This window comes from Chiloscyllium plagiosum, unplaced genomic scaffold, assembly GCF_037043375.1.
Source record: "Chiloscyllium plagiosum isolate Xiang-an unplaced genomic scaffold, Cpla_swu_hap1 HiC_scaffold_40, whole genome shotgun sequence".
NCBI lineage: Eukaryota > Metazoa > Chordata > Chondrichthyes > Orectolobiformes > Hemiscylliidae > Chiloscyllium > Chiloscyllium plagiosum.
Genome location: NW_028270178.1, coordinates 63,375,066 through 63,447,154, shown reverse-complemented (window position 1 = coordinate 63,447,154; position 72,089 = coordinate 63,375,066). Strand labels below are relative to the sequence as shown.

At 45.6% G+C, this 72,089-nt stretch overlaps 2 long non-coding RNA genes across 6 annotated transcripts in view; one reads left to right on the top strand and one right to left on the bottom strand.

Moving 5' to 3' along the window:
- Positions 1–18,630: 18,630 nt before the first annotated feature.
- LOC148138581 (uncharacterized) lies at positions 18,631–48,442 on the top strand. Its single transcript, XR_015753876.1, has 4 exons — positions 18,631–18,749; positions 22,539–22,732; positions 42,888–43,139; positions 48,209–48,442. It is a non-coding gene; the product is annotated as an uncharacterized LOC148138581 (long non-coding RNA).
- A 17,128-nt stretch (positions 48,443–65,570) lies between these two features.
- Positions 65,571–72,089, bottom strand: part of LOC148138580 (uncharacterized) — a 22,791-nt gene continuing 16,272 nt past the window's right edge. For 2 of the 5 annotated variants that reach the window (XR_015753972.1, XR_015753969.1), the window contains 3 exons: positions 69,228–69,326; positions 67,900–67,977; positions 65,571–65,680 (listed from right to left, as the gene is read on the bottom strand). This is a non-coding gene — a long non-coding RNA (uncharacterized LOC148138580). Of the gene's footprint in view, positions 65,681–66,965; positions 67,072–67,899; positions 67,978–69,227; positions 69,327–72,089 lie in introns of all 5 variants that reach the window. The other 3 variants (XR_015753971.1, XR_015753970.1, XR_015753968.1) reach the window with 3 other exon arrangements.

Genomic DNA, 72,089 nt, shown 5'->3' with positions numbered 1-72,089 from the left:
AGATATTGATCAGATGGGGTTTAATTTAGATAAATGTGAGGTGCTGCATTTTGGAAAAGCAAATCAGGGCAGCACGTATACACTGAATGGCAAGGCCCTGGAGATGCTTGCCGATCAAAGAGACCTTGGACTGCAGGTTCATAGTCCTTGCAAGTCAAGTTGCAGGTACATAGGATGATGAAGAAGGTGTTTGGCAAGTTTTCCTTCATTGGTTAGAGCATTGAGCATGGGATGTGGGAGGTCATGTCGCTGTACAGGACATTCGTTAGGCCACTTTTGGAATATTGTGTGCAATTGTGGCCTGCCTCCTATCGGAAGGGTGCTGTGAAGTTTGAAAGGTTCAAAAAAGACTTAGAAGGATGTTGTTAGGGCTGGAGGATTTGAGCTGTAGGGTGAGGCATAAAAGGCTGAGACTGTTTTCCCTGGAGTACCACTGGCTGAGCAGTGATGTTATGGAGGTTTATGCAATCATGAGGGGCATGAGTAGAGTAAATGAACAAGGTGTTTTCCCTGATGTAGGAGTGTCCAGAAGTAGAGGGCATTGCTTTAGGGTGTTCGGCGAAAAATTTCAAAGTGGCCAAAAGGGCAACTCTTTCATCCAGTGGGTGGAATGAGCTGCCAGAGGAAGTGGTGGAGGCTAGTACAATTAAAATTTGTTAAAGGCATCTAAATAGACACATGATATGATTAGGAATCTTTTACAGGGACTTGGGCCAAGTGCTGGCAAATGGGAATAGATTAGGTTTGGATACCTGGTTGGCTTGGATGAGTTAGACTGTAGGGTCTGTGTCGGTGCTATACATCTCTATTACTGTGGGATCATAACAGCTTATACTGCTCTGCTTCATCTCTGGGCGCCCTCATGACCACTTTGTCAATATCTAGCTTCCTCAATCTTGAACAATGGGTGTATATTTAGACTGTTTAGTATTTTACGATTACTTTTACAGACATTTTTGTAAGTTATTTTTTTCTCTGCCGTTCAGCCCCTGACCATGTGCTGCTTTTTAATTTTTTTCTGGAAAATCTTTGACAGCCAAGAATTATTTTTTTCCAATAAGCAAGTGTATTTTCCTTCCATTTTAGACTTTCAAATTCTGCACCATTTTCATTTCCTGTAATTCGTTTTGCACTCCCTGAAACATCAACTGTGTTTCTCCTTCCACAGATACCAGTGATTAATGTCAAATCCCTGTTGCCTGGGGAGAGGGTGATGTTGGACTTTCTTGTACAGCTGCAGTTTGTGTGGCGAAGGTGCTCCCACAATGTGGTTGGGTAAGAGACATTACAGGGTATTCACTCAGCGACAGTGATGATTTGAAGATAATGTCCAAATCAAGAACAGTTTGTAATTTTATTATCCTGCTTGTAATTTCAGAAAAGTATTAGTGGGAACTTCAAACATGAGGCCAGAGAAGGATGATATTAGGTCAGGTGACCAAAAGCATTGCCAAATAAGCAGATTTTGAGGAATGTCTTAAAGAAGGAAATCAGACCTGAGAGGTTTTGCCTGAGATTTTCAGACCTTGTTGCTTTGGCAACTGTAAAAGCAGCCACACAGGTGAAGTAATTAATTAACAGGTCATTGGGAGTCTCGAACAGAATGGGTTATCGAGATCTGAAATGGTGTGTGTTGCAGCGAGCGCGGGATGATCACAACCAGGAATTTGAATCCAGGGTGAGAATTTTAAATTGAGGGATGTGGGACTGATGCTGGCAGGTGAGACTAGATTGGGTTGGGATATCTGGTCGGCATGGACGGGTTGGATTGAAGGGTCTGTTTCCATGCTGTACATCTCTGTGGCTCTATGTTGTTGATTATGAGTAGGAGCCTTTTGATGGATCAACAGGTTTTGGTACGAGGGAGTACTTCGGTAGCAGAGATTTAGATTTTCTTGAGATTACAGGGAGGTTGAATGTGGGAAGCTGGCCAGCAGTGTGTTTAGATAATGAAGTCTGGAGAAAACACAAGGTTGATTAGAGTATATGAGCTGAGACAAGGGTGGACACAGCTAGAAATATAGGTTTTGGAGTGGGACTGGGCTATCACCCTCAACTTACTTCTGGGATTCAGCTGGTTGTCAGGTTGTGAATCAGGGCAGTAACACAATCGGAAGCTGAGTGATCCTGGTGGAGCCTAAAATGAGTGTCGCTGAGCTGGCTGTTGCTGAGCAGCTGCTGCTTGATAGCTCTGTTGATGATATCTTTTATCACTTTACTACTGATCAGTGTGGACTGATAGATGGAAATTGGCTGGGTTGGATTGCCCTGTGTTTTTGTGTTGAACATGCCTGGGCAATGTTCCACATTATCGGTAGATGCCAGTGCTGGAGCGGTACTTGGTTTGTTGGGTGGCAAGTTCTGGAGCACAAGCCATCAGTATTATTGCCAGAATGTTGGCAGGGCCCGTAGCCTTTGCACTAATTAACAATTTCTTGATGTTATTCAAACTGAATCAAACTGGCTTAAAACTCACATCTGTGATGTTGGAAACCACTGGAGAAGGCTGAGATGGATCATCCCACTTTGCACTTCCGGCTGCAGATTGCTGCAAATGCTGTTGTCTTATCTGGTGCATGGGTATGTGAGGCCCCTTCATCAGTAAGGATGGGGCTATCTGTGATGCTTCCTCCAATGAGTTGTTTAATTGTCCATCACCGTTCACAACTGGGTGTGGCAGAACTGCAGAGGACACAGCTGCAGAATGGAGGCACGGTGGCACAATGGTTAGCACTGCTGCCTCACAGTTCCAGAATCCCGGGTTCTATTCCCGCATCAGGCAACTGGCTGTGAGGAGTTTGCACATTCTCCCCATGTCTGCGTGCGTTTCCTCCGGGTGCTCCGGTTTCCTCCCACAGTTCAAAAATGTGCGGGTTAGGTGAATTGGCCATACTAAATTGTCGTTGTGTTAGATGTAGGGGAATGGGTCTGGGTGGGTTGCTCTTTAGCCGGTTTGTCTAAGTAATCTAATCTAAAAAATATCCTCTTAAATATCATTCCTAACCGCCTCTGTAATCCTCAAAGATGTATCTTAAAGTTGTTCTCTTTAGCCAACGTTTCCAGCATTCATAAAGGCACTTTAGGAGAATTGTCAGTGTGAAAGGCTCCATACAATACAGGAAGTTGTTGTTAATGTCTGACATTAGAAGAAACAGGAATTAACCCTCTCTCTTATACCTGATAAACAGCAGCAAAAGCAGGAAACACTGAGCATGCTCCAGCCCACAAAGGGCCTCTGGTGATTGATCTCAGTGCAGGACCAATAAGATGATGGGGATGGGTCTGGAAGACCAGGCAGTACCAGTTGGCTCTCCAACCAATCTGAGTGAATGAGGGGTGTGACTATACTCAACCACGTGATAAGCTTCACTGGCAGCACAGTGCTGATGTGACCAAGGCATTGGAAATGTGTGAAGGTGCAGGGCACGGTTAATGAAAGATCTATTGACCAGGAAGGGAAGCAAATTTTAATGTAATGGGCTGAGACATACAACAGAACTTAGTGTATATCGGAAAAGACAAATTTGAAAATCCCAGGCCCGTGTTTGTGGCAAACTGGTAAATGCTTCAAATGGTGAATTACGTGAGTTAGTGCCGCCATGTTCATTGGGGGCAGGATCCGCGGGACATGTGTGTGGCCACCAACTTTGTGAGGGGCAAGCTGCTTGTGGGCGCATGCGCAGCCTTCCCTGACAGGGAGTGATAAGGCAGGATTTACACAGAGTGTCAGAGTCAGGATGTTTCCAATGTCAAAGAGTGTGATGCTGGAAAAGCACACCCGGTCAGTCAGCACCCGATCGGTGGGAAGAAAGATGGACATGTAGGACAGGTCAAGAGGGCAGTGCCAAGTTGAAAGGCTGGATCTGGGATAAGGTGGAGAGAGTGGAAATGAGGAAACTGGTGAAATCCACATTGATCCCATGTGGTTGGAGGATCCGAACACAGAAGATGAGGCGTTCTTCCTCCAGGCATCAGATGCCAGGGATTTGGCGGTGGAGGCGGCCCAGGACCTGTATGTCCTTGGTGTAGCGGGAAGGGGAGTTAAAGTCTTGGGATACAGGGTGGTTGGGTTGTTCAGTGTTTTACTGTTTCTTTCACAGACCTTTTGTAAGTTAATTTTCCTCTGCTGCCCAACCCCTGACAATGTGCTGCTCTCTAAAAGGACTGAATTTTCCACAATCACTTTGCCAGTGAATAATTCCTTTTTACAACAAAAAAGTGCATTTTCCTTCCATTTCTGACCATCAAATTCTGCAACATTTTCATTCCCTGTAATGCATTTTGCACTCCCTGAAATATCAACTGTGTTTCTCCCTCCACAGGTACCAGCGATCAATGCCAAAGCCCTGTTGCCTGTGGAGAGGGTGATATTTGACTTCCTTGTACAGCTGCAGTTTGTATGGTGAAGGTGCTCCCACAGTGTGGTTGGGTAAGAGATGTTACAGATTATTCACTCAGCGACAGTGAAACGTTGACAATGTGTGTGCAAATCAACAACCGTTTGTATTTTTATCATTTTATAATTTCACAGAAATACGTTGAATAATTTTTGTCATTAGGCAACAGATTGGGATATTAGGTCAGGTAATCAAACGATTTGCCAAATAAGCAGGCTTTTGGGAATACCTTAAAGGAGGAAAACAGATATGAAAGTGTTAGGATAGGAATTCCAGACGTTGTTGCCCTGGCAACAGTAGAAACAGCCAGTCCGGTGAAGCACTGAGTAAATGCATCGCTGGGATGTCTGAAAGCAAATGAGTTGTCCAGATCTCACAGGTTGTGTGGTGCAGGGAGACACGGATGTTCATGCCAGGAATTACATCAAGAGTGAGAATTTTAAGTTGCTTGTAAATGGGAGCCTTTTGATGGATCAACAAGTTTTCGAACAAGTGAGCAATTGGGCAGTAGAGTTTTAGATATTCTTGAGATTACATGTAATTTGAATATGGGAGGCTGGCCAGGATTGTGTTTGGATAATGAAGTCTGGAGATAACACAGGGATAGACAAGTATTTCAGTAAAGTAGCTGAGAATAGGGTGGGGTTGGGTGATCTCACTAATGTAGAAATAGCAATTTTGGAGTCAGGCTCCTCCTCCTCCTCCTCCTCCTCATCATCATCATCATCATCATCATCACTGCCCCTCACCAATTCAGAGGTATTTTTCCTTGTTCTCTCTGTCTTTTCTGGTTATGTTCAGCTCAGCCATTCTGCTACTAACTAATATTTGACTTCAAGATTGTTGGGAAATCCTGCTCCATCTCCAGTCTCCCTTTCCTTTCTGAATTCCTTGTATTTGGTGTCCCTCAAGGATCAATCCTTGGCCCCTCCTGTATCTCACCTTGTTGTCCACTTCTCCAACGAATCCCTCTGTGTAAACTGTTTATATTCCTTTTGGAACTCTACTGTTCTGCCTTTTCGAGGAGATCTCCCCCATCATTCTTCTAAACCTTCCCTGGGAACACTGGGGAGTGGGAAGCATGCAGAGTTGCTGTCTTTTACGGGATACTCTATGGGATGACTGGGATGAGCTTGCTGCCCATTGGTCAGAATGGAGACAACTTGCCCATCAAGCTGCATGAGCCTTTCACACCCCATGTCTTATTGATGAGGCACAGCGGCAGCACGGAAGGAAAGAAGAAGAAGCAAATCCTGCTCTCCACATCTCACTAACACTGTCCCATGTGTCAAAATTCTGTCCCATGTGTCAAAGATCTGCCCTGTTTAGTCACATGAAGTCCCAAGGTGGAAACTCATAGAAACCCAGATAGATTTCCCCCTGAATTGACTGCTGGTCTCCACAAGGGGTAATGTGTACAGTCATCCTGGGACAAGAGGAGGGGATGGTGTGAGTTTCTAACCTGATCTGACAGTGGCGGACATTATAAACCTATATTACAGGTGGACATTCAGATGGTAACCTCAGTATTTGTAACACCAAACTCTGACAGAATTACTCAATTCATCGGGACCTGGATATTTGCATTTAGTTGTGAGTATTTTGTTCCAGCTCATTCCTATTTGATGCATAAAAGTTCTCCTTTGAATCAAACCAACCTGTCAATAGATCTCCCCCAAGTCTGCCATATATGTCTTGTCAACAGTTTGTGATGAGCTAATGAGTGAAAGGTTGATTATTATAATGTATAACTTCTGTAAACCCCTCTGTCACAGTGCAGCCACAATTTCCTCTGTTACAAGGTGAACAATCTGTTTCTCCAAACCCCTGATTCTGATTGCTCTCTATAAGGTACACATCAGGATTGTTTTGGAACGGTGTCCACTTGCCTGCATCGGTGCAGCCCCCAACAATATTAAAGAAAGTCAACATCCTCCAGGACAAAGCACTGTGCCTGAGTGGTGTTCCATCCACCACCTTCAGCATTCCCTCTCTCCACCCCCGAGGCACAGTGGCATCACAGTGTAAAAGTTAAAGTCAGCGTTGTCCTACCAGACCGTAGGGCTGCTCTCTCATTAGGGAGAAATGACTGGTGGTGGGTTTTACCTGAAGGTTACCCAGCCCACGCAAGTGGAGAGGTTGGAAAGGAGAGTCCATCTATTGTAGATGGATATTCTTGATATGTGCCATTATCACCCATGTCCCTGCAACTAAAATCCCCCATTCCTTGTACCATCCTAGTAAATCTCTTGTGCCTCCTCTCAGAGAACCTGACATCCGTCCCATTGTATGTGCGACCTCTGGTTTGCACAGACCCAGCAGCTCTGTGTTCCTGTGGGTGATGTCGTCATAGAGCAACAGTTGCAATAAACCTCACTGTCTGTAATGGTGGGAGACACATAAATCCCGGTGGCATTTAAGATGTATTTAGTGTGCACTTGCGATGTCGTGATAGATGGCACGTTTCCACAAGTACTGGAAAATAGATCAGGATAGTTCGGTGGTAGTTTTCTTTCTCACAGATGGATCACCAGAGTCTTTTTCTGTTCTGTAGACCGCTGAGATGTTTATTATAGGAATATGACAGGCTCTATTGGACATCAGGTCAGAAAAGGTGATACTAGAATAGATGACACTTGGTTGGTCGATGTTTTTGGGAGGAAAATGAGACGGAGAGTTTTAAGAGGAAATTCAGAAGCTCAGCTCAGGAATCAGAAAGGGCCATCATCAAGTGAGAAATAAATTTTGGGTGTCCTGAAGGCAGGAAATAAAGAAAGGCACATATAGCAAAGTTTTGAGAGAGGGGAGGGGAATAGAGATAGAGAGGATAATGAAGCTGGAGGACATGAAAGATGGAAAGGATTGTGAGGATGGAGGATATTACAGAGATAGATATTTGTAATAGAGGTTTTTGAGTTTTGAGGCTGGAGAGGAGTTATTGAGATATGGAAGAGTTGTAAGGCTGGATGAGGTGGCATTGACAGGGATAGTTCCGAGCATAGAGGAATTTTCAGAGGTCGCGAGCGTGAGAGTCAAAAGTTATACAGCATTGACACAGACCCTGTGGTCCAAACAGTCCATGTTGAACATAATTTTGAACTGAACTAATCAGTTTGAACTGACCAAGTGGAGGCCTCCAGAAGAGGCCTCCACTTGGTCCAAATCCATCCTAGCATTCCCTATTGATATATGGGTCCAAATGTTTTTTCCTCATGAGAATCCCATGCCCCTACCCTTTTACTCTACATTTACCCCTGACTATTTCACTAAACCTAATCATCCCTGAACACTATGGGCAATTTAGCACGGCCAGTTCACCTACCCTGTATATCTGTGGTTTGTGGGAAGAAGCGGGAGCACCTGGAGGAACACACGTTGACATGGGGAGGAATATCCAAACTCCACACGGACAGCCATCCAATGCAGGAATTGAACCTGTGTCCATGGTGCTGTGAGGCAGCCCTGCTAGCCATTGAGCCACTGTGCCATCCTGAAATTGTAATTGCCTTCACAGCTAGAACTTCCTCTGCAAGTTTATTCCACACGTGAACCACTCTCTATGAAAAACAAAAAATAAAATCCCAAACTTCGTTTTAAAGCCTTCCGTCTCTCAGTTTAAAATATGTACCCACTCATGAATAGCGACCGCTCCTGGAAAGGGCACCGCTGTTCACATTACTGATAGTCTTCAGGACTTTGTAAATCTCTAATAAGGTCACCCCTCAGCCTCTTACGCTCCAGTGAAAGAAGAGCCAGCCTATCCAGACTGCTTAAAATTCAAACCATCCATTCCCATCAACCTCCTGGTAAAACTCTTCTGAACCCGCTCCTGTTTAATAATATCCTTCCCTTGATAGCACAACCAGAACTGGGCACAGTATTCCAGAAGAGGCCTCCCCAACATTCTGTACAACCTCAACATAACGCCCCAACTCCTATTCTCTGAGGTCTGAGCAATGAAGATAAATGTGCTAAACACCTTTTTAACCACCCTGTCTCCATGTGACACATACTTCAAAAATCTGAATACCGAGGTCTCTTTGTTCTATATCACTTCTCATGGCCTGACTTTTAATGAGTGTAAATCCTGCCTTTTTTATCAAAATGTAATATTTTGCATTTATTCCAATCCAAAACATCCTTCGAGTATAAAAGCAGTAGGAGAATACTGAAGAGGGAAATCAGGAGGGCAAAAAGGGGACAGGACACAGCTTTGGCCAATAGGGTTAAGGATAATCCAAAGGGTTTTTATAAATACATTAAGAACAAAAGGGTTACTAGAAAGAGAACAGGGCTCCTCAAAGATCAGCAAGGCGGCCTTTGTGTGGAGTTGCAGGCGATGCGGTTGGGAGTGTTGGAGGGCGAGAGACTAAACGAGTATTTGGCATCAGTGTTAACTGTGGAGAAGGACATGGGAGTTATAGAATGTCGGGAAATAGATGGTGACATCTTGAAAAATGTCCATATTACACAGAAGGTGGAACTGGATGTCTTGAAACGCATAAAGGTGGATGAATCCCCAGGATCTGTTAGGTGTACCCTAAAATTCTGTAAGAAGCTAGGGAAGTGATTGCTGGGCCCCTTTCTGAGATTTTTGTTTTATTGATAGTCAAAGCTGAGGTGCCAGAAGACTGGGGGTTGGTTAATATGGTGCTACTGTTTAAGGAAGGCGGTTTGGACAAGCCCGGGAACTACAGATGCCTGACCCTGACGTCGGTGCTAGACAAGTTGTTGGAATGAACCCTGAGGGATAGGATTTACATGAATTTTTAAAGCAAGGAAAGATCAAGATTTATGAAGTTGATGTGCTGGAAATTTTGGAAAACATTAAGATTGATAAGTTCCAATGGCCAGACCAGATTTATCCTAGGCTGCTCCAGGAAGAGACAAAAGAGGTTGCTCAGCCGCTGGCAAGGATATTTGCCTCTTCACTCTCTACAGGAGTCATACCGGAGAATTAGAAGGAGGCAAATGTTCCTCTTTTCAAGAAGGGAAATAGGTGGCAATTACAGACCAGTCAGTCTGACATCTGTTGTCTGCAAAGTTGTGGAAATAATTCTGAGGGAAAGGATTAATGATAATTTGTCAAAGCATAGTGTGATTACTGAGTTCTTTGAGGAGGTGTCAAGATAGGTCGACGACCGTAGAGCAGTGGGTGTGGTATAAATGAATTTCATCAAGGCATTTGTTAGGGTTCCTGAAGAAGGACTTATGCCCGAAACGTCGATTCTCCTGTTCACTGGATGCTGCCTGACCTGCTTTGCTTCTCCAGCAACACATTTTCAGCTCTGATCTCCAGCATCTGCAGACCTCACTTTCTCCTCAAAGATTTGTTAGGGTTCCCCATGGTAGGCTCATCCATAAAGTCAGGAAGTATGGGATACAGGGAGATTTGTCTATCTGGATTCAGAATTGGCTGGCTGACAGAAGTGGTTGTAGATGAAAGCCTGAAGGACAGTTTGGAGTGTGGTCCCGCAGAGCTCTGTTCTTGGGCCTCTGTAGTTTTTATAAATGACTTGGATGAGGAGGGTTATGGCTGGGTTAGTAAATTTGCCGATGACACAAAGATTGGAAGTGTTGTCGATAATATAAAGGGCTACTCCAGGCTGCAGAGCTGGGCTGAGAAATGGCAGAGGGGGTAAACCTGAATAAATGCGAACTTGAATGCTGAATATAGGATTAAAGACAGGATTCTTGGCAGTGTGGAGGAACAGAGGGATCTGGGTGTGCAAGTACATAAATCCCTCAAAGTTGCCAACCAAGTGGATAGGGTTGTTAACAAAGCAAATGGTTTTTTGGCTTTCATTAACATGGGAATAGAGTTTAAGGGCGCTCCAAGTCCCAGTGAGACCACACTTGGAATTTTGTGTCCAGTCCTCGTCTCAATACAAAAGGAAATGTACAGAGGTTTATGAGAGGGTGCAAACAAGGTTTACTAGCATACTTCCTGGACTGGAGGACTTCCTGTATGAAGAAAGGTTTAATAAGCTCGGACATTTCTCTCTGGAGAGAAAGAGGAACAGACGAGACCTGATTGAGATGTACAAAATAATGACAGGAATAGATATAGTCAATAGCCAGAGACTTTTCCCCAGGGCAGGATTGACTTGCATGAGAAGTCATACGGTGAAGATATTAGGAGGAAGGTATAAAGGACGTGTCCGAGGTAGGTTTTTTTTTACACAGAGTTGTGAATGCATGGAATCACAACTCTGTGTAAAACTCTGTGTAAAAAAAACCTACCTCGGACACGTCCTTTATACCTTCGGTGGTGGTGGAAACGAAGTCATTGGGGACATTTATGCAACTGCAGGACATGCACATGGATAGCAGTGAGTTGAGTTGTGCGTAGGTTAAGTTTTACATTTGGATTAAATTTCGGTACAACATCGTGGACGTAAGGGCCTGATCTGTGCTGTACTTGTCTATGTTGTATGATTAGGGATAGTCGACATGGCTTTGTGCGTGGGAAAGCATGTGTCACGTACTTGATTGAGCTGTTTTTGAATAAGTAACAAAGAGGATTGATGAGGGCAGAGCGGTAAATGTGATCTGTGTGGACTTCAGTAAGGTGTTCGACAAGGTTCCCCATGGGAGACTGATTAGCAAGGTTATGTCTCTCAAAATACAGGGAGAACTAGCCATTTGGATACAGAACTGGCTCAAAGTTAGAAGACAGAGGGTGGTGGTGGAAGCTTATTTTTTTAGACTGGAGGCCTGTGATCAGCGGAGTGCCACAAGAATCGGTGCTGTGACCTCTGTTTTTTGTCATTTCTATAAATGATTTGGATGTGAGCATAGGAGGTATAGTTAGTAAGTTGGCAGATGAAACCAAAATTGAAGGTGTAGCGGACAATGGAGAATGTTACCTCGGATTACAATGGGATCTTGATCAGATGGGCAAATGGGCTGAGGTGTGGCAGATGGAGTTTAATTTAGATAAATGTAAGGTGCTGCATTTTCGAAAAGCAAAGCTTAGCAGGACTGATACACATATTGGTCAGGTCCTGGGGAGTGTTGCTGAACAAAGAGACCTTGCAGTGCAGATTCACAATTCCTCGAAAGTAGAGGCGCTGGTAGATAGTGCACTTGAAGAAGTGTTTAGATGGTCACACCAAGCACTACTGATGCTGCCTGACCTGAACACAATGACCATTATGGATAAGATGAGGCATTGCTGGAAGTCAGAGTCTATACAATGTGGACCTGGGGAGGTGCAGGGGGTCAGGCAGTATCAGAGGAGCAGGACCCTTTGTCAGTCCTGATGAATAGTCCTGACCCAGAAAGTCAGCTTTCCAGCCCCATCGTATTCATGCTGGTCATCAAGCACCTATTTATTCACGTCCCACGTTCTGGCACTCAGCGTGTAAACGATATTGTAGTGCTTGGGGTGGTCATCTTAACACTTCTTCGAGGCTGCAATGTTTCCTGCATCTGTCACCATTTCAGGTGCTGCCAGACCTGCTGAGGATCTCCAGCGCTTTTTGTTTTTATTGTGGATTTCCACCATTTTGCTGAGGCACTTAGAGTCAGAGAGTCATCAAGCACGGAAATAGACCCTTCAGTCCAACTCGTCCATGTCGACCAGATATCCTAAACTGATCCAGCTCCATTTGGGAGAGTTGGCCTATATCACTCTGAACACTTTCTATTCATGTACCCATCCAGACGCCTTTTAAATTTAATTTGACCTGCATTCATCATTCCTATAGCATCTCATTCCATACGCTCACCAACCTCTGAGTGAACCGTTTGGCCCTCAGGTCCATTTGAAACGTTTCCCCTCTCACTTAAAACCCAATGCCCTGTAGTTTTGAACTCTCCGACACTGGGTGGAAACAAAGACCTTGGCTATTCACCCTGTCTGTGCTTCTGCGTAAGGTAACCCCTCAGTCTCTGACGCTCTAGGGAAAAACCACAGCTTATTCAGCCTTTCCCTCTAACTCCACAGTCCTAACAATAGCCTTGCAGATATTTTCTAAAACCCTCCTCAGGTTTTGTAAAACAGAGTCATAGAGATGTACAGAATGGAAACAGACCCTCTGTCCTAATCGTCCATGCCAACCAGCTCATTTATACATGTACCAAACAAGTTGTTCCTAGGATCCCCTTGAAGTCTTTCCCTTCTCACGTTAAACCTATGCCCTCTGCTTTTGGACTCCCCTATCCTGGGAATAAAGAAACTGACTAGTCACCTTATTGTTGCTCCTCACAACTTTATAAAGTTGTATAATTCCATCCCACAGCATCTCCTGCTCCAGGGAAAATAGCCTCAGCCCCTCCCTATTGTTCAAATGTTCCAATACTGGCAACACCCTTGTAAATTTTTGCTGAACTTGTTCAGGTTTTCCAACATCTTTCCTGTAGCAGGAAGATTAGAATTGAAAGCAGTCTGGGGATTCTAAAAGTGGCCAAGCTAATATTCTGTACAACCGAACCATGATCTCCCAATTCCTATACTCAATGCACTGCCCAATAACAGCTAGCATACCAAACACAACCTTCACCGACATGTCTACCTTCAACCCCACTTTCAAGGAACTATCAACCCACACTGCACAGTGTATTTGTTCGTGCACACTGCCCAGGAACTTGTCATTATGAGGTTGAGTCCTATTATGGTAACATTTTTCCGAAATCAGGGAGAATATAATTGAATGTAGTATTCTAAAACTGGCCTCACCAATGCCCAGTACAGCCACAACTGTAGCTAACTCCTATACTCAGTGACCAAATCCCCACAATCATGGCCCATGAGACTATGTCAACCATCTGAACTTGTATATTTCCGCTATGCATGCCCCTCATGATTTTATAAACCTCTACAAGGTCACCCATCAGCCTCTGACGCTCCAGGGAACACAGCCTATTCAACTTCTCCCGGTAGCTCAAATCTTCCTGTCCTGGCAATATCCTTGAAATTGTTTTCTGACCTCTTTCAATTTTCACAATATTGTTTTGATGGGAAGGAAACCAGAATTGTACAGATTATTCCAACAGTGGCCTAAGCAATGTCCCGTGCAGCCGCAATAGGATCTCCTAACGCTTGTACTCAATGCTGTGACCAATAAGGGAAATCATACCAAATGCTGCCTTCGCTATTCTATCTATCTGCGACTCCACTTTCAAGAAGCTATGAATCTGCACTCCGAGGTGTCTTGGTTCAGCAATGCTCCCGAGGACCTTATCATTAAGTGTATAAGTCCCAACTGCAGCACCTCACATTTTTCTAAATTAAACTCCATCTGCCACTCCTCAGCCCATTCACCCATCTGATCAAGTTCCCATTGTACGCTGAGGTAATCTTTTTCACTGTCCACTACACCTCCAATGTTAGTGTGATCTGCAAACTTACTAACCATTTCTCCTATGTTTGCATCCCAGTTATTTATATAAATGATGAAAAGTAGTGGATCAAGCAGCGATCGTTGTGACACTCCACTGGTCACAGGCCTCAAGTCTGCAGAGCAGCCCTCCACCACTCTGTCTTCTACCTTTGAATCAGTTCTGTATCCAAATGGCTGGTTTCCTCTGTATTCCATGAGATCTAACCTTGCTAACCAGTCGCCCATGAGGAGCCTTGCGGAACACCTTACTGAAGTCCACGTAGATCATGAACACCGCTCTGCCCTCATCAATCCTTTGTTACTTCTTCAAAAGACATTCTTCCCTTTGGAAAACCTAACAGTTACAGCACCAGAATAATCGGCCATGTCTGTGCGGATCATGATGCCATTCCAAATTAATTCCATCTGCCTGTACATGATCCATATTCCTGCCAACCTATACCTGCTTATGTGTCTGCCCAAATGCCTCAAAAACGTTGTGATTGTTTCTGCTTTTACCATCTCCCAGGAGAGTACATTCTAGTCACTTACCACCTTCTGCTTAAGAAACCTGCCTGACATATCTCCCTTTAAACTTGCACAGATATTGTTGGAAATGCCCAGCAGGTCATGCAGCATCTGTGAAGAAAAATCAGTTAATGTTTCAGTCCCGGTCACCCTTCCTCAGAAACATTAACTCTAATTTCTCTTCACAGATGCTGCTGGACCTGCTGAGGTGTTTCAGAAATTTCTGTTTCTCTTTCTGGTTTACAGCATCTGCGGTTGTTTTGGTTTTCATTTCCTTTAAACTGCCCCCTCACTTCTTAAATGTGTGGCTCTAGAATTTGTCACTTCCACCTTGGAAAAAAGATTGACATTATTCACTCTGTGCCTCTCAGGTTACCCCACAGCTACTGACAAAAAGCCAAGTTTTTCCAACCTCTCCCAATCCAGACAACATCCTGATAAACCTGTTTTCACCCTCTCCAAAGCCTCCAAATCTCCTTGATGTCTTTCATGTTAAACCTATGCTCTCTACTCTTAGACTCCCCTACCCTGGGGAAGAAAAGAAACCATGACTCGTCTCCTATCGTTGCTCCTCATAATTTAAAAAAGTTCTACAATGCCACCTCAAGTATCCGGTGCTCCAGAAAAAATAGCCTCAGCCTATTAAGTCTCTCCCTATGGTTCAAATGTTCCAATACTGGCAACTCCCTTGTAAATCTTTTTCTGAACTCTTTCAAGTTTCCCAACATCCATCCTATAGCAGGGAGACTGGAATTGAAAGCAGTATGGAAATTCCAAAAGTGGCCGAGCCAATAAACTGTACAACCGAAACATGATCTCTCAACTTCTATCCTCAATGCACTGCCCAATAACAGCTAGCATACCGCACACCACCTTCACTGACCTGTCTACCTTCAACCCCACTTTCAAGGAACTATCAACCCACACTGCATGGTCTGTTTGTTCGTGCACACTTCCCAGGAACTTGTCATTGAGGTTGAGTCCTATTGTGGTAACATCTTTCTGAAATCAGGTAGACTAGAATCGAATGTAGTATTCTAAAATTGTCCTCACCAATGCTCTATACAGCCACAACGTGACCTCCTAACTCCTATACTCAGTGATAGAATCCCTACAGTGTGAAAACAGGCCATTCGGCCCATGAGACCATACCAATTAACGGAATAGCATCCCACCCTACCCATGTAACCTCTCATTTCCCACAGCAAATCCACCTTACCTGCAAATCTTTGGATTAAGGGAGGAAACCAGAGCGCCCAGAGGAAGCCCACGCAGGCACACACTGGGAGAATGTGCAAACACCACACAGACAGTGGTATTGAACCGAGTCCATTTATTAATCAGTGCCCTGACCAATAATGGTCACTATCCCAAATGATCTCCCTGAAACTCTACTTTGCAGCAACTATGCAGTTGTTCTGAGCCCTTCAGAGGGATTGAAGGGGATGGAGAGAAAACAGCAACAGGGTTGAATTTTGATATGTAAAAATTCTCTCCAACTTCCCCCTCTGTCTGTCTCCCTGTCTGTTTGCTCTCCCCTGTCTCCCCCTCTCTGTCTATCCCCATGTGTCTGTCTGCACCCCCACGCCTTTCGCCATCGCTTCCTCTATCCCCACTGTCTGTTCCCCATCTCTCTCTTCCCCCTTCTCTGTCCCCACCCGTCTCTGTGCCACCCCTCTCTATCCCGCCAGCCTCTCTGTCTCCCCACCCTCTGCCACCCCATCCCTGTCTACCCTCGTCTCCCTATTCCCTAGGTCTGTACTCACCCACCACTGGGTAAATACCTTGTCTGTTTAACCTATTCATGCCCGGCCTGATTTTATAAATTTCTATACGGTCACCCCTCAGTCTCCGACACTCCAGGTAAAACAGCCTATCCAACCACGGCAACATCCTTGTAATTCTTTTCTGACCTCTTTCAAATTTGAGAACATCCTTCTGATCGGAAGGACACGAGAATTGCATGGAATATTCCAAAAGTTGCCAAATCAATGTCCTGTACAGCCACAATATGACCTCCCAACCCCTATACTAAACTTTCTGTCCAATAAAGACAAGCAGACCAATTGCTGCCTTCACTATCCTATCTACCTGCAACTTTACTTTCAAGGAACTATGAACCTGCCCTCCAAGGTCTCTTTGTTTAGCAGCACTCCCCAGGAATTTACTATTAACTGAATACGTCCTGCTAAGGTTTGCTTTTCCAAAAGCAGCACCTCACATTTTTCGAAACTGAATTCCTCGGTCCATTTGCCCATGTGATCCAGATGCCTTGGACTTTTTCACTGTCCACTCCAACTCCAATTTTGGTGTCATCTGCAAACTTACAAACAATACCTCTTATGTTCACATCCAAGTCAATGATATAAATGAAAAGTAGTCGATCCAGCACCGATCCTTGTGACACTCCACTGGTCACAAGCCTCCAGCCTGAAAAGCACCCCTCAACCACCACCCTCTGTCTTCGACCTTTGAGCCAGTTCTGTATCCAAATGGCTAGTTCTCCCTGTATTCCATGTGATCTAACCTTGCTAACAAGTCTCCCATGGGGAACCTTGTCAAACGCCTGACTGAAGGCCATGCAGATCATGACTACTGCTCTGCCCTCATCAATCCTTTTTGTTACTTCTTCAAAAAAACCGACTCATGTTCATGAGATGTGATGTCTCACGCACAAAGCTGTTAATAATATCCAGGACTTAACTCTGTAACTCTGTAACTCTTTAACTCGCCCAGTTAAGATGTTAATATTCTGTACAATGTTCACGTACACCAGCTTTGTGTTAGTGACTGTGTATTGAGTCTTGTTAATATCACCAACACAAGTGAGTTCCTTTTGAAAGGCAGTCCCTATATCCCTAACCCCCTCCCATCTGCTCTGTCTCCTCCATCCCCACCGTAGACAATAAGTGGGAGGAGCTCATGGGGTTTCCATACGAGTGAGATTGAGAACATCATCCCTTCTTTCTACTAGCCCACCAAGAAATGGTGGTAGTGTCCTTACCTCTGGACCAGGAGGATCGGGTTCACAGTTGAGTAACACCATCTTTGAAGAGGCTGTTTAGAAAACGTGCCCAAGCCTCCAGGCCATACTGTCATTCAGCTGTCCCTGCCTGAGCCTACAAACAGAACCTTCCTGTAGTTTCTCTCCTGTCAGACTCTCCCATTGCTCACGTTGTCCATGATCCCCTCCTGCTGCCCACTGCTCCTGTCCCTCACTGACCAGTCCATCCCCCAGTGTCCTCCACATTCATCCATTGTTTACAATTCCATTGTCCCAGTCCTCCAGCCCACCCCCTCCACTCTATTGGGCAGCAGTTGCTGTCAATCAGCCAGGCTCCTGTGTGATCTGGAGCATGTGCTGTAGGAGGGGAGACCAGTGCACGGGCGCAGTGCTGGCCAATTGTTGGCGGATGTGCAGTATGGGCCAGTTCCAGGGAGGCTGTGGGAGTGTGGGATTAATCTGTCATTGGCAGCTTCCTCCCTCTGAAAGCAGGACCCAGGGGAATAGACCCTCCCCTGGTATCCTGACGAGCGGTCAAAGTATCAATGGGGAAGCATTTTGGAGAAAGTTATCAGAACTCTTGCGAAGATTCAGGAATGTTATGGAGAGCGACAGGGGTGGGCCTGTAATTAGAGTTCTAATCTGTTTAATTTTAGTTCAACCAGATATGATTTCGCCAATGTGTGCAGGATGGTTCTCATCAGAGGTCGGAGTCAGGGAAATAAATAAGAGGTTCCAGATTGGGGAAAAAAAACAATGTGGGTCTGACCGGGAAGGAAACCCTGGGAGGTGGGAAGAGGATTCATCAACACCCCGGAGGCTCTGAGTCAGACTCATTGATTTGATTAGATTTCCTACAGTGTGGAAACACGCCCTTCGGCCCAACCAGTCCATACCGATCCTCCGAAGAGCAACCCACCCAGACTCATTTCCCTCTGACTAAAGCACCTAACACTATGGGAATTTAGCATGGCCAATTCACCTGACCAGCACTGTCAGTCTTTGGAAACTGGAGCACCTGGAGGAAACCCACGCAGACACGTAGAGAATGAACCCGAGGCTAGAATCGAATCTGGGACCCTAGTGCTGTGAGGCAGCAGTGCTAACTACTGTGCCGTCGTGCCGCCCCTTTGTTTGGTTCTTAGTCTGCAGGCAGGAGCGAGGAAACTGAATTCAAAGGGAGGAGAGAGTGTTAGAACTGGGTGTGGAAGGAAGGAGTGAGGAGATTGGTTTGGATTTCAGTTCACAGAAGAGAGAAATTGTGAGACTGAGATTTAAAGCTTTGGGGAAAACAAAGTAACTACAGTGTAATACTATAATTGTCTTATGAATTTCCATCCTGTGCTAACGGTGGTGACATGTTTTCTTTATTGTAGGGTTCTGAAAGGGCGGATTTGTGGATGAGAAATTGAAATTGAACTTCCTGTTCAGTTTTGATGGTTACTTGATCCGTGCCGATCTGAATATCATTGGTCTTTTCATGTGGAAGGAAAGGTGTGTATTCTGTCCATGGGCGAATATTTCAAATGTCAGTGTAACTGAAAACATTACTGAGACGCAGCCAAGTCCATGTTAGTGTGGTGATTGTGGAGAGAGAGTTCATTTGTTTTTAAAAGTCTGAAAAAACATGGCACATTTCCCAGGAACAATTAAGCTACAGAATTGTTTTGTATGAGGACAAGTTTTTAATTAATCATGCAACCAGAAAGACACCATGATACCTGCACCATATTAAAAAAAACTATGAAAGCGGGACTGTTGTAAAGGGCTTAATTATCGATCATGACTTTTAATCCATTGGCGTTGTCACGTCGGCTCCAGTGCCTTTGGGAAACACTGGAAATCTGATGAATGTAATGTAGGTTTCAATTATTAAACTGTAAAAAGTGCAGAAGAAATTTACAGGGATTTTTGCCAGGGCTCAGGGGTCTGAGTTATCGGGAGAGGTTGTGCAAGTGACGGTGTTTTTTTGTTTAGAGCAGAGGAAACAGGGGGGATATTTTCTGGAAGCGTATAAGAGGCTTGGACAAGGAGAATGCATTCAGTCTTTTTCCCAGGGAATCAAGGAGTGGAGGCATCAGTTTAAGGTTATAGGAGAAATTATGAAAGGGAAGCTGAGGGGCACCTGTTTTACACAGAGGGTGGTATGTATACGGACTGAGCTGCCAGTGGAAGTGGTTGAGGCGGGTCTGTTACCAACATGTAAAAGACATTTGGACAAATACATGGATAGAAACTTTCAGAAGCAGATGAGCCAAGTGCATGGAAATGGGGTTACCATGGATGGACATTCTGATCGGCATGGGCCAGTTTGGACCAAAGGGCCTGTCTCTGGTGTAGGACTCTATATCCAAGTATATTTACTATTTCTCCCGCTATCTCTGGTAGCACCCTGGGATGTATTCCATCAGGGCAAGAGACTTGTCTACCTTTAGCTCCATTTGCTTGTCCAACTCTAATGCTTTCGTGATAATGATTGTTTCTTGGTCCTCACCTTCCTCAGTCTCCTTATCAATTACTGGCATTTTCTTCGTATCCTCCACTGTGAAGACTGACTGCTGTGTACCCATATTCCTGAACCCTGCTGGATAGGAATAACTAGACACAGAACTCTGAGAGGTCTTCTTTGAGTCTTTATTGATGAGACATGGCAGTTCCCTGGATAGTGTACATGCAGAACACCTCCAGGCAGCATCAGGTAACTCCCCGCCTGTCCGATGTGCCGCTCCCATTCTTATAACTTTGTGGTTTCTGGTTTTGAATGGACGCTGTCTCTCAATATTATCTCCATGGCAACCGCAGTTAGAAAGTCGAGTTCAGCTCAACACTTTGTGGTTAAACCACATACCCGTCCCCCACGGCCCTGTGGCTCAGTCAGGTATCTGACAGGCGCTTCAGTTTCAGTGGGGCTGTCTGTCAGGATTATGAAGTGGAAGAGCCAGTGTTGGAGTGGGGTGGGCAAAGTTAAAACCACACATCACCAGGTTATAGTCCAACAGGTTTATTTGGAAGTAGAGGCTTTAGGAGTGTGCTGTGATTTGTAACGTGATCAGGATTATCTCTATGGTAACAGTTAAGTACTTCAACAATTACAGAGGCCATATGTTCCCAACACAATAGGTTCCCCTCCAGCAGTGTAAACTGCTATTCTGTCCCTGGGGATAGCTACTCATCACTTTTCTCCCCCAATCCCATCTAGCTTTCTGTTGATCTTTAAAGTTTTTCTCATCTCCTAGTTTCACCTTGGTCTCACCAATTTGTATGCTTTCTATTTCAATTTGATAGACTCCTTTATTTCCTTAGCCATCAATGGCAGATTACTCCTTTTCCTACAGTCCTTCCTTTTCACTGATATATACTTTTGCTGAGCAGTTTGAAAAATTCTTTGATATTCCTCCACTGTCCGTCAACTGTCCCACCGTAAAGTCTTTGCTTCCAGTCTACATTAGCCAACTCCTGTCTCATCTTATTGTAGTCTCCTTTGTTTAAGCACAGGATCTGGATTGGATTTAATCTTCCCGCTTTCCAACTGTATTCTAAATTTGACCATACTTATCACAAGTCTTTTTCAGATTACGAGGTGAGATGATGTTACCTGGGTGTTTTTGGTTTTCATTGTTAAAGCCCTTGGCTTTGTAATAAAGTACTGGATAGATATTCACAACAGAGTATTCTGGACGGTGTGAATTTACTACATAATCTAAAACCATAAATCACTGTCTCCCCTCAGTTTAAAATTGCAAAATCTATATCTCCTACACGCTTCCTCATCTTCTAAGTTTGAAATGCTAATCCCCCTGACTATCCTACTTTTCCCGCAAATCTTTTTTGGCGATGGTGGTGATTTTTGGATTCAGCTTTCCAGTTATTAACGTAAGAAGATAAGCATTGAGCACAGGAGAGGGAATGCAGCCCTTCGAACCAGCTCCACCATTTAATACCATGATGACTGAGCTCACCTCGGTCTCAGCTGGATTTTCCCGCCTGCTCTCTCTCACCCTTCAACTCATTGCAAATTAAAAATCTGTATCTGGCATCCACCGCATTTTGAATAGGGAATTCCACAGATTCACAACACATTGAGATAAGTACATTCTCCTTCATGAGAATACAATAGAGTACCTATAGTGCAGAGTCCACACCAACCCTATGATGAGCCTTCAATTCAGACCAACCCATTCAGACCAACCCATTCCCTGTAACCCTGCATTTCCCGTGGCTAATTGCCTCAACAGAACATGCATGGAAACTGGGCAATTTAGCACGGGCAATTCAGCTAATCTGCACATATTTGGGCTATGGGAGGAAACTGGAGCACGGCTGGAAACTCGTACAGACATGGGGGGGAATGTGTAAACTCCACACAGTCGCCTAAGGCTGGAATCAAACCCAGATCACTGACGCTGTGAGGCAGCAGTGCTAACCACTCAGCTACCTCTGCTTAAAATCTGCTCCTCCTTATTAACCTCTCTATCACCCAATTTGCTGAATCTATATTCCTCACGTCAGAAATCAGGTCGTGGAAACGAATGTCTCAGTGAAACCCAATGACAGCCCATATGTCCTGTGTGTCTGAATGAGGATTTGATAGACAACACCCTCCAGCCCACACTTTTCATTCACTTTCCAGAGACAGGGCTCAAATAGCTTCCTGGGGACTACAACTCCAACAATCGCTGAGGCAGGGACCACACGTGAGTGGGGAAACCCGGCACTGTCCATGTGCAGAATGTGGGTGGGCTTTGGAGCATGTGCTTTGGGGTACCTAGTGGGAAGTACTTCACACTGTGATTGGCTGGAGGAGTAACATATCAGCTTTTAGTATTGATCTGCCGGGGAATTAAGGTGTCACCACACCCACGTGGGACCAAGTTCCATCCCCAATGCGTCATAATGCTGGGGATCGACCAATGGGAAACCAAGGAGGATCTAACCCATTCTCCCAGACTGAAGGTTCCTCTTCTGTCCAGGATCTGCCACCTCCCTTTCTGTTTCCTTTTGTTTCATTCTGCTGTTACATTATTGACTTGCAGCAACTGAAGGGAAAGGAAGTGAACCCAGAAAGGGTGCAGAGTCTAACCAGGGACGGGAAGTGGTGGCATGGATCTGTTTATCAGCAACTCCATGAGAATGGGGAGGGTGTACATTTGGAAGTAGCAGAGTCAGAATGGCGGGAAACAGTAAGTGGGTTACAGCTTTCGAGAAAGACAGGGAAAAAGATATTCCAGAGAAACTAAAATGATCTGTTCTGAATTTCTAACCTGTATATATTCCTTTATATAGGGTGCTAGATAGTGAAGATTCACAGACTGAAATCTCAAGATTATGTGATTAAGTTAACCAGCATTTGACGAACCAAAGACTGAGAGTCAATCGGCCAAATTCCTGCAACACTCTCCCTCACAGCATTGTCAGTCTATCAGCACCAAATGGACTGCGATTGGTTCGAGACAGCAGTTCACTACCATCTTCTCAAGGTAACTAGAGATGGGGAATAAATGCTGGCTGAGTCAGTGATGCCCATATACTGGGAATGGTTTCTAACTCTATTTACTGAAACCTGATTGTTACTGCAGGATGATGAGGGATGTTGAGTGCATGCTTCAGGAGGTAGAACCATCACATTACCCCTGCCCATACCCACACTGTAACTCAGCAACGGCACTGGAACAAAAGGCAATGAAGCTAAAGGAGGACTTAGATATAGTTCTTAAAGTTAAAGGCATTAAAGGGGATTGGAACACAGCAAGAACAGGAGACTGAGCTGGATGGTCAGCTGTTTCCCATTGAATGGTGGCGCAGGATTGAACAGCCGAAAGCCCCCCTCCTGCCCCTATCTCCCAGGTCTGTACGTAACCATGGTACCCGTGAAGGAATAAGTAGGCAGGACAGGGACTCTCCAGGAGATTGAACTTCCACATCAGTTTTCAGTGAGGGATGGTTTGATGGACTTTGTTTAACATTTGTCTTTAATGCAAAGTTTGTAAATTTGGTTTTAAAACATGTAAGGGTTTATTCGACGATAAATGAAACGAAAAGAAAATAAACAAAACGATCTGAATATAACAGTTTTAAAATTTCAACGCCGTATAAAACAAAATCCCGACGACTCCCGGACACCATCACTTTCCAGTTACTCAAATTCCAGGGAGATATTCCCTCCCTGTTGGAACCTTTGGTTTGATTTAACTGCTTTTCAGTTCTCGTTCTGTGAGCTGTGGAGTTTTCTTTTTTCCCCATTTCTCCGACCCAGAAGTGTTATCACAGCAACCTTCCCACCATCAAAATCATCATTTCGCCATAAAAGCAGTAAACCACCTGAATAACAAATTGAATATTTATAAACAAGGCCCATTATGGGCAAAGCAAACCATTACAAGTGGCAGAGTGGGAAAGGACGAAATCAAAGCAGAGTTGGGGGGTGAGGGGACAGCGCTGGAGATAAAGGGGTGTCCACCTCTATCTAAAGGCATCAAGAGCATTGATACATAGCACATGCACCTTCTCCAAGGACACCCTGCTGTGTAGCCTTTATCCTCAATCATAGAGTAGAATCCCTACAGTGTGGAAGGAGAGCATTGGCCCATCAAATCCCACCAACCATCCGAAGAGCATCCCACCCAGAGCAATCCAGAGTAACACTGCATTTCCCATGGCTGATCCACTAGTCTACACAATCCACGACACTGTGGGCAATTTAGCATGACCGATCCACCTAACCTGCACATCTTTAGTCTGTGGAAGGAAACCAGAGCACCTGGAGGGGACCTACACTATCATGGGGAGAATATGGGAACTCCACACAGGCTGTTGGCCAAGGCTGTACTCCAACCTTGTACCTGATGTTGTGAAGCAGCAGTGCTACAATCACAATTTAAATCAAAATAGATGGCCCCTGCTCATTGTCACATTGCTGTTTGTGGAGACTCACTGCCCAGATAGACATCTCAAAGTTCAGAAAGTGGCAATATAAATTCAGTCAACTCCAGCCCAGTTAATGTGATTAACAACCACAACATCAATACTCCAACAGTGTCATCATGAACACGGTCCAGTCCTGACTCTGATGGACAGTAACATCAGAATCAGAGTCCTGCAGTGATGTGTGAACTCTATCCCACACGGAGCAGGTGGATGACCACTTCCCTGTGTCCACGCACTGAGCTGTCAGTCGTGTTGAAGACTCAGCAAATCCCTTGTCACGCAGAGAGGAAAATAATTCCGACCCAGTGTAAACCCGCTGGGGTCTCAGGGGGTGGGATGAATAACTGAATCCCCTCTCACACACTGACCATCTGAATGGCCTCTCCCCTGTGTGGGCTCACTGGGGTCTCAGGGGGGCAGGATGAATCACTGAATCCCCTCTCACACACTGAGCATCTGAATGGCCTCTCCCCTGTGTGGGCTCACTGGGGTCTCAGGTGGCGGGATGAATAACTGAATCCCCTCTTACACATTGAGCATCTAAATGGCCTCTCCCCTGTGTGGGCTCACTGGGGTCTCAGGGGACAGGATGAATCACTGAATCCCTTCCCACACACTGAGCATCTGAATGGCCTCTCCCCTGTGTGGACTCACTGGGGTCTCAGGGGACAGGATGAATAACTGAATCCCTTCCCACACACTGAGCATCTGAATGGCCTCTCCCCTGTTGTGGGCTCGCTGGGGTCTCAGCAGATGGTGGATTTGAGTGAATCTCTCCCCACACACTGGGACCAAGTGAATGGCCTTTCCCCAGAGTGAGCTCGGTGTTTCAGCATTTCAGAGGACCTAGTGTATCCTTTCCCACACACTGAGCAGGTGAATGGCCTCTCCCCAGTGAATACACTGATATCTCTGCAGGTGAGAGATTTGAATGAATTATTTCTCACACATGGAGCAGGTGAAGGGTCTATATCCTCTATGCCCTCTCTTGTGCCTCAGCAGATTGTAAGATTGAGTAAATCCCTTCCCATACGTGGGGCAGGTGTATGGCCTCTCCCCAGTGTGAATGTGTCGGTGTATGTCCTGCTGGGAGGGGTAAGCGAATTCCTTCCCACAGTCCCCACATTTACATACCCTAGCCCTGGTCCCGTCCCATTGGTGCCTTCGCAAATCACATGACCGGTTAAATATTCAACTGCATGCAGAGCATAGGAATGATTTCTCTGGGCGAGGCTTGCTGCTTTCCCTTTCCATATTACCAATAAGGATCAGGACCTGTGGAATTGGACGACTCTGCAGTTGATGTGATGTTAAAGCTGAGTTTCCCATGTGGAACTTTCTCTCTGTAAAGAAAAAGTTTCTCCATATCATTACTACAACTCCCAATCCAGTAACATGCCACAGTGAATTGAATTCTAACAGCAGCATTGCCCTGGCAGGAGAGATTGCAGAGCATTAAACTGTCTTCTCTGGAGTATCTAAAATGAAATACTTGAAATGAACAAATTCTTAAAGAGCTCGATTTGATAAATACAGCAAGGATGTGCTCCCTGGAACAAATTCTTAAAGAGCTCGATTTGATAAATACAGCAAGGATGTGCTCCCTGGATAATGTGTCTGGAATGAAATAAGTGCTAACTGTGGTATCTTTACCCAGCATCCCCTTCAGCTGCATAAATGTTTAAGATTTAGTTGCTGCTCTTATTCCACGCTCTTGATCCTTCCCGTTTGTAACTGCTGTAATGTTGGGGGCCGTGCAAATTGGTAACATTTGATTCAATCCATCCCAAAACCCCTCTGTGTCTGTGTCTCATTTTTGTTCACCAAAGCCCTCATTCAATCTGACCTCTTTGCAAACTCTGCTCTGATATTTCCTCAGAGGGCTCAGAATTAATTGTTCACAGGATTATTACTGTGCAATAAGGAATGAAGAAGGGCTCATGCCCGAAATGTCGATTCTCCCGCACCTTGGATGCTGCCTGACCTGCTGCACTTTTCCACCAACACATTTTCAGCTCTGATCTCCAGAATCTGCAGTCCTCACTTTTTCCAAAATTGGTTTTATTCTAATTGAGCATGCCCTCCTGTTTGCTCAGTTATTATTGACAATCTCATCCCTCTCGCACCAGAACCTGTTCCAGATAGTGTAACAGAAAAGGCAAAATATTCAGCTGCAGCTGGTCACCTGACCCCAAAGGTTCACTCTCCACAGATGCTACCAAATCTGCTGAATTTGTCCAGCAATTTCTGTTTTTGTTACTGATTTCCCAGCATTTGTGAACATTAGTTTTTCAATATTGATCTTGTCTGTGGCAGAGGAGTTTATTGATGAGTTTGGAGAGTTTTGAAAATTGCAAGTTAGGCCAGAAATCAGCCATGATCATCCTGAATGGCAGAGCAGGGTCGACGGGCTGAATGACCCCCTCCTGTTCCAATGAAATTTGCCCATCTGCAGCTTTCGGCAACATTTCCCCTCACTGCTCACTTCACCTCCATGTCTAACACACTGTTACTGACCGAACAAACCTCCTGTGTTTGAGCTAAACCTGCTCATGTTCAGTGGTCCCTCTCCTGCCACCCGGGTTTAACTCTCATCATGGAATGCTGTCTTGAATTACTACGGGAATGCCCACAAAGGGCTCAGCCTGGGGTCTGTATCCCCTGTAATCCACAAACTCGGTTTATTTCCTTCTTCCTCTTTCATTCTGGCTATTGAACTCTCGGTTTCAATCCATTCTCCTGTCATGCTCTTCAACATGTCCATGTGGGTGGACTAGAGGCAGCTGGGATTTAATGAAGGGAAGTGGGGATGAGGCGGAAGCATTAGGACAGGCGACAGCAAAGACAGTTCTCTTTGTAACGGCAGAGTTTCACCATGACACAGTGAGTGGGGAGGCACCTGAGATTGTGGGGGAGGAGGATTCAATCAGGGATTTGGAAAAACACTCAGACACTGACTTGTCCATCTGATTGTTAACTCAGACAGATAGACAGAGAGAAAGATGCACATTTAGGTCGCAACTTTGATGACCTGGGGCAGTGAACCATTCTTCAGACCCAATGATTCCAACATCAAATCTCCGAACACAAAAACACAAAGCTTCCTACTTGTAAAAGGCTGTCTCCCAGCCTCCTCTTTTCTTGAGAACAGCGTTTTGAGCTGTTCAGCATTTCCTGGTGGTTATAACCTCTATGCTCCTGTAAGTTTCGTGACTGAACTTTTATTTTCCTGTTCCTTGTGAGTGACGGCAGCAGCAGAAACAGGTCCTGACCTGTGAGTGGTTTTGGTTGGAATATTTGTATTTACAAATTCATTCTCAGCCTCACCTACAGTGAGAAATTGATGTACACTGAAGGAAATGAGTAAGTGAGCACCCACAGAAACACAAAGGCAGCATGTGTACCTGAACTGAACGAACCGGGCATCAGGAAAATGTGATGACAATCATAACTCGTTCGAATCCCTGAGGTGCAGAAAGAGGTTACTCAGCTCATCGAGTCTGCAATGACCTGCTCTCCCACCCTATCCCCATAACCCCACATTTACCATGGCTAATCCAACCCACCTAACCTGCACACTATAGACCATGTTAGCACAGCCAATAGAGTAAACCTGCACATCTGTGGGAGAGTTACAGATTACATCAAAATGCTTGGAATTGTTGATGAATTCTCGCAAATACTTGACTGACGCAAATGCTGTGTTTTTGAATTTAAAATCTGGGGGAAACTGCAGCCAGAAAGATTTCCGATTATCTCTGGAGGAAGAGAATTCAAAACTCGTGTCATTGTCCCAAGGGGGCACAGTGAACGTTACAGAGGCCTGGGAACCATCAGAAATGTAACATGTTGTGAGGAAGGTGGAGGTAAGACAAAGACAAAATGACAGTCTGTCACACGGGGGAAGGCAGGAGAGATTAAATAGCAGAAATGGTAGTGCCTCAAGGCCACGGGGAATGGAGTTAGGGCTGGGAAACAATAAAAGGAAACAAGGTATGCAGCTGTCAATGAAAAAACAGATTATAACACAAAAGGCCGAATTCAGAGTCTGAAATTATTGCTCTCATTGGTGAGTATAGAATTCTGTAAAGCCTGGGTAGTTCTATTACAGCCAACACAGGCAAGGACTGATTAGGGATAGTCAACATGGCGTTGTGCATGGGAAATCATGTCTCACAAACTTGATTGAGTTTTTTGAAGAAGTAACAAAGAGGATTGATGAGAGCAGAGCAATAGATGTGATCTATATGGACTTCAGTAAGGCGTTCGATAAGGTTGCCCATGGGAGACTAATTAGCAAGGTTACATATCATGGAATACAGGGAGAACTAACCATTTGGATATAGAACTGGCTCAAAGGTAGAAGACAGAGAGTGGTGGTGGAGAGTTGATTTTCAGACTGGACGTCTCTGACCAGTGGAGTGCCACAGGAATCGGTGCTGAGTCCTCTACTTTTTGTTATTTACATCAATGATTTGGGTGCGAGCATAAGATGTACAATTAGTAAGTTTGCAGATAAGAGCAACATTGGAGGTGTAGTGGAGAGCGAAGAGGGTTACCTCAGATTACAGCAGGATATGGACCAGATGAGCCAAAGGGCTGAGAAGTGGTAATGGTGTTTAATTCAGATAAATGCGAGGTGCTGCATTTTGAGAAAGCAATTCTGAGCAGGACTTATTCACTTAATGATAAGGTCCTAGGGAGTTTGCTGAACAAAGAGACCTTGGAGTGCAGGTTCATAGCTCCTTGAAAGTGGAATCGCAGGTAGATAGGATAGTGAAGAAGGCATTTGGTATGCTTTCCTTTCTTGGTCAGAGTATTGAGTACAGGAGTTGGGAAGGTCATATTGCGGCTGTACAGGACATTGGTTAGGCCACTGTTGGAATATTGTGTGCAATTCTAGTTGCCTTCCTATCGGAAAGATGTTGTGAAACTTGAAAGGGTTCAGAAAAGATTCACAAGGATGTTGCCAGGGTTGGAGGATTTGAGTTACAGAGAGAGGCTGAACAGGCTGGGTCTGTATTCCCTGGAGTGTCGGAGGCAGAGGTTGACCTTATAGAGGTTTACAAAATTATGAGGGGCTTGAATAGCATAAATAGGCAAAGTCTTTTCCCTGGAGTTGGGGAGTCCAGAACTAGAAGGCATAGGTTTAGAGTGAGAGGGGAAAGATATAAAATAGACCTAAGGGGCAACTTTTTCATGCAGAGGGTAGTATGTGTATGGAATGAGCTGCCAGAGAAAGTGGTGGAGACTGGTACAATTGCAACATTTAAAATGCATTTGGATCTGTAAATGAATAGGAAAGGTTTGGTGGGACTCGATTGGGTTGGGATACCTGGTCAGCATAGACGAGTTGGACCCAAGGGTCTGTTTCCATGCTGGACATCTGTATGTCTCTATGACTGTATGTATAGAGAGAGGGACGGCATTGGGTGGGATGACCCACCACCCTGTAAAGTCCAGAAGGCTGTGTCTATGGCACCACCAGGCAACAAAACTCAAACTTGGACAGACAGGAGGGGGCAACAAATGGAACTGATATAAACCAAACCCAACCGTTTACCCGGCTGAATGACAGATGTTGGTGAATGAACACCCAGCCTGATAGAGAAATTGTTATAATGGGTCTTATTGGGAGAAGATTAATTAATTGAAGTACGCAATCTCACTGATGAGGATGTCAGGCCAAAACCTTTCTGACCAAGCTGCCCTGACGTGTACAGCAGAACCTGTCCCTGTAATGACAGGGTCGGGGTGCGAACCGGTTCCCCCAGTGCACAGCCGGTCAGTGGCTCCAGGCATTTACAGATATTATAGGGACACACCGGGGAGGGGACAGGCTGAATGGGCTAAAATAACTTTGGTGACTCTGGGATCCAAGGGTAATATCGAGGATCGTGCAGAGAGGAAGCTTGAGGTGTATAAGGACCACGGGGGATTACCAAACCTCAACCTGTGATGATGAAATTTGTTTGATGTATTTAAAAGATGACATGGGATCCCATGTAACTGTAATTATAAACATGGGACTCCCAGTGGGAGATAATTCTAAACAAATTCTGAATTGGGTCATGAGTGCTGAGGCAAACTCAGAAACACAAGAGAATAGCTGCATTACAAGGAGGGTAACCAGACTCGCAATATTGCAAGGGAAGCAGAAAAGTGCATATAGACAAGGAACGTAAGCAGAGAGAGGGAGATAGGTGTTCACATTGTGTGTGGCCCGTGTTCACGTGTGCACATGCATAGCCTATGAATACTTATTGACACGCCGTTAGGGCTCCAGGAACATATGATGTTAACACAGGAGCATCTATATCAGTTACCGATATGGATTTACCCCTCACTCTCTCAATTACTAAAATGAGAGCAGTCGGAGTGGGAACTGAGGAAGCTGGATGAAGCTGGAGGAATCTGTCCCGATGTAGGTCAGGAATATGACAAAATGCATTCAGATATGTGAGTGTGAAACTGAGGAAAGGACCATTCTGGGAGTTGCCATTTTAGAACAATTAGGAGCAACTATTGATGTAGAGACCTGGACTATAACATAGGGACGCTCCAGCCAGTAATGGGACAGGAAGAAAATAAAAGGCGACATCGCCAAAGTAGCTGAATTGCAGGGAGAGTGGGACAGTCAGGGAATCTTGGGAGTTTCAGCTAGGACCCACTCAGCGGTGTGGGTAACACAAACAGGAATGTGGGTTATTATCTGAAGATCCTGTAAAGATCGAGGCCCCTCTCACTCCCCATACAAACAGGATCCCATCAAAGCTGGGGCTGAGGAGGCAGTACTTGTGACAGTGACAGATTGAAAGAAGCAGAGAATCATCAGACTCAAAGTATTCCTTACTAATTGACAGAAGCCGGATAGCTGTCTGAGGAAACAGTTACCTCAGGGATCCCACAATATTCCAGCATATCCCACCGGTATATGGCTGATGGAGTTAGTCACATTGATCTTATCACCTCAGTCGGAGAGATAGAACATCTCTGGATATTAAACAGAGTATTGGGTCCGGTCATCCAGGCTGGGCTTAAAAGTAACTCACAGAGAGTGCAACTGGGAAGGTAGGTATATCATACTGGGGAGGTCAAATCATGAAGCGTGAGGGGACAGTCCAACAGAACCAAAAACTATGATATTAAGATTGTCCACCCACACACCGTGAAGGGCGTAAGGCAAAACTTAGGATTGTTTAACTACTGTGGGAATTTTGTAAGTAATATCCAGAATTGGGAGACCCATCTAAAGCCCTGAAAGAAGCACTGGCATTAGCCAGGGGACAGGGAGGAAACATGTACACAGCATGCCTTTGACATTGTTCATGACCATGTGTTGGCCTGGAGTCAGTGAGGGTACATCACCCTCTGGGGGCCACATAGAGCATGAGGAACAGGTCAGAGAGTTGGTGGAAACAGCTAAGTTTCCCAGTGAAGCAACAATGATGAAGATTAGAGCTCACAAAAGTAGAAACTCCACACCAGCAGAGCAGTGAGTATGTGGGTAAGGCAGGTAAAATACTGACTGAAACAGTGCAGACATTTGGGGAGTGACAGAAGCTACATAAGCGAGAAAGGAAAGTTTAAAGACATTCTTAGAAACAGTCACACAACTGGAGGAACAGGAACAGGAAAAGGGTGGGGCAATAATAGGACACGCCAGAGTCTGGATGATCCAGCAGTGCCACGACACTGTATAAGACAAACATTATTAAAAACATATCATGGGCTGAACCATATTGGGCAGGATACCATGCAATATCAGATGACCCACTACCGGGGTGACCTGGAACAGGGAGAGGTTTTGTCGAAGGTGTGTAGTCTGTACACTATGTGAGCCAGAGAAAGCAATCAGGGTAAAGTGGATCGAGCAGTGAGACCCAGAAGGACATGGTAATAATTAAGATGGATTTTACATACACCTCCATCCCAAGCCCAGGGAAGGAAATCCTGCTGGATCTTAATAAATAGGTTTATGCAGTGAGTGAAAGCATTCCCCTGCAGATTCTGACCAAGGGACACGAAGTTAAACACATCTGTGCCCTGTTTGATACTGAACAGAAATCCCATCCCCCACACCACCCCCAGTGCTCAGGTACAGCAGAAGGAATGAAGCAGGCACTGACAGCTAGTCTGACTAAGGCCTTTACAGAGACAGGCAGGGATGGGTTAGAGTACTCCCCATCATCCCAATGAAACTGAGGGCAATCCAAGCAAAGGAAACAGGACTGTTCACCTTTGAATTAGTGACTGTATGAACTATGCAGCTGCCAGAGAGTGTGGCAGTGGGAGGGCACGAGATGTGCAATGGTAAGGATAGGGTTAAACAATTTGTGAAAGAACTGGATAAGCAACTGCATGAGCTGAGAGGTGAAGTTGCAGAACGTAGAGAATCCGAAACTGGAAAAGGGAGCAGAGAAACCTCCAAGCTGACATCTCAACCCCAGGAGATTGTGTCGGGGGGGATATATTACCGGAACTTATGAAGGAAATGCAGCAAAATGCTGGACTTGACTGGGGGAGCCAGAGAGGGACCTTCCCATCATGCATTAGTAAGGAGCTCTGAATAAACATTGGTCATGCTGCACAGCACAGAACTGAAGGCTTCTCTTTGATATTTCTCCCTGCAACAGTTGTGCTGGGGCAAGTTGCTGGCTGGAGGTCTGTGGCTAGTGCTGTTCCACAAGGATCAGAACTGGGACATCTGTTGTTCGTAATATATAAATGATTAGTTTGAAAATGTAAACAATTTAATTAGCAAATTTGTAGATTGTACAAACTCACGAAGTTGTGAATCATGAAGAATGTTGTCAAAGGATACAGCAAGGAAGAGGTCAGTTGGAAGGTTATGTGGAGAAATTGCAGCTAGATTTTAATTCAGATAAGTGTGAGGTGATACATTTTGGGAGGCTCATTGTAAGAGGAATGTATGCACGAAACGGAAGGGCCCTGAGCATCATTGGGATACAGCGGGATCTTCAGGTGCAGGTTCATGGCTCCCTGAATGTGGTGAAGGAGGTGGCTGGCAGGCTTGCCTTCTCCGGGATTAGTGGTGCTGGAAGAGCACAGCAGTTCAGGCAGCATCCGAGGAGCAGTAAGATCGACGTTTCGGGCAAAAGCCCTTCATCCGGAATAAAGCTTTTTTTCTGTGAGGGGAGTGAATATAAAACTGTCATTAGGCCACCTTTGGAGCACCTGTGAAGAGAAATCAGAGTTAACGTTTCTGTTGAAGGGTGACCAGAACCGAAACATTAACTGAGTTTTCTTCACAGATGCTGCATGACCTGCTGAGCATTTCCAACAACATCTTTGCAAGTTTAAAGGAAGCTGTGTCAGAGAAATTTCTTGAGCAGAAGGTGGTGAGTGACTAGAATGTACTCTCCTGGGAGTTGGTAATAGCAGAAACAATCACAACGTTCAAGAGGCATTTGAACAGACACATAAGCGGGCATGGGTTGTCAGGGATGCGGATCATATACAGGAAGTTTGAATTAGTTTGGAATAGCATCATGATCAGCACAGACATGACGGGCCGATTATTCCTGTGCTGTGCTGTTCTGTTTTCCAGGGGGTAGAATGTGTGGAGCGAGAGAATACTTTGAATGGAATATGTTTCTTCTTTAGAACATACAGTAAGTTGATGCATTTTGAGAGAAGCAATGTAGAAAGGGAATATATAATTTGAATGGCACAGACGCAGAGAGCAGGACAGCAGGAATGGGGAACAAAGTGTATAAATCATTAACGGAGAGAGAACATAAATTGTTTTGAGGAAAAAAATGGGATGCTCAGTTTCATTAATACGGGGAATGATAACAAACTCACGGAAAAGTTGTGATTTGGAGATGCCGGTGTTGGGACTGGGGTGTCCAAAGTTAAAGCTTTGTCAAGGGTTAGCATCTTTTCCGTGTACAAAGTTAAAAATCACACACCACCAGGTTATAGTCCAACAGGTTTAATTGGAAGCACACTAGCTTTCGGAGTGACGGTCCTTCATCAGGTGATTGTGGAGAGTCGCTCCGAAAACTAGTGTGCTTCCAATTAAACCTGTTGGACTATAACCTGGTGTTGTGTGATTTGTAACTTTGTACACGGAAAAGATGCTAACCCTTGACAAAGCTCTAGTTAGGTCACAGTCAATCATTGCATCCAATTCTGGTCAACAGATTCCTGATCAGAATGAGGAAGTTAAAATACCACAGAGGGGCCAGTTCCATAATTTGCTTCTCTTTCAGGACATGTGGATTCCACCATATCCCCAGACAGACGAATTTGCCCTTGCCAGACAAGACTGAGAGTCCTGGGCACAAGCCTCTTAAACTGCCTCCCGGTCCCATTATCTTACCTCCCCTCCATATGAGGATAGGTAAGTGAATCCCCCATTAACTGAAGGAAGAACCCTTCTGCCGTAATCTCTTCCCATCAACACATAAACATGAACAATACGATAATCAGTTTCTGTAATCCATCACACGTTATCACAGGACATCGTCATTCATCAAGCTTTGTAAGGTCATAATTACCTACTTTAAACTATCTATTGACAATCGCCCATGTGACTGATGTGCCTTTGTCTAATTCCTATTAAATATATTGTCTCTGTGGGTAAGGCAGAGATTCAGGAAGAACAGCCTCTGCAAGTAGACACTCAGCTACTTTAGAGACGCTTTGAAGCTCTCGCCGGCTGTCCAATAATAAAGCTACTGCTGTTGTGCAGAAAACTTGCGTCGTCTGGATTTGTGGAACAAAATAGACATCAACAATGAAGGATATGAGTGATCTTCAGAGTATAGAGTACAGACTTACTGGAGTGGTTCACTGATGAAGAAAATGCTGTCACTGGATTGATTTGAATAAATTGCTATTTTCTTTGAAGTGAAGATGTAGAATATATTTTTGATAGAGCTGTATAAGATTACAACAGACCTAGATATAGCAGACAAAAATATCTGTATTCGATAGGTGATGGCATAAGAATTAAGATCAGATGTAAGGTTTTGAGACAGCGGGAGTTGAAAAATGTGGTACTGGAAAAACACAGCAGGCCAGGCAGCATCCGAGGAGCAGGAGAATCGACGTTTTGGGCATAAGCCCTTCTGCAGGAATGATACTAGTGCGCCAAGCGGGCTGAGATAAAAGGTAGGGGTGAGGGAATATGGGGAGGGGTGCTGGGAATACGATAGGTGGAAGGAGGTGAGGGTGACGGTGATAGGCCGGAGAGGGGGTGGGGGCGGAGAGGTCGGGAAGAAGATTGCAGGTCAAGAAGGCGGTGCTGAATCCGAGGGTTGGGACTGAGATAAGGTGGGGGGAGGGGAAATGAGGAAGCTGGAGAAATCTACATTCATCCCTCGTGGTTGGAGGATGCCTAGGCGGAAGATGAGGTGCTCTTCCTCCAGGCGTCGTGTGGCCAGGATGTGACGATGGAGGAGGCCAAGGATCTGCATGTCATTGGCGGAGTGGAAGGGGGAGTTAAAGTGTTCCGCCACGGGGCGGTTGGGTTGGTTGGTGTGGGTGTCCCAGAGGTGTTCCCTGAAACGTTCCGCAAGTAGGCGGCCTGTCTCCCCAATGTAGAGGAGACCACATCGGGTGCAGCGGATACAGTAAATGATGTGTGTGGAGGTGCAGGTGAATTTGCGACAGATATAGAAGGATCCATTGGGACCATGGAGGGAGGTGAGGGGGGAGGTGTGGGCGCAAGTTTTGCACTTCTTGTGGTTGCAGGGGAAGGTGCCAGGAGTGGAGGTTGGGTTAGTGGGGTGTGTGGATCTGACGAGGGAGTCGCGGAGGGAGTGGTCTCTCCTGAACGCTGATAGGAGTGGAGAGGGAAATATATCCCTGGTGGTGGGGTCTGTCTGGAAGTGGCAGAAATGACGAAGAGTGATACGATGTATCCGGAGGTTGGTGGGATGGAAGGTGAGGACCAGTGGGGTTCTGTCCTGGTGACGATTGGAGGGGTGGGGTTCAAGGGCGGAGGAGCGGGAAGTGGAGGAGACGCAATGGAGAGCATCGTCGACCACATCGGAGGAGAAATTGCGGTCCTTGAAGAAGGAGGCAATTTGAGTTGTTCGGTATTCGAAATAGTCCTCCTGGGAGCAGATGCAGTGGAGACGAAGGAATTGGAAATATGTGATGGCGTTTTTACAGGGGACAGGGTGGGAGGGGATGTAATCTAGTTGGGAGTCCGTCGGTTTATAGTAAATGTCCGTGTTGAGTCAGTCGTCCAAGATAGAAATGGAGAGGTCTAGGAAGGGGAGGGAGGAGTCTGAGACAGTGGAGGTGAATTGAGGTCGGGGTGGAAGGTGTTAGTAAAGTGGATGAACTGTTCAACCTCCTCGTGGGAGCACGAGGTAGCGCCAATACAATCATCGATGTAGCAGAGGAAAAGGTGGGGGATGGTGCCAGTGTAGCTGCGGAAGATGGACTGTTCCACATATCCGACAAAGAGGCAGGCAAAGCTGGGGCCCGTGCGGGTGCCCATGGCTACTCCTTTGGTTTGGAGGAAGTGGGAGGATTGGAAGGAGAAGTTGTTAAGAGTGAGGACCAGTTCAATCAGTCGAAGGAGGGTATCAGTGGAACGGTACTGGTTGGGTCGGTGAGAAAGGAAGAAGTGGAGGGCTTCAAGGCCTTCGTGATGGGGGATGGAGGTGTATAACAACTGAATATCCATGGTGAAGATAAGGCGTTGGGGGCCGGAGAAGCAAAAATCATGGAGGAGGTGGAGGGCTTGGGTGGTGTCCCAAATGTAGGTGGGGAGTTCTTGGACTAAGGGGGACAGGACCGTGTCGAGGTATGCAGAGATGAGTTCGGTGGGGCAGGAGCAGGCTGAGACAATGGGTCGGCTGGGGCAGTCATGTTTGTGGATTTTGGGCAGGAGGTAGAAACGGGCGGTGCGGGGTTGTGGGACTATGAGGATGGAGGCGGTGGATGGGAGATATCCTGAGGTGATGAGGTTATGGATGGTCTGGGAGATGATGGTTTGGTGGTGGGAGGTGGTGTCATGGTCAAGGCGGCAGTAGGAGGAGGTGTCCGTGAGCTGGCGTTTAGCCTCAGCGGTGTAAAGATCAGTGCGCCAAAGTACCACTGCGCCTCCCCAATCTCACCATCAAACCAACAAAAACCTCCACCCCCATCCGCTCTAACACCAAACTCACCATCAAACTGGCAAAAACGCCACCCCCACTTTGAGACAGTGGGAGATGAGCCATTGTTTCTGCTGTCTGTATTGGCTGGAAATATGCAGAACATACTGCCTATTATGGTGGTGCAGGCAGAGGAGAAGATGAATAATTGATAAAAACAATTAGATCAGGTCTGAGGGAAGTAAACTTGCAGAGTTTGGGGGAAGTATAGGGAATGAGAATATGGGATTCTGCTACAGAGAGCCAGTTTGGATTTGATGGGCTTCTTTCTGTGCTATAATGCATTTTATTTGGACTTGCTTAACTTGCTCTGGTCACCGATTAAATTGTCATTTAGATAAATCTGCTCAGTGTTCCTACTCAGACTAATACAGTCTGCCCTTCCACAGCAAGAGATAATGTTTACTGCTTTATACTGGGTTCTGGGGTGTGGGAAGGGAGGGGGGGGGGGGGGAGGGGGTGTAACAGTGTGTATAACAGTCTGCCAGCATTTATCTGAAATGGCAAAACACCAGTGCTGCCACACTAGGGACCGACTCTGGAAATGTGGGGAATGCCAGAAGGGAATTCTTTACCCATCCCACCTGGAAACTGGCCAAACCAGTCAGACTGGGGAGAAGCTGTTCACCTTCTCTGTGTGTGGGTGTGTGTGTATGTGTGTGGGAGGGGGGCGGGGCGGGGGGGTGGGGGGGGGTGGGAAGGGATTCACTCAGGCATCCATCCTGCTGAGACACCAGTCAATTTACTCATAACCACAAGTTGAAGGATTTTTTTTCTCTTGTTCACACCAAGTAATGAACAATGGTTTTGGCAGTTCATAAAGTTTTGCATATAGAGAATTTAGTTTTGGAAATGTTCACAACATCGTTGAACATGCAGATTCACACTGGGTAGAGACTTTCATTTTCCTTTATTCATTGCAAGAGTTGGATGTTGATGGGCTATTGACATCCATCTCTCAACCATGTATTCTGGGGTTTGTTTCTGATGCCTTGTTATCTATTGTTGATAAAAACAGTTTCAATTAGCTTTCTGTTAAATGTATGGCAATCAAGTCAATCCCATAACTCTCAGGCAGATTAGTTTCTTTTGAAGGGCTCTCCATCTCCCCAACCTCCTCCATCTCACCCCCAACAGTACAATAATCTCACAGAGTCTCTTTGTGACTCTGAATGAGACAATCTGATCAGCTGCTTCTTTCCATACTCCTATGTCGGGTTGGATCTTCAACTCCCCTTGCTGCAGTTGTGATCCTGCATCATTGTACAGTGTTGCTCGTATTTCATGTCTTGGCCTTTCAGTGTTCATGATACTGCATGTAGCTTCTTGGGTATGGGGCCGACAGTGTAAGAGTTTAGCTCTTTCCTTCCACCAACAGCAGTAAAATTATACTCCAACAAAATTTACAGTAAAAGCAGCATGAATACCTAAAAATGAAGTGTCAACCTGATGAAGTTCTCAAAGAGGACTACTTGTGTTCCAAACAGCATAAGCAGCAAGTGATAGACAGAGTGAAGCAATCCGGGAAACAACAGAACAGATCTAAGATCTGCAGTCCAGCCACATCCAGTTGTGAATGAAGTCAGAGCACAGCTGGAGTTCTGAGGACAGTTCTCTTCAAGATATTAACCAACAAGAATGTCAGACTGGATTAATTATCATAAAACTTAAGTCCTTTTGATATTCATATATTTACAATCAGTGTTCAATTCACCAAATGTAGCTGAAGGTAAAGATAATCTTCAAGTGATTGTAACAGTGGAGACATCTGAATACTTGATCAGCAAATTAAAGCCTGTTGTGTTTAGATAGTAATAATTTTAAAGAAATTTTTAACAAGTAAGGTGACTTGAGTATAATGGAAGAAGTTGACTGGTGGGTAGCTGATAATCTTGTTTTAATCTGAAGTTAATTTAGGATGAGTTAACAAATAAACACATGGTAGGGAATTCCAGCCCCATGAAGTGCACATCCAGTTCCATGTGGGAAATCCAAGACACTTCTTGTCTGAGCGACAACCACAAGAACACGGAGGTGACACGGGAAATGTCAGGAACACTCGTTTGACCACAGCTAAAGTACTGCACACATTTCTGATCCCCACATTCCAGGGTTGATGTGATCACACCAGAGAGGGTACAGAGGAGATTGATCAGAATGTTTCTCCGATTGGAAATTTCTGCTCTGAGGAAAAGTTGGATAGGCTGGGGATGATTTCCGAGGAGGATGAGCTGAGATTTAATTTAAGTGATAAAATGCTGAAGAATCCAGATCGAGTGGATAGGGAGGAGCTATTCATTAACAGAGAGGTCAGAAACTGAAGGTTTTAGATTGAAACTAATTCTCAGAAAGAAGGGGAGGGGAGACTTCATTTCACTCGGAGATGGTGAGTCACTGATGAGGTGGCAGAGGCAGTAACCAGCATCATATTAGGACAAAAGGTTATGGATGTAACTGAGATGCTGGAACATGCAGGGCTGCGAACTAAAGTCTGCAGAATGGGATCAATGTGATTTATTTGACATTTCTCCAGCATATTAAACTCAAGTCGAATTTGAGAATTTATGAGCATCATTAGTCTTGATATCCAAATGTCGGAATAAATTTATCAGAAAGTTGCAGCACAGATCGCGGCCACTTGGCCCATCCTGTATGTGTTGGCTGTAATAGAACTATCCAGGCTTTACAGCATTCTGTATTCACCATTGACAGCAACAATTTCAGACTGCGAACTCTGCCCTCTATGTTCTTATTATCTGTTTTTCAATGTATTTCTTTGACAGCTGCACACCTTGTTTCCGAGTTTCAATCCCAGCCCGAACTCTATTCCCTGTGGCCTTGAGGGACTACCATTTCTGCTGTTTAATCTCTCCTGCCTTCCCCCGTGTGACAGACTGTCTGTTTGTCCTTGTCTCACCCCCACCTTGCTCACAAACTGTTACATTTCTGATGGTTCCCAGACCTCTGTGACTTCACTGTGTTCCCTGGGTCAATGGCACGAGTTTTGAATTCTCTTCCTCCAGAGATAATTGGAAATCTTTCTGGTTGCAGTTTCCCCCAGATTTTAATTTTAAAATCAGAGTCAAATACTCGTGAGGCTCCATCCACAATTCCGAGCATTTGGATGTAATCTGTGACCCTCCCACAGATGTGCAGGTTTGCTCTATTGGCTGTGCTAACATGGCCTGTAGTGTGCAGGTTTAGCGGGTTGGGTTAGCCATGGTAAATGAGAGGTTATGGAGGGAGGGTGGGAGAGCAGTTCATTGCAGGCTTAATGGACTGAATAGCCTCTTTCTGCACCTACGAGATTCTGTGATTCAAACTAGTTGTGATTGTCGTCATGTTTTCCTCATGCCAGGTTCATTCAGTTCAGGTACACACGCTGCCTTTGTGTTTCTGTGGGTTCTCACTCAATCCTTTCCTTCTGTTTTACAGCAATTTCACACTGTACATGAGGGTGAGAATGAATTTTTAAATACAAATACTCCAATCGAAACCTGCACAGGTCAGGAACTGTTTCTGCTGCTGGCATCACTCACAAGGAACAGGAAAATAAAGGTTCAGTCACAAATCTTATAGGAACATAGAGGTTATAATCACCAGGAAAGTCTTAACAGCTTAAAACTCTTTTCTCAAGAGGAGGCTGAGAGACAACCTGGTACAAGTAGGAAGCTTTGTGCCTGTGTTTTCAGAGATTTGTGGTTGAAATCATTGGGATGGAAGCATGTTTTATTGCCCCAGGTCATCAAAGGTGCTATCTAAATGTGCATCTTTCTTTCTGTCTGAGTTAACAATCAGATGGGTTGGTCAGTGTCTGAGTGTTTTCCCTCTTCATGTCACTGGGTCTCGGAAACTGTGTTAATTCTGACCTTGACCAGCCTACATGTGAATCCAGACCCTGAATAATGGGGTTGACCCTGGACCATCTTCTTGGCAGTCAGAATGAATGACAAATGCTGCCCCAGCAAGTGATGCCGTGATCTCATGAACAAACAAAATAAATCCAATCGCTGTGGTTACTTGTGAACTCGCCGGTGTTTCATCAAGCTGGATATCTGAGTGAACTGCTTCCCACACTCAGAGCAGGTGAATGGTCTCTCCCCAGTGTATATTTGCTGGAGTACAGTGAGGCTGGATGGTGTCCTGAACCCAGCCCCACAGTGAAAGCAACTGAATGGTCTCGCACTGGTCTCCTGTGACCGGGAGAGATGATATTCACCATCCCGAGGGATACTGGGTAAAGATACCTCCAAAAGGGATCTATTGAGAGTAGACCAGGAGAAACTGCTCTCTTTCATGAAAGAATCAATAATGAGGAGGCACCGATGTCAAGGGATTGACAAAAGAAGCACATGTAACACGATACAAAGTATTTTCATGCAGAGAAAGTTTATGGTCAGGAATGCACTGCCAAAGAGTACAATGGGAGCCAGGTATAATGAGGAGAATAGAATTGAACAGAACAGTTATTGGAAGAGGACGAATGGAAAGGTTTATGGGGTAAAGGTAGAAGAATAGCATTCGGTGAGGTGATCCTTTGGAGAGCTGATGAGCCAATCAGCCTCCTTTTGTGCAGTAACAATTCTGTGGACATTTAATTTCTGAGCCCTCTAGGAAAATATCAGGGCAGGGTTTGTAAAGAGGTCAGATTGAATGAGGGTCTTGGTGAACAAAAGCGAGACACAGATACAGAGAGGTTTCAGGATAGATTGAATCAAATGTTACCAATTTGCACGGCAACCAACATTACAGCAGTTACAAATGGGATTCAATAAGAGAATGGAATTAGCGCAGCAAATAAATCATGAACATTTATGCAGCTAAAAGGGATGCTGTGTAAAGACACCGCAGTTAGTGCTTATTTCATTCAAGACGTATCAGCCAGGGTGCACATCATCCTATATCTATCCTATTGAGCTCTTGAAGAATTTTGTTCATTTCAAGTGTTTCATATTTCAGTCCTCCAGAGAAGACAGCTTCATGATCCTCAATCTCTCCTGACAGGACAAAGCTGCTGTGAGAGGTAATTTCGGTTTAAACTTTAAGATGTGCCTGGACCACAGACTGATCTATAATAAAAGACAAAACTTTTGTTTCTTTTCTAGAACATTTTATATACTCAAAAGTAGAATAGTTTAAATTGTGCAGAATGCTGACAATTTGTGAGCAGAGTAAAAACAAACAGGCCCTTGATTGATGAAACCATTAACACAGGCAGGGAAGGATGAGTCCTTGACTGATAAGACTCCAGGATAGGGAAACGACTCGAGAGACATCTGTTACAGATTGCACAGACAGAGAAGAATAAGTCTTTGACTGATAAGACTACAGGGTGAGAAAAACAACAACTTTAGAGACTCTGGAGACATTTGTTGCAGACTTTGTGATAAGAATAATGATGTTTTTAAGAATGTGAACCTCATGGCTTGTTAGAGCCAAGGAGAGGAGGGACTTGTACTGTATATAATGGGAGACTTTGTAAGCCTCAGCGCGCCTTTTCTTCAAGGGTGCCCAATTCTGCAGACTTGACTTGTTAATAAAACTTTGTTTTCCTGAATTTGTCTAGAGCGATTATTGAGAAGCGATTTTCGTTTCTAACAACTTGGGGGCTCGTCATCCGGGATCAACACTCCGGCCGCAAGGGGAGTTGAGGAAGGATATCGGAGAAGGTGCACCCTGCCGAGTTCGGCAGTCCCTGATTCCTTGCTTGTCGCCCCGCGCGGCTTGAGCGAGTGATATCCGGGAGGCTCAGGAAAACAAAGGAGGGGTGTACCCGAGGCAGTGGGGACGGTTAACGATCGAGTAATTTCGAACCCAGGTAAGAAAAAACTTGCGGGGACCGTGTTTCCGGAGGACTGGGGACCTACGGGGTGCCTGTGGATTTTTTTTCTACAGAGACGTGGGACTCAGGAATCTAGAGACTGGGGCTCGCCTGTGAGGGATTTTGCAGAGACCGTGTTTGAGGAGGAACGTGTACATACGGGGTGCCTGTGATTTGTGTCACAGAGACGTAGGACACAGGAATCCAAAGACCGGGGGTGCCTGCAAAGGAACCTGGGCGATCACGGGACTGAAGGTCCGGGAATTGGCTACATTGTGATAGATTATCACGGGAAAAATACGAAGTCCTCGGAAATGGGAAATAAGGGATCTAAGGCGATTAAGGGAAAGGTAGGCTTAAACAGGGACAATGACACATACCCCGGGGTACCTGACGATAGTCCGTTAGGGAGAATGCTAAATAATTGGGATCAGGGTGGAAGAAAGGGAAAATCTAAAAGGAAGATGGTAAAATACTGTCAAAAGTGGTCCCAGAAACCTATTCAGGGCGACTCAGTGTGGTGGCCTAGATTCGGTACTGACGAAGGCTGGGTCCGGCAAGCCCTCATTTTATATGTCAATTCAAAACCTGATGTTAATCTGGAAGAAAGTGATTATGCCCTTTGTTGGCTACCGGTTACGATATCTTGCCAAATGCAGGTAACTAATAAAGACTCGAAAGGGCAGAAAGAATGGGACCCTTTAGATCACTTACCGCCGCCCTACGTGACCCCGTCTGCCCCACAAAATGTTCCTTCGGGTGACGACGATTCAGGGGAAGGGGAAGAAAATGGGGAGGAATCACAAACTACCTCAGGGGTACAGACCAGATCTCAAGCTGGAAAGGGTCACAGACAAAACCCTGTCTCGATTGCAAGAATGAATCCACTCCGGGAAGTGCCCATGGGGGACGAGGAGGGAAGGACGGGATATGTGAACGTTCCCTTGACGAGTACTGAAGTACGGAATTTCAGGAGGGAGATGAAGGGTCTACTAGAGGACCGCATGGGACTTGCTGAACAATTGAATCAGTTCCTGGGTCCGAATACTTACACGTGGGAAGAGATGTGTTCCATCATGAAAACATTGTTCTCTAGCCAGGAGCGTCAGATGATACGACAAGCTGCGCTCTTGGTCTGGGAGAGAGAGGGGGGAGAAGGAGGGGAGCAGAAGTTTCCCCTCACCGACCCCGAGTGGGATAAGAACACGGAGGGAGGACGGCGCAACATGAGAGACATGCGGGAATATTGGATAAAAGGAATAAGACACGCAGCCCCGAAGGGGCACAATTTTACCAAGGCCTTTGGTAATCATCAAAACCCGGAGGAAACCCCTACGGACTTCCTAGACAGGATTAGGAAGAATTTGCAGCAGTTTGCTGGGGTGGACCCTGAGACGGACGTGGGGCAACAACTCATACGGGTAGAGTTTGTATCAAAAGCCTGGCCGGACATACGAAAGAAGTTAGAGAAAATGGATGATTGGGATAGTAAATCTTTAAGTGAACTACTACGGGAGGCGCAAAAGGTGTTTGTGAGAAGGGACGATGAGAAGCAAAGGAAGGCGACAAAGATAATGATGCAAACGGTGCAACAAATGACAGCTGGAAGAAAGAAAAAGGGAGAGCCGTGGCAGAAACAGGAAAGGGAAGAGTCGTGGCAAGAGCAGAGGAAAAGAGAACCATGGCCGGAACAAAGGAAGAGTGGAGGAACGCGAGACCGCGACAGGGAAACGAAGAGGACACTCAGATGTTACTATTGTAATGAAGAGGGACATTTTAAACGGGAGTGCTCCCGCTACAAGCGGGAGGTGAGGTCGTACGCCCTGATGGAGGAAGATTAGGGAGGTCGGGGGTTCCTACCCTTGGGGCAAAAGGACTATCGACAGGAACCCCTGGTAAACTTGAAAGTAGGGCCCCAAGGATCGGAGATCACATTTATGGTGGACTCGGGAGCCGAAAGATCAAGTATAATCCAAATACCCCCCGGCACCCGAGCAGGAGGAAAAGTTATGGGGGTATCTGGAATCGGAGGACAGAAATTACAAGTCCCAGTGGTGGAGGACGTGGAAATTGGGTTTGAAAACAGAACTACTAAACGAGACCTCCTTCTACTGCCATCAGCGGGGTTTAATTTGTTAGGAAGAGACTTGCAGGTCAAACTAGGGATCGGAACGGTACCAAATAACGGGGAAATGGTGGTAAGGTTGTTCGCCCTCACTGAAGAAGATGATCAACAAATAGACCCGGAAGTATGGTACCGAGAGGGGAACAGAGGGGGTCTAAACATCAAACCTCTCCAAATCACCATGTTACCAGGAAGAGGCCCGGTAAGAAGGAAACAATACCTGATTGCTATGGAAGGACGGGAGGGGTTACAACCTGTGAGAGAAAGATTAATTACAGATGGACTACTGGAGGAATGCATGTCCCCTTTCAATACTCCAATACTCCCTGTGAGGAAGCCGGACGGGACATATAGGCTGGTGCAAGACTTGCGGGGGTTGAATGAAGTAGTCCAGGCTAGATACCCGGTGGTACCTAATCCCTACACGTTAATGAGTAAAATTCCCCCTGAACATGAATGGTTCAGCGTAATAGATCTGAAGGATGCTTTCTGGAGTTGCCCCCTTGACGAAGAAAGTCGGAACCTTTTTGCCTTTGAATGGGAGAATCCCTTCACAGGACGAAAACGACAGTTAAGATGGACGGTCTTGCCGCAGGGATTCACGGAGTCACCCAATTTGTTTGGACAAATACTGGAGCAGATCTTAGGAGGATTTCGGTGTAACGCGGAGAATCAATTGCTCCAATATGTCGATGATCTCTTACTCTCAGGACCAAGAGAAGAGGAGGTACGAGCAGACACCGTTGCCCTGCTGAACTTCCTGGGGAAACAGGGTCTACGCGTCTCCAGGACAAAACTCCAGTTTGTGGAGCGAGAAGTAAGATATCTGGGCCATCAAGTCAGTAAGGGGCACCGCCGTATCACGCCAGAATGAATATCAGGAATTACGGGTATGCCAATACCCAGGACGAAGAAGGAAGTCAGACAATTCCTGGGACTAGTAGGGTATTGCCGGATATGGATTGAAAGTTACACCACTTTAGTAAAATTTTTGTACGACAAACTGGGACAAGAAGGACAAAAGGTGGACTGGTCAGATGAGGAGGAGCAGCGATTTAATATTATTAAAAATAAACTGATTCGAGCTCCGGTATTGGCTTTACCCACCCTGAAGGAACCGTTCCAGTTATATGTCAATAGCGCCGGCGGAATTGCCCAGGGTGTGCTTACTCAGCTGCGGGCAGGGAAACATCAGCCGGTTGCATTTTTGTCAAAAATGTTAGACCCTGTGTCATGTGGATGGCCGACCTGTATACAGGCAGTGGCAGCTACGGCAATGTTAGTAGAAGAGGCCCGAAAACTTACCTTTGGAGGAAGGATCACAGTATACTCCCCACATTCGGTTAGTACCATACTGGCTCAAAAGGCTCACCGCTGGTTAACAGACTCTCGCATCCTGAAGTATGAGACGATTTTGATGACCGGGAACGATCTCAATTTTGCAAAAGATCTCAGTTGCAACCCAGCCCAGTTTCTGTACGGACGTCCTGCAGATGGGGAACAGGAGCATGATTGTGTGGAATTTGTGGACTTGCAGACCAAGAGCCGAGAGGACCTGCAAGAAGCCCCGCTGGGTGAGGGACAGGAACTGTATATCGACGGGTCCTCCCGGTGCATCAGTGGAGTACGATACAGTGGCTATGCTGTCATAGATGGTGCAACGAAATGGGCGATTGAGTCCGGACGACTGCCCGGGAAGTGGTCAGCCCAATCCTGTGAGTTGTACGCCCTCCAGAGGGCCCTGAAGTTGTTGGAAGGGAAAGTGGGAACCATATATACTGACTCAAAGTATGCATACGGAGTCGTTCATACTTTCGGGAAAATCTGGAAAGAGCGAGGATTGATAACTTCCCGGGGAAAAGAATTAGCTCACGAACAAATGATCAGCCTAACGTTGGAAGCCCTGGCGTTACCTACGGAACTTGCAGTAGTCCATGTACCCGGTCACCAGAAGGGGTCGACACCGGAAGCGGTGGGAAACCGGCTGGCAGACGAGGAAGCCAAGCGGGCAGCGGTCGAAAAATCCGTCCAATTGTTAACGTTAATACCGTTGAGGGAAGGGCTCGCGAAACAACCCGTCTTCACCCAGGGGGTGATTGATAAAATGGATCAATTGGGTGCCTGGCTAGATACTAACGGGAAGTGGACGGTTCCTGATGGGAGACAAGTACTGAACAAACAGATCACCCGGGGTATTCTGCACCGATTACACCATCAGACCCACTGGGGGGTGCAAGCCATGTGTGATACAATCCTGAGAGACTATGTATGCAGGGGGATATACACATTAGCCCAACAAGAGGTAGTCGGATGCCCCACTTGCCGGCGTATTAATCAGAAGGCCATGCGTTCTATGCCAGCCGGTGGTCAGCCCCTCGTGATTAGGCCATTTCAGAGGATCAAAGTCGACTTTACAGAATTACCCCCAGTACAGAGATGGAAATATCTGCTAGTAATAGTAGGGACCATTTCACTCACTGGGTAGAGGCTTTCCCAACTGCCAAAGACGATGCACCAACCGTGGCCCGACTGTTGTTAGAGAACATAATCCCGAGATATGGCATAATGGAATCTATCGACTCCGACTGCGGGACGCATTTTATTTCTAAGCTACACCATTTGATCTGTACTGCCCTGGGTATCCAATGGAAATTCCACGCACCCTGGCATCCTCAGAGTTCGGGTCGAGTTGAGAGAATGAATGGCACGCTCAAGACCCAATTGACTAAGCTGATGTTAGAAACTAAGTTACCCTGGCCAAAGTGCCTGCCCATTGCCCTATTGAGGATACGTACGGCACCTCGCCGAGATGTCGGGGTTTCCCCCTATGAAATGCTGTTCGGATTACCGTATTGGAGTAAGGTTGATGGATGTCCCACTCTACAAGGGGGGGATGTATTTATCCGAACCTATTTACTGGCCTTATCCCGTTCTTTTGCAGAACTCCGGAGGAAAGGTCTCCTGGCTCAGACTCCGCCGCTCGACTTCCTCCTGCATAAGGTGGAGCCCGGAGATTGGATACTTGTTAAGACCTGGAAGGCCGAAAAGCTCCAGCCGCGGTGGGAAGGACCGTTCCTGGTTCTATTAACAACTGAAGCAGCTGTTCGGACGAAAGAAAAAGGGTGGGTCCACACATCAAGGATAAAGGGGCCTGTTCCGCCTGAAGAAGAAAGCACCTGGACTTGCGAGCAAGGGGACAAGCCGTTGTCGGTAAAACTGAAAAGACAGCAATAATGAACTCTACTTGGACTGTATTGGTGGGGATATTGATCAGTTTACTCCTGTATGTGGGGGAGGGTGAGGGGAGATGTGACAAATGTCGAACTACAGTAAAACTTGGGATTCGAATCTATTCGGGATCATTTGTGTCCCATTCCTATGTGGACGATAGGTGTTACGATGTGAGTGCACGCCATGAATGTTGGGAGGATGGGAGACCCTATTATCAGATATATAATAAAGGATACGGTGGCAAAATCCATGGATGCCCTATAAATGACCGCTGGGTGTGTATTAGCAAAACTGGGAGGTGGGACCTATCCTCCGTGTTGCTCAGGGAGCAGGTTGACAGAGTCAAGGAGACCAAGATACAGATCACTGATCGGGGGTTGGGGAAAGAGCAAGACCGTCAGGGAACGGTCGTGCTCCCTAAAGTGCCATCTGTATACGCAGAGGTAGAAGGAAAGATTGAACTCCCTGATGTTACACAAAACCTGTTTATTGATCTCACCTCTAGAATAGCCACTGTTTTAAATGTTAGCAATTGCTGGGTCTGTGGGGGGCCGCATATGTCGGAACAATGGCCGTGGACTGGTCAAAGCTTAGACATAGGGGAATTGCTGCAAACCACTTGGACTCATGACAACGACAGAAAAAGCCAGGGGTGGAGACTGACAAACAGCCCTGAGGGCCAGTTCTGTATTGAAGGCAAGGGGACCGTGAAGGTAGGGATTAGCCCCTGTCAGAATACATTGGATGCAACCACGCGAGTATGGTGGCCTGAGAATATTGCTTGGTACATTGCACACCGAGATCATCAAAATTGCATTCGGTTACGTTCTGATTCCTCCTCTTACGAGCTAAGTGCGGACCCTTCCGATGGCATGAAAAGAGTGTGGAGCGGTGGTTGTCAGGGGAATCAATGCTGGAATAATCCTGTCCAGACTCTGCCACGGGGTCAACAATCCGAATACTGGAATTGCAGTGATCCTGGTCCTTATGAGGGCGTCCCTGGGGTAAAGGAGTTGTGGGATGACGTTGTGAGGCAGGGAGGGCCTGCTCCAGATGGCCTATTTTGGATATCCGGTAATCAGGCATATTCCAAACTGCCCATGGGATGGGCTGGAGTATGCTTCCTGGGTCTAATAAGACCTGAATTCTTCCTATTACCCCGGGAGGAAGGCGATGATTTTGGAGTTAAACTCTTTGACTCCCTGCGTAGGTCGCCAAGGGATATCCAAGTCGGTGATTGGGGGGATGAGTGGCCACCGGCCCGTATTAACAAGTCAAGTCTGCAGAGTTGGGCACCCTTGAAGAAAAGTTGTTGTTGATAAACAGATCCATGCCACCCCTTTCCGTCCCTGGTTAGACTCTGCATCCTTTCTGGGTTCACTTCCTTTCCCTTCAGTTGCTGCAAGTCAGTAATGTAACAGCAGAATGAAACAAAAGGAAACAGAAAGGGAGGTGGCAGATCGTGGACAGAAGAGGAACCTTCAGGCTGGGAGAATGGGTCAGATCCTTCCTCGTTTCTCATAGGTCGATTCCCAGCATTACAACGAGTTGGGGATGGAACTTAGTTCCACGTGGGTGTGATGGCACATTGACCCCTCCTTCCCCCCCCACAACTAATCAATACTATAAGTAGATGCGTCCCTTCTCCAGCCAGTCAGTGTGAAATGCTTTCTGCTAGTTACCCAAAACAAATGCTCCAAAACACGCCCACATTCCATACATGTACAATGCCGGGTTTCCCCACACGTGTGGTCCCTGCCTCAGGGATTGTGGGAGTTGTTGTCCCCATGAAGCCTCTGGAAAGTGAATGAAAATTGTGGGCTGGAGGGTGTTGGATCCCCATTCAGACACACAGGACATGTGGGCTGTCACTGGGTTTTACTGAGACATCTGCTTAGACAACCCGAGTTCTGACGGAAGGAATATACATTCAGTCAATTGCGGGGTGGGCAGGTTAATAAGGGGCAGCAAATTTTAAGAGAGGTGGCTCAGTGGCTAGCACTGCTGCCTCACAGCGTCAGAGAGCCGGGTTTGATTCCAGCCTTCGGCGACTGTGTGGAGTTTACACATTCTCCCTCTGGCTGCGTGGGTTTCCTCTGGGTGCTCCGCTGTCTTTCCACAGTCCAATGATGTGCAGGTTTGATGGATTGGCCATGCTAAATTGCCCACAGGGTCCACGCATGTGCCAGTTAGACAATTAACAACAGGAAATGCAGGGTTACAGGGAATGGATGGGTCTAAATGGGATGCTGACTATAGGGTTGGTGTGGACTCGATGGATGAACACCCTGTTTCTGCACTATAGGGATTCTATTCTATTCTCATGAAGAAGAATGTACCTATCTCAATGTGTTCTGAATCTGTGGAATTCCCTATTCAAAATGCAGTGGATGCCAGGGCAATGAGCAAACGTAATGAAAAGATACAGATGTTTCATTTGCAATGAGTTGAAGGGTGAGAGAGCGCAGGCGGGAAAATCCAGCTGAGAGCGAGGTGAGCTCAATCATCATTGTATTAAATGGTGGAGCTGGTTCGAAGGGCTGCATTGCCTCTCCTGTGCCCAGTGCTTATCTTCTTACGGTAATAACCGGAAAGCTGAATCCAAAAATCACCACCTTCACAAAATGCAGGATACTCAGGTGGATTAGCGTTCCAAACTTAGGTAGTGAGGAAGCGAGTAGGAGATAATGATTTTGCAATTTTAAACTGAGGGGACACAGTGATTTATGGTGTTCGACTGTGTAGGACATTCACAGCGTCCAGAATACTCTGTTGTGAATATCTATCCTATACTTTACTACAAAGCCATGGTCTCTGACAATGAAACCCAAAACACCGCCTCCCCACGTAATCTGATAAAAGACCTGAGAAGTCTGGTTGAATTTAGAACACAAAATGGAAAGCGGGAAGATTAAATCCAATCCAGATCCTGTGCTTAAACAAAGGAGACTACAATATGATGAAGCAGGAGTTGGCTAATGTAGACTGGAAGCAAAGACTTTAGGGTGGGACAGTTGACGGACAGTTGAGGAATATCAAAGCAATTTTTCAAAGTGCTCAGTAAAAACATATATCAGTGAAAAGGAAGGACTGTCGGAAAAGGAGTAATCTGCCATGGGTGTCTAAGGAAATAATGGAGTCTGTCAAATTGAAATTGAAGGCATACAAATTGGTAAAGACCAAGGAGAAACCAGGAGATTAGAAAAACTTCAAAGATTAACAGAAATCTTTACTTCAGCAGATATGTCATACTTTAAAAACTTAAATACTCCGCAGGTATCACTGAGAAATTGGCTGTTCCCATTGGGACCACGTGAATTACTGAATGGCCTGAACGAAACTTGAGTTTCAGCTTCACCTTCTCCCAGTCTCACCTCACTCTGTTTACACCCAACTCCAAAACACTCTCATTGAGCCAAGCAGCACTCTCAGTACAGCCCTGTCATTTTCAATGTCTGCTCATACCTACACTGCCCTCAGCCTCCTGTACTGTTCTAATGCATCTCAATGGGAGCTCAGCAACAGCATCTCATCTTTCAGTTCAGCCCTTTGTAACCCCAGAGTCAACATGGACTTCAGCAGTTTCTGGATGAACAGACAGTTGTCAGAATCTGGAATGTTCCACCTGAAATGGTGCTGGAATTTGAGTCCACAAGGAAATTCAATGAGAAGCTTGCAGGGAATTGGAAGTAGGGAGTTTACAGGTTAACATCATGAAGTGGGTGACTGGGACTAAATCTGGCATTTGGATAAATCTGTGCTCTCTCTCAGGACACTACCTCCTTCCACAGCTGCAGGGCCAAGAATTGAACACATACCCAAAGGGTAATCTGACCATGAACTTGAACATCTTTCTGCTTTTTGCTTGACAAAACTATTGGTGATATTTTCCCAGACTGAACAAACCTTTCTCGTTCCACAGTTAAATGCCAATGATATTCAGATCCTGATGACTCCGCTGACAGTAGAAACTTGCTTTTGAGATCCCAGTCTCAATTATTCTCAATTAATATCCGAGAAAATGAATTCGCAAAACAAAGCTCACAATCAGTGCAAGGTGAATAGTGAAGGCGAACACTTCGCTTGGTATGTGTTTGATGTGTAAACACTCCTCTTGAAATCACCCCGCCCCCCCCCCCCCCCCCAAAAGAGGACATGTGCATGCACCTTGCTGTACCTTGCCCCAAATATAGATGGCGGCCATAACCCAGGACCTCTCACTGCCTGAGGCCCACAGCTGTTTTCCCCTTTGCTGCAAACGTGGGACCAAGATTTTCTAATTTAGATTAACGACCTGCACAGAGTGTAACTAAACCCTCCCAGTCTACACTGATACATCTCATCCGGTTTCTGCTGCCACTCTCCCCTTTCCGCCTCCTGCACACACCAAGGGTCATCACGGGTTCTGTGACCCTTCATCAGAACCGAAAACAGCTGGGAAAAGTAGAATCCCTATAGCGTGGAAACGGGCTCTTCGGCCCAACAATTACACACCCACCTTCCGAAGTTCATCTCACTCAGACCCATTCCCCTCCCTATTACTCTCCATTTCCCCGGATTAATGCACATCCCTGAACACTACGGGAAATTTAGCTGGGCCAATTCACTGAACCTGCACATCTTTGGACTACAGGAGATAGGGGTTAAAGAGTAAATAATAGGTGGGGACAGAGTGCAAAGAGAGACAGGAACATTTGGAAAGACAAAGGAGTGAATAACGATCTGGTGGGAGGGTGGAAAGCTGTTAGTGGAGGAGACAGGAACCTGGTAGCATCTGAGTGGCGGTGGTGGAAATGGTGACTGATGAGTTACATTGTGGCTGCAAAAAGGTCCCGGAGCTTCAAGTTGCCTGTCACTTTAACACACAAGACTGTTCCCTGTCCAACATCTCTGTCTCATGCTTACTGCGGTGTTCCAGTGAAGCTTGAACACTCCAGAACATACCAAATGGTCTCCTATTTCAAGGACTGCAATTTCCCCTCCCATGTGGTCAACAATGCCCTCCAGTGTATCTCCTCCCCTTCCAACACCACTGCCTTTGAACCCCACCCTTCCAACCCCAACAAGGATGGGAATACCCCCACTCCTCACCTTCCACCCAGATACAACACATCATCCTCTGCCATTTCCACCACCTACAATCAGACCCCAATAGAGATATGTTTCCCTCCCCTCCCCTTTCAGCATTCCACAGAGACCATTCCCTCTGTGACTTCCTCGTTAGGTCCACGCTCCCCACCAACCCATCCTCCACTCCCAGCACCTTCGCTTGCCACTGCAAGTAGTGTAAAACCTGTGCCCACACCTCCATCCAAGGCACCAAAGGATCCTCCCACATCCAGCAGAAATTTCCCTGCCCACCCAAACACCTCAACTATTGTGTCCTTTGCTCTCAACGTGGTATCCTCTACACTGGGGAGTCAGGACGCCAACTTGTGGAATATTTCAGGGAATATTTCTGGGGCACATGCACCAACCAACCCCACCACCTTGTGGCCGACCACTTCAGCTACATCCCCTCCGCCGCCACGCTGCCAAGGACATGCAAGTCCTGGGTGTCCTCCACCCCCAAATCCAAGCCACCCCACGCCTGGAGGAAGAACACCTCATCTTCCACCTTGGAACCTTTCAACCACACGGCATCAAGGTTTCCTCATCTCCCCACCCCCACCTTATCACAGATTCAACCCTCCAACTCGGCACTGGCCTCCTGAACTGTCCCACCTGTCCATCTTCCTTCCCAATTATCCATTCCACCCTCTCACCACTACCCCATCTACATCTACCTAGTCTCTTCGTAGTTCCCTTCCCCCAAACCCCAAACACCCCTCCCTATTTATCTCACAGCCCTCTTCCCCCAACTCCCACATTTCTGATGAAGTGCTTACATGCCCAATATGTCAATTCTCCTGCTCCTTGGATGCTGCCTGACCTGCTGTGCTTTTTCAGCGCCACACTTTAACACAAGCTGGAAGAACAACGCCTCATCTCCCAGTCGGGGACCCTACAATCCTCTGGCTTCAACATCAAATTCAATAATTTTAGGTCCTGAACTCTCCCACGTCCTAGTGTCTTTGCCCCTTACCCCACACACCAGGCCTTGTTATTACATAGCCTGGCATTACACACTACCTATGGTTAGCCACTAACAGTCCCCATAAACAGCTATTCACCCTCCCCCTCAGATCGTTATCCACTCCTATGTCCAACTGCTCCTATCTCTCTCTTTGGACTCTATCCCCCCCTATCATTTACTCCTTAACCCCTACCTTCTGCATAAAAACCAACATTTTTTTCTCAGTAGCATCAGTTCCTGAGGATGTCACCGAATCCAAAATGCGAACCGATTTCACTTCACAGATGCTGCCAGATCTGCTGAGCTTTTCCAGTACTTTCAGTTGTTGTGTGTGATTTACAGCATCCACAGTTCTTTCAATTTACCCGGAGAATCTAATTCAGTTCTAGCAGACTGAAACAGTGTTTATCAACCCTCCCAGTCCACACTAACTCCATCTCTCTCCCAGTCTCTGCATTCTCTCCCACTCCCTTCACACTCACTGAGTCTCCCCTCACAGTGACACTGCGCCTGCAAAGCTGATGGTCATGTGTTGGCCTGCTGGACCCACCCCTCATTCACTCCCATTGGCTGGAGGATCATGCCAACTCTCCGATTGGTCTGAAGCTGTGTCAATCAGCCAGGCCCCATTGTGACCTGAGTGGTGGGATCCTCCAGGTGCATCAGAGGGTGAGGGGTGACCTCATAGAGGTTTATAAAATCATGAGGGGCATGGGTAGGATAAATAGACAAGGTTGTTTCCCTGGGGTGGGTGAGTCCAGAATGAGAGAGCATAGGTTTAACATGAGAGGGGAAGAATTTAAAATGGATCAGAGGGGCAATTTTTTTTCCCACCGAGGTTGGTGCATGTATGGAATCTTCTGTCGGGAAGTGGAGGATGTTGGTACAATTATACCATTTGGCATCTGGATGGGTATATGAATAGGAAAGGTGCAGAGTGATATGAGCCAAGTGTTGGCAAATGGAACTTAGATTAGGTTGGGATAACTGGTCAGCATGGACCAGTTTAACCAAAGGGTGTATTTTCATGCTGTACATCTCTACAGTTCTGTCCTGTGATGAGCTTCATCATTCACAGTGAATGAGGCAGTATCACAGAGCACAGGGGCTGGGAGCTATTCAGCCCATTGGGGCTGTACTCTCTCCCTCTGGAGATGGTACCAGTCAGTTCCAACTCAATTCCCATTTGGACATAGCCTTCCAAATCCTTCCTTAAAAAGTTAAATTTCAAATTTGTTTTGACAATAGCTACTGAATCTGCATTCAGCTGTCTTTCAAACTGTTCCAGATGCTCAGAACTTAGTGAGTAAAATAATCTTCACATTTTTAACCTGCATAATTTGCCAGTTACCTGAAAGTAGTTACTAAAAATTGTGACGTTAAAAATTTCTCACTCTGTCTCTCTATAAATGAAATATCCTGGAAACAAATCAACTCCTGGTCGAAATCACTGCTTAACCTTCTCAGCTCCAAGGAGAATTGTCTGACCTTCTGCTAACTCTCCATAAAAGAGAAACCTATCTTAATTTTAATTTATTAGTGTCGTAGAGATGTACAACACAGAAACAAACCCTTTTGTCCAAATTGTCCATGCCGACCAGATATCCTAAATTAATCTCGTCCCACGTGCCAGCACTTGGCCCATAGCCTTCTAAACCTTTCCCAATCACATATCCAATGAGATGCGTTTTAAATGTTGTAACTATACCAGCGTCCACACTTTCTCTGGCAGCTTATTCCATACACGTATCATGTTCAGCTTGAAACTTTGCCCCTAATATCCCTTTTCAATCTTTTCCCTCACGCCTGTGCTTTCTAGTTTTGGACTCACCTAAACAGGAATAAGACCCTAGCTGTTTACCTTATCCATGCCCCTCACGATTTTATCAACCTCTATGGTCACCCCTCAGCATCCGATTCTCCAGTGAAAACAGCTTCAGCCTATTCAGCCTCTCCCTATAGCTCAATCCCTCAACCCTGGAAACATCTTTGCACAACTTTTCTGAATTCTTTCAAGTTTCACAATTTCATTTCGATAGTGGGGAGACCAGGACTGAAAGCAGAATTCCAGAAGTGACTGAATCAATGTCCTGTACAGCCGCAAAATGACGTCACAACTCCTGTACTCAATGCACTGACCGATAAAGGCAAGAATACTAAACAATTTCTTCACTACCCTGCCTATCTATGATTCCACTTTCAAGGAACTATGAACCTGCACTCCAAGGTGTCTTTGTTCAGCAACACTGCCCAGGACCTTCCCATTAAGTGTAGAAGTCCGGCCCTGATTTGCTTTTCCAAAATGCAGAACCTCACATTTATCAAAATTAAACTTCATCTGCCACTCCTCAGCCCATTTGATCGGAGTCTCATTGTACTCTGAGGTAACTTTACCGTCCACTGCACCTCAAATTTTGGTGTCTACTGTAAACCTACTAACCATAGCTCCTATATTCACATGGAAATCATTGATATAAATGACAAAAAGCAATGGACCCAGCACCCAGCCTGACAGCATTTTGCTCACCACAGGTTTCCAGTCCTAAAAGCACCCTCCACCAAGACACTGACTGCTCAGCAAGGTTAGAGCTCATGGCATACAGGGAGAACTAGCCAATTGGGATCCAGAACTGGCTCAAAGGCAGAAGACAGAGGGTGATGGTGGAGGGTTGTTTTTCAGACTGGAGGCCTGTGACCAGTGGAGTGCCACAAGGGTCAGTGCTGGATCCACTACTTTTCGTCATTTATATGAATGACTTGGATGTGAACATAGCAGGCATAGTTAGTGAGATGACACCAAAGTTGGAGGTGTAGTGGACAGTGAAAACAATTACCTCAGAGTACAACGGGATCTTGATCAGATGAGTGAATGGGCTGAGGAGTGGCATTTGGGGAAATCAAATCTTAGCAGGACTTATACACTTAATGGTAAGGTCCTGAGGAGTGTTACTGAACAAAGAGACCTTGGAGTGCAGGTTCATAGCTCCTTGAAAGTGTAGCCACAGGTAGATAGGATAGTGAAGGCGGCATATGGTTAGAACATTAAGTACAGGAGTTGGGAGGTCATGTTGTGGCTGTACAGGGCATTGGTGAGGCCACTATTGGAATATTGCGTACAAATCTGGTCTCCTTCCTATCGGAAGGATGTTGTGAAACTTGAAAGGGTTCAGAAAAGATTTACAAGAAAGTTACCAGGATTGGAGGATTTGAGCTCAGCTGGGGGTTGAATAGATTTTGAATAGACTGGGGCTATTTTCCCTGGAGCATCGGAAGCTGAGAGGTGAGCTTATAGAGGTATAAAAAATCATGAGGGGCATGGATAGGATAAATAGACAAAGTCTCTTCCCTGGGGTGGTGGATCCCAGCACTAGAGGGCATAGGTTTAGGGTGAGAGGGGAAAGACTTTAAAGAGACTTGTGGGGCAACGTTTTCACAGAGGGTGGTACGTGTATGGAATGAGTTGCCAGAGGAAGTGGTGGAGGTTGGACGAATGCAACATTTATAAGGCATCTTATTGGGTATATGAATAGGAAGGATAAGGGCCGGGTGCAGGCAGGTGGGACTACATTGCGTTGGGATATCTGGTCAGCATGTACTGGTTGGACCGAAGGGTCTCTGCTTCTGTGTTGTACATCTATGACTCTTTGATCTTCCAAACAATTTTGTATCCAAATAGCTAGTTCCGCCTGTATTCTATGGTGTTGAACTTGCTAACCAGCCTGTTCTGTGGAACCTTGTGTCTTTCTCAAGTCCAAGTTAATGACTTCCATGCACAAAGCCATGCTGACTATCCCTAATCTTTTCTTGCCTTTCCAATGACATGTAAATCCTGTCCCTGAGAATCCCTTCCAACAACTTGCCTGCCACTGACTTCAGGCTCACCGGTCTATAGTTCCCTGGCTTTTCCTTACTACCTTTCTCAAATAATAATTTGGAGATGCCGGTATTGGACTGGGGTGTACAAAGTTAGAAATCACACAACACCAGGTTATAGTCCAAACGGTTTAATTGGAAGCACACTTCCAAATAAACCTGTTTGACTATAACCTGGTGTGTGATTTTTAACTTTCTCAAATAATGGCACCCATCTTTCAGCACCTTGTCTGTGGCAATTGATGATACAAATATCTCAGCGAGGGGCCCAGCAATCACTTCCCTGGCTTCCCACAAAGTTCTGGGATACACCTGCTCAGATTCCTGGGATTTATCCACCTTTCTGCTTTTTAAAACATCCAGTAGCTCCTCCACTGTAATATGAACAATTGCCAAATTATCACTATTTATTTCTCCAAACTCTCGAGCTTCCATATCATTTTTCAGTAAAAACTGATGTGAAATACTTACAGAATCTCTCCCACCGCCTGCGGTTCCATAGACAGCCTTACTGATTTTTGAGGGTTGCTATTCTCTGCCTGGTTACTCTTTTGTCCAGCCATCCCTTTCCCTGGAAATAACCTCCCGCAAACAAATTTTGCAAGTTCTTACCTTGTGCCATCGAAATTGTCCAATTTAGAAGTCTACCTATTAGATCTGGTCTGTTATTTTCTGTAACTATTTTAAAGCTAGTAGAATTATCAGAGAATCCAGACAGCGTGGAAGCGGGCCATTCAGCCCATCACATCCACACTGAACATCAGAGCCTTCTACCCTACCCCTATAACGTTGCAATTCCAATGAGCAATCCACCTGGCCAGCACATCCCTGAACACTATGGGCAATTCAGCCTGGATAACCCACCCATCCTACACATCTTTGGACTGTGGGAGGAAACCAGAGCAACCAGACGAAACCCAAGCAGACAACCACAACAAGGTGATCATCCCTTTCTTATTTCCCAATTCTATCCAAGTAACTTCACTGGAAATACTCCCAATATCCTCCCTGAGCACAACCATAAAGGTATCCCTAATCCAAAACGCCATTCTGCCTCCTCTCGTCCCCCTTTCTATCCTTCCCATTGCACCCTAGAACATTAAGCTGCCAATCCTATCCATCACTGAGCCACGTTTCTGTAATATCCATGATGTCCCAGTCCCATGTTCAAAACCATACCCTCAGCTCATCTGCCTTCCCTGACGGGCCTCTTGCACTGAAATAAATGCAGTGAAACTGCTCTGTCCCACCTCGTTCTGTGCCTTGCCCTTGCCTGCCTTGACTGTCTAACTTCTCAACTGTACCAGCCTCAGACATACCTCTTCTCTCACTATCTCTTTAGGTTTACCCCCCACTCCCTCACTGGTTTAATGCCTCCTGAGTAGCACTAGCCAATCTCCCTGCCTGGATATTAGACACCTTCCAATTCAGGTACAATCCATCCTTCTTATGCACGTCAATTCTACCCCAGCAGAGATTCCAATGATCCAAACATGGCAATCCTTCTCCCCTGCACCAGATCCATAGCCACACATTCATCTGCTCTATCCTGCTGTTCCTACTCTCACTAGCATGCGGCACAAAGAGTAATCCAGATATTACTACCCACGAAGACCTACTTTTTATCCTCCAGGATAATTTGCTATATTCTCTCGTCAGACCCTCATCCTTTCCTCTTCCGATGTCATTGGTACTAATGTATAATGAGCTCCCACTGATCATACTCCCTTTTGAGAATACTCTGCTCCCTCTCCGAGACATCCTTGTCCCTGGCACCAGGGAGGTACCACCCATTCTGATGTCTCACTGTCAGCTGCAGAAACGGCAGTCTGTGCCCTATACCAGAGAATCCCCTATCACCATCGATCACCAGGAACCTCATATACCTCACATTACATTGGAGCCAGTCTCTGTACCAGTACCTTGCTTGTCAGTGCGATATGCCCCTGAGAGGGTGACCTCCGACGCTTTCCGAAACAGTGTACTTGTTTGAGATCAATCAGCCGGGCCCCATTGTGAGGTAAGTGGTGGGATCCTCTCTCTCTCTGCCCTGGGATGAGCTTCATCATTCACAGTGAATGGGGCAGTATCACAGAGCACAGGGGCTGGGGCTATTCAGCCCATTGGGACTGTGCTCTCTCCCTCTGGAGATGCTGCAAATCTGTCCCAACTCCCCTCTCACTTGCCCAAAGCCCACTAAGTCTTTCCTTAAAAAGTAAAATTATAAATCTGTTTGAGAACACCTGCTGAATCTGTGTCCAGCTGCCGTTCAGCCTATTCCAGGTGCGCAGAACTTACTGAGTGAAATAATGTTCCCATTTTCACTCTGCATTATTTGCCAGTTACCTGAAAGTAGTTACGAAAAATTGTGATCGTGCTAACAATTCCTCTCTCTCTGCAAATTAATTGTTTGGAAACAAATCTGCACCTGGTCCAAATCACTGCTTAACCGTCTCAGCTCTAAGGACAATTATCTGTGCTTCTGCTAGCTCTCCACAAAAGAGGAACGCATCTTAATTTATTAGTGTCATAGAGATGGACAGCACAGAAACAGTCCAATTCGTTCATGCCGACTCGGGATCCTAAACTACTGGAGTCCCATTTGCCAGCTATTGGGCCCTATCCCTCAAAACCCATCCCATTCACGGATGCCTTTCGAATGTTGTAATGGCATCAGTCTCCACTACTTCATCTGGCAGCTCATTCCACACACACACCACACTCAGCTTGAAAACGTTGCCCCTTCGATCCCTTTTAAATATTTGCCCTCTCAACTTAAGCCCATGTGCTCTTGTTTTGGACCCACCTCACCTGGGGGGGGGGGGGGGGGGAAAGATCCCGGCTGTTCACCGTATCCATGCCCCTCATGATTTATAAATCTCCATAAAGTCACCTCTGTCTTTGACTCTTCAGGGAAAATAGCCCCAGTCTCTCCCTGTAGCCCAAATCCTTCAACCCTGGCAATGTTTTTGCAAATCTTGTCTGACTCCTTTCAAATTTCATAACATCCTTCCCAGAACAGGGATATTCGAACTGAAAGCAGAATTCCTGAAATGGCTTAATCAATGTCCTGTGAAGCCACAATATGACTTCCCAGCTTCCGTATTCAATGCATTGACTAATAAATATAAGCATACCATACACCACCTTCACTAGTCTGCCTACCTGCGACTCTACTTTCAAGGAACAATGAACCTGAACTCCAAGATCTCTTTGTTCAGCAACACTCCCCAGGACTTTACCATTAAGTGCATAAGTCCTGTCCTGATTTGCCTTTCCAAAATACAACAGCTCACATATATCTAAATTGAACTCAGTCTGCCATTTTTCGTTCCAATGGCCCATCTGGACTAACTTTCTACACTGCCCACTACCCCTCCAATTTTGGTGCCTTCTGACCATATCTCATATATTCACATCCAAGTCATTTATTGAAGGCCCCAATATCCATTGCTGCAGCACACTGCTGCTCACAGGCCTCCAGTCCACAAAACAACCCTACATCACCACTCTCTGTCTCCTACCTTCAAGCCAGTTTTGTATCCAAATGGCTCGTTCTCCCAGCATTCCATGTTATCTAACCTTGCTAACCAGTCTGCTTTGTGGAACCTTGTTCAATTCCCATGGAGACAACGTTCACAGGCTGCCATCATCAATCATCTTTGTCACATCTTCAAGGAAAAAAAATACTCAAGTTAGTGAGACACGATTTTGCACAAACAAAGCCACTTTAACTCTCCCTAATCATTTCCAAATACACGTATATCCTGTCCCTCAGAATCCCTTCCAACAACCTTGCCTGCCACTGACTTCAGGCTCACTGTTCTCTTGTTCCATGGCCTCTCCTTACCACCTTTTAAAAAATAATGGCACCTCACCTGTCGCTATCAATGATACAAATATCTCAGGAGAGGCCCAACAATCTTAAAGGAGGACAGAGGGGGTTAGGGAGGATTTTCCAGAGGTTTGTGTCCTTGGCAGCTCCAATCGTTGAGTGATGTAGGTGGGGGATAGCTGTCAACGGAGACAATTAATGGTTAATCGTGGGTAGTGTGTAATGGCAGGCAATGTGATAACAATGTGTGTGAGTTAAGGGTTGGAGGGATGGGGTTCAAGGGCAGTGGTGTCGGAAGTGGAGGAGATACACTGGAGGGCATTGGGGTTGACCACATGAGAGGGGAAATTGCAGTCCTTGAAATATGGTCCATTTGGTATGTTCTGTAGTGTTCTGCCAGCTTCACTAGAACACTGCACCTAAGCATGAGACAGATGTTGGCCTGGGAACACGCTCGTGTGTTAAAGTGGCAGGCAACCGGGAGCTCAGGGTCTTTTTTGGCCTGAGAGGGAGCATAGATTGATCCAAATTGCACTTCATTTCTTTGTAGGAATTGTCAGATTTAGTCCCAATCACCCACTTCATAATGTTAACCTGTAAACTCCTTATGGACTCAAATCCTAGCACCTTTTCAGGTGGAATGTTCCAGATTCTGATAACTCTGTTCATTGAGAAAAATGATCCCTTTTAAATCTTTTCCCTCTCATCTTAAGCCTGTGTCCTCTAGTTCTGAACCCACAGAACCCGGGAAAAAGTCCCTGACTGCTCACCTTATCCAGGTCCATCATGATTTTATAAACATTTATAAGGTCACCTCTCAATCTCTAACTCTCCAGGAAAAATAGTCCCAGCCTATTCAGCATTTTCCAATAGCTCAACCCGTCCAACCCTGGCAAAGTCCTTGCAAACCTTTTCTGAAACCTTTGAAGTTTCACAACATCATTCCGAGAACAGGGAGATTGGAACTGAAAACAGAATCCCAGAAGAGCATTAATCAATGTCCTGTACAACCACAATATGACGTCACAACAGCTGCATTCAATGCATTGACCAATAACGGGGAGTGTACCAAACACTGCATTCACTACCCCGCCTACCTGTGACTCGACTTTCAAGGAACTATGAACCTGGACTCCAAGGTCTCTTTATTCAGCAACACTCCCCAGGACTTTACCATTAAGTGTACAGGTCCTGCCCTGACTTGCCTTTCCGAAATCCAACAGCTCACATTTGTCTAAATTGAACTCCATCTGCCATTCCTTGCGCCATTGACCCATCTGATCAAGATCCTGTTGTATTCTGAACTAACCTTCTTCACTGTCCGCTACACCTCCAATTTTGGTGCCTTCTGTAAACCTACTGACCATACCTTACACATTCACATCCAAGTCAATTATTTAAGGACCCAATATCGATCCTTGTAGCACACTGCTGCCCACAGGCCTCCAGTCCGCAAAGCAACCCTCCATCACCACCCTCTGTCTCCTACCTTCAAGTCAGTTTTGTATCCAAATGGCTTGCTCTCCCTGCATTCCATGTTATCTAACCCTGCTAACCAGTCTGCTTTGTGGAACCTTGTTGAATGTCCACATAAACAACATTCACCGCCTGGCTTCATCAATTTTCTTTGTCACTTCAAAACATTCAGTTAAGCTAGTGAGACACAATTATGCATGTACAAAGCCACATTGACTCTCCCTAATCATTCCTTACCTTTCCTAATAGATGGATATCTTGTCCCTCAGAATCCCTTCCAACAACTTGCCTGCCACTGACTTCAGGCTCACTGTTCTCTTGTTCCATGGCCTCTCCTTACCACCTTTTTAAAATAATGGCACCTCACTGTCGCTACCAACGATACAAATATCTCAGGAGAGGCCCAACAATCACTTCTAGATTTCCAGAAAGTTCTGGGATACACCTGATCAGGTCCCAGGACATTATCAACCTTGATGCCATTTAAGACACCCAGTACACCTCCTCTGTAACATGGACACTTTTCAAAGTATCTCTGTTTATTTCTCCAAACTCTCGAGTTTCTATATCCTTCTCCAGTAAAAAATGATATGAAATATTTGCATATCTTTCCCATTCCCTGTGGTTTCATAGACAGCCTTGTTGATCTTTTAGGGGTCCTATTCTCTGGTCCAGTTAAACTTTTGTCTGTGATATATTTGTTTAATCTCTTTGGATTCTACTTAAACCATTGCCTGAAGCTATTTCATGTCTTCTTTTTGCTCTCCTGATTTCCCTCAAGTATAAAAGTGTGATCCTGTGCTCCCAATTCCTCTGCCTCTGCAATATCTGCTCCCAGGAGGAGCAATTCCACCCCAGGACATCCCAGAAAGGCCTCCTACTTCAAGGACCACAATTTCCCTCTCACTTGATCAACAATGCCCTCCAATGCATACCCTCCACTTCCCACACCTCCACCTTTATCCCACCACTTCAACCACAATAAGATTATAACCTTGCAGTCTTCACCTTCCACCCCACTAATCTCCAGGTACAGTGCATTAACCTCTGTTATTTATGCTATCTAAAGTCGGATCCCACCACCACAGACATATTTCCCTCTCCACCCCTATCTGCGTTGCACGGAGACCATTCCCTCGGCAACACCCTTGTTAGGCCCACACCCTCCCACCAACCCACGCTCCACACCCTTGACCCTCCCTTGCCGCCACGGGATATGTAAAACATGCGGCCACACCTCCCGCTGACCTCTGTCCAAAGGATCTTTTCACATCAGGCAGAGATTTCTCCGCACATCCCAAAACCTCATCTACTCCATCTGGACACTATGGGAAATTTAACATGGTTCATCCAACTAACCTACACATCTTTGGACTGTGGGAGCAATCTGGAACACCCGAAGGAAACCCTCACAGACACTGGGGAGAACGTGCCAACTCCAACACAGAGTCGCCAGAGGCTGGAATCAAACCCAGGTCCCTGGTGCTGAGGAAGCAGCGCTAACCACTGAGCCACAATACTGTGGGAATTTGGTGCTGATGGGCTGCCCCACTGATACCTCGGTCACTCACCCTGCCTCATTTCCTAAGAGGCAGCGATGACGGAGTGAAATTATCGCTAGACAATTAATCCAGAGATCCAGATAACGTTCTGGAGACCTGGGTTTGAACTCCATCACAGCAGATTTTGGAACGTGAATTCAATAAATATCTGGAAAAATTAATTTTGTGACGACAATGAATCCATTGTCAATTGTTGGGAAATCCCATCTGGTTCACTCATGATCTTTAGGAAAGGAAAATGCCATCCTTACCTGGTCTGATCTGCATGCGACTCCAGTCCTATAGCAACGTGGTTGATTCTTAACTGCCCTCTGGTTAAACGAAGCAATAAATGCTGGCCGAGCCAGTGACAGCCTCATCCTGTGAATGAACAAAGAAAACAGGTAAGGTTTTGTTCCCTCTCTAGTAGGTACATCCTACAAACTGAATCTGAAACGTTCTCGTACACACTGAACAAATACCTTTCCATCCAAACCCTTAACACTACAGCACTCCAAGCCTATGTTGGTAAAGTTAAAACCCCTTATCATTGCATCCATATTATTCTTACAGATAACTGAGGTCTCCTGGTAAAATTGTGTCTCAATTCCCCGCCGACTATTGGGAGAGAGTCTATAATACAATCCCAGTCAGACGGTCATCCCTTTCTTATTTCTCAGTACCACCCAAGTAACTTGCCTGGATGTACTCCCAGGAATATCCTCCCGAAGCCCAGCTGTAATGTTATCCCTAATCAAAGACGCCACTTCCCCTGTACTGTTGCCCCCTTGCTATCGCATCTACACCCTGGAACATTAAGCTGCTAGTCCTATCCATCCCTGAGTGATCCCTCTGTAATTGCTGTAATATCCCAGTGCCATGTTCAAAACCATACCCTGAGCCCACCTGCCTGACCTGTCAGGCCTCTTGCACTGAAATAAATGCAGTGTAACTGGTCCGTCCCACTTTATTCTGTGGCTTGCTCTTGCCTGCCTTGACAGTCTAATCTGAACAGTACCAGCCTCGGACATACCTCTTTTCTCACTATCTCTTTAGGTTTATCCCAACTCCCTCACTGGTTTAATGCCTCCCGAGTGGAACTAGCAAATCTCCCTGCTCATCAGGACCCCATGCTTTCCCCTTCCTATGCCATTGGTACCAATGTACAATGTCCTCCCACTGGCTATTCTCCCCTTTGAGAATATTCTGCACCCTCTCCGAGGCATCCTTGACCTTAGCATCAGGGAGGCACCACCCCATTCTGATGTCTCACTGTCAGCTGCTTAAATGGCAGACTGTGCCCCTGACTAGAGTGTCCCCTAACACCATCGTTTGCGTGGAACTGGGTATACCTTACATTAGGTTAGAGCCAGTCTCAGTTGCAGTAACTTGGCAGTCAGTGCTATATTCCCCTGAAAGTCTATTACCCCCTACATTTTCCAAAACAGTACACTTGTTTGAGCTGGGGATAACCACTGGATATTCCTGTAGTACCGACCTACCCCTCCTAGTTTTCCTGGCGGTAACCCATCTACCTGACTGTATCTGCAGTATCCTGCAATCCTGAGACTGCCACCTATCACACCCCCTGACCCCTGTCAATTCCTCACTGCCTTTAATCACTCCTTCACCAATCCATGTGATCTGATAGGATTTGCAAACATACTTCCTGCAGACACAATCATCAGGATGATTGAAACTCTCCCTAATCTCCCCCATCCGACAGGAACAGCACACCACTCTACAACAGGCCACGTCTCCGCCTTAACAATCTACAGATCAAGACAAAGGCACAGTCTTACTGCTCGAAAAGTACCGCCCGAGAATAACTTAATGCTTATGCTTTATATTTTAAACATTTAAACAACAGACCGAAAGACATAAAAAAGAAACCCTCACCTTTCTCACTATTAATATAATAAAACCGTCTAAAATTGATGTTTCAAGAGACTGAAACTCACTGAGCTGATCCGGCTGTGAGCTCAGAGAGCGAGGTCTCTCTGAGGGCAGCTGCGAAATGTCACTGTTTGTTTCTCTTTTTTCCAAGCTGCATTTCCGAGCGGTTTATACCTTCACAGCCAGACAGCTGGGAGAGGTCACTGCTCGGTTTTATTCACAGGAGGTTGCCTTTGCTGTCCAGACCAGTATTTATTGACCACCTTTATGTGTCTTGGAGAAAGTGGTGGTGAACGGCCTCCCTGAAATGTTGCAGTCGATGGACACCACAGTGATGTTTGGACAACAATCCCCCACTAGACCCACATCCCTCTCTGTCTCTGTAATCCCCCTCCGGCTTCAGAAATTGCATGTGTGTAATTTTACCTCAAATTGTACACGGAGAATGATGGAGCTTTTTTAAAAAATAATATATTGCTAAAAAGGGAGGCAATGGCCAGATGATACTTCTTGCTAGACGAGTAAAATGAGCAATCTTCCGAGGATTACGGTTAGATGGTAGCACCATGGCTGATGGTGGCATCAGATATCAATAAAATCTCGAATGAAAAGGCTAGTGATGACCATGAAACTATTATCGACTGTTAGGAAAAAACCCATCTGGTTCATTAATGCCCTTTAGGGAAGGAACATGTTATCCTCACCCGGTCTGGCCAACATGTGACTCCAGACCCACAGCAATGTGGTTAACTACCAACTGCCCTCAGGGTAAACATCCACATCTGAGTGAATAAACAAAAAGAGATTTATATTTAAATCGCAGAGGAAAGCTTTTTTAAAAACAAAATTGTGTTTTCAAACTTTAAAACAAAATCACCTTGATCAGATGGCACTACAGACGCTGCAATAATCAGGGAGAATATAAGGAACAAATATACAGAGAGATCTCCGATATACAGTCACAACAATAAGGTTATAGTAGTAGGTGATTACGATAGTGTGAAAGGTTTGGTTGGTAAAGAATGTGTTAAATGAGTTCAAGAAATGTTCTTTATCAATATTTAAATGTTCCTATCAGGAAGCAAGCAACACCTGACCTTTTCTTGTCTGATCAGACAGGGCAAGTGACGGAAGTGATTGGACGGGAACAGTTTGGGTGAGAGGTAATTGTGGGCACCATGGAGAAATAGTTGTATAATCGATAACTACAGGTGAGCTGCCTGATGACTGGAGAGTGGCTAATGTTGTACCTTTGTTAAAGAAGGGATATAAGGAGCAGCCTAGAAACTGTAGACCTCAGTGGTGGGTAAGCCGCTGGAGGCGATTCAGAAGGATAGGACTTGCATGTATTTGGAGAGTTAAGGAATGATTAGGGACACTCAACATGGTTACTTAACAGGGTGTCTCACAGACTTGATTGAGATTTTTAAGGTAGTCACCAAGAAGATCGATGAGGGCAGAGTGGCAGACATTGTTTATTTGGACTTTAGTAAAGCCTTTAAAAAGGTTGTGCAGGGGAGACAAAGTTGTAAAGTTCGATCCCATGGGATTCAGCAAGAGCTTGCCAACTGGATACAAAATTAGCTTAACAATAGGAGACAGTAATAGTGGAGGGTTGTTTTTCACACTGGAGGCCCGTGACCAGCAGTGTTCTCTAGGAATCGGTGCTGAGTCCATTTTTGTTTGTCATGTGTGTAGATGGTTTGAATTAGAATATACAAGGCATGGTTTGTTTGTGCGTGACATCAAAAACTGTTAAGGTAGACAGTAAAAAAGGTTATCCACGAATACAGAGGGATCCTGATCAATTGGGTGAATGGGCTGAAATGTGGCAGATGGAATTTAATTTGAATAAATGTAAGATATTATACTTTAATAAAACAAACATCTCCTTTAGCCTCATTAATTAATTACACTAATTAAAAATAAGGCCTTGAGTAGGGATGTGGAACAAAGAGACCGAGGGGTTCAGGTCTTTGCAGTTTGTGTCACATGTAGACAGGGTGGTTAAGTGGGTGTTTAGCACGCTTACCTTCATTGCTCAGACCTTTAGGTATAGGAGTTGGGACACTGTCATGAGGTTATACATGATGTTGGTGAAGCCTCTTCACTGTGTTCAGTTCTTGTCCCCCTATTAGAGGAAGGATGTTATTAAATTGGAGAAGGTTCAGAAGATGTTTCCCAGGATGTTGCCATGAATGGAGGGATTGTTTTAGAAGGAGAGGATGGATAGGCTGGGATGTCTGTCACTGGAGAGCAGGAGGTTGAGGGGTGACCTTATTAGAGGTTTATAAAATCATGGAGTGTGTAGATAAGATGAATGGCTGCATGGGAGGGGGATTCAAGACACCGGTGCATACAGTTTGAGAAGAGATGACAAAGATTTTAAAAAGACATGAGCTTTTCTATTTTTGCACTTATGGGTTGAACTTCCAGAGGAAGTGGTAACTATGAATACAATTACAATACTTAAAAGATATTTGGATAAGTTCATAAATAGGAAATATTTGGAGGGATATATGCCAAGCAGAGGCAGGTGTGATTAGTTTAGGTGGAATTATAGTCGACATGGATTGGTTAAACCACAGGGTCTGTTTCCATGATATATACCTTTGAAACTCTAACTCTCGGTGTCTTCATGCTCACAACTCTCCCTATCACTGTCACCTCATGAAGCTTCACAACTCTTCCTTATCTCTGCTATCATAAGCATCTCTGTAACATCCTCCAATCACACAATCCTCCCTATCTCTGTACTCTCGATCCCCACAAATCTCTCTGCTAAGTGCATTTCTGTAATTCCAGCCTTGAGGATAGCCCATTTTTAACTCAGATTCCTGCACCCTGAGCTCCAGAATTTCCTACTAAACCTCTCTGCTCATTTGCCTCCCCAAAACATTAACCAATCATCTATCATCTATTCTAATATCAAAAAGGTATTAGATGATCGCAGCGGGCATGTGTGCTTGATGACCAATATGGATAAGATGGGGGCATTGTGTTCAACAGTTTAATACCCGAGACTGATCCCATTTTATTCCGTGTTTCTCAGTGATTCCCTCTTTTTGAAGCAGACATGAGTGAGAAGCAGTGGAGAATGTAAATGATACATGGTCTGCATAGTGAGAGGATTCCACCACCACTGGCTGTTTACCCTCCAGCTCCACAATGTCCAATAACCTATCCATGCTATCGCGGATCCTGGCACCAGGGAGGTAACATGCTATCCTCGATTCATGTCTGTGGCCACAGAAGTGCCTGTCTGTACCCCTGACTATTGAATCCCCGTTACTCTCTTTCCTCCTGTTCTGTGCAGAATCCAAAGCGGGATACAGTATCTGTTTGATAATGGGATGTACACTGGGAACTCCTGCATTTCCTTCCTGAGCCTTTTACTTGATCTGATAGTCCATTCCCTTTCCTAACTCACTGAACGTGCTGTCCATAACATCCTCAGTATTGCAGATGAGCTACAGTGAGTCCACTCACAGCTTCAGATCTGAAAAGCAGTTTCCCAGTAACTGCAGATGGGCACACTTCCTGCACATATTGTCGCCAGGGACACTGGAAGCATCCCTTATTTCCCACATTGTACAAGAGGAGAACACCGCGGATCTGAGGTCTCCTGTCACAATGTCTCTCTAGATACAGTTAGTTCTCCCATCGCGAGAACATTAATGAGCTAGCAACCTTTCTTCACTTCAAGCATGTCCATTATAATCTAAAGCCCAGACCTTTACTTAAGCTGACATGTTATACTTTAAAACCTGTTACAAAATATTCAGCAGGTATCTCATAAAAATTGACTATTCCCATTGGGAGCATGTGAATTTCTGAATGGCCTGAACTAAACCCGAGTTTCAGCATCACCTTCTCCCTATCTCACCTCATTGTTTTCACCCAACTCCAAAACACACTCACTGAGCCAAGCAGCACTCTCAGTGCAGCCCTGTCATTTTTAGTTGTCAGAATCTGGAACATTCCACCTGAAAAGATGCTGGAATTTTAGTCCATAAGGAATTTGAGTCCATAAGGAATTTTAGTGGGTAGTTTGCAGAGAACTGAAAATAAGGAGTTTACAGGTTAACATTACGAAGTGGGTGATTGGGGACTAAATCTGACAGTTCCTGCAAAGAGATGAGGTGCAATTTGGATAAATCTGTGCTCCCTCTCAGGCCAATATCTCCTTCCTCAGCTGCAGGGCCCAGAACAGAGCACACACCCAAAGGGTGATCCAGCCACAAATTTGTCCATCTCTCTGATTTTTGCTTGACAACAGTATTGAAGATATTTTCTCACAGACAGAACAGACAAACCTTTCTGTTTCCACAGTTAAATGCCAATTATATTCAGGTCCTGATGTCTCTGCTGACTGTAAAAACCTGTTTTTGAGATCCCAGTCTTAATTAATATCCCATAAAATGAATTCACACAACAAAACTCACAGTCAGTGCAGGATGAATAGTAAAGACAAATATTTATCTTGCACCTAACCTACACGTCTCTGAAAACTAGGGGCAATTTAGCTCCCAGTGCAATGGCAAAGGAGATAGGGGTTAAAGAGTGAATAATAGGTGGGGACAGAGCCCAAAGGAACATTTGGAAAGAAAAAGGACTGGATAGCGATCTGGCTGGGAGAGTGCATAGCTGTTAATGGAGGGAACAGGAACCGGTGTCTGGCAGCATCTCAGTGGATGGGATGGAAATGGTGGCTGATGTACGTTCTGTCGCAAAACAGGCCCTGAGCTTCCAGTTGCCTGCCACTTCAACACACGAGCCTGTTCCCTGGCCAACATCCCTGTCTCATACTTACTGCAATGTTCCAGGGAAGCTTCTTACAAACTGGCAGAACACTCCAGAACATACCAAATGGCTCCGTATTTCAATTACAGCA